The 69,536-nt window shown below is 38.3% G+C and overlaps 2 non-coding genes and 1 pseudogene across 4 annotated transcripts; all 3 read right to left on the bottom strand.

Annotated features, from left to right (window-relative positions):
• Positions 1–12,589: 12,589 nt before the first annotated feature.
• Positions 12,590–14,349, bottom strand: LOC145120976 (protein SENSITIVITY TO RED LIGHT REDUCED 1 pseudogene; annotated as a pseudogene). 2 transcript variants are annotated; one of them, XR_013714445.1, is made up of 2 exons: positions 14,228–14,349; positions 12,590–13,448 (listed from the first exon to the last, which is right to left on the bottom strand). The product of XR_013714445.1 is annotated as a protein SENSITIVITY TO RED LIGHT REDUCED 1 pseudogene, transcript variant X1 (transcript). The 2 variants fall into 2 exon arrangements; XR_013714446.1 differs by having other exon boundaries at positions 14,232–14,349.
• Positions 14,350–37,878: 23,529 nt separating this feature from the next.
• LOC145123002 (small nucleolar RNA R71) lies at positions 37,879–37,985 on the bottom strand. Its single transcript, XR_013714883.1, has one exon. It is a non-coding gene; the product is annotated as a small nucleolar RNA R71 (small nucleolar RNA).
• Positions 37,986–46,391: 8,406 nt separating this feature from the next.
• LOC145123001 (small nucleolar RNA R71) lies at positions 46,392–46,498 on the bottom strand. Its single transcript, XR_013714882.1, has one exon. It is a non-coding gene; the product is annotated as a small nucleolar RNA R71 (small nucleolar RNA).
• Between the last annotated feature and the right edge of the window lie 23,038 nt (positions 46,499–69,536).

The following is a 69,536-nucleotide window of genomic DNA, read 5'->3' as shown; positions in this document are numbered from 1 at the left end:
ATTAACATGGACCAGCATTTATAATATAATTACACGTAATTAATTACAAATGTAGATATGACTTTTTATTAAGAGAGAGAAAATAAAATTATTTATATTTTATCCAAATAAGTTAAGTTAATTAATAAATAAATTAAACAATTAAATATCCTAATCATCATTTTTTTAAATTAAACAGGTTATAAGAAAATCATAAAATTTAAACATATCCGTTCTTCAAAATTTAATCACCGGTTATTAGAGACATTCTTAATGAATATTAGATATCGATTTTTGAGAATGATTATATTCAATTTTTTATTTAAGTAAGCATTTTTTTTCAATGATTAAGAATCAATTTTTTTAGTTAAAAAATAGTTAAACTTTCATGCTTGTTGAAGAGAATCGTTAAGAATATATTCACGTAAGACGTTTTTGAAGAACATAATCCATTCTTTACGAATCAAAGTTAAATCTTTAAGAATACATTGAATGATAAACGAATTTGAACCATTAAACCAACATTTTCATAAGAAAAAGAAATCAACACATAGCTAGACATCTATGTTTTTATCGAGAAAAACCTCTATATTTTGATGCATTCTCAAAGAATAATGCATTGATCGTCAAAAAACAACAAAATTGAACAAAAAAACCTATACATGATGATGCATTCGAAAAGAATAATAGTGCATTCTTAAAAAATAATTTAACATTCTTGACACAAAAACAATTCTTAAAGAATTTAAAAAATATAAAATATTCTTAAAGAATTTACCTTTTGGTTCTCTAGTAAGAATAAAATATATTTACTATTAGTTTTTTTTTGGAATACAGTAGCAGCTTGAAGGAACACAGTAGATTTTTTTTCGCATGTATATCCCGTTTCCCCCAACCTATGCTCGTATCTTTTATGAACCATCGTCAACTATAAGAAGGAAAACCAAAAGGATTTCTTGGTTGTGATTATCTGGTTCCTAGTGCCTGATTCATGAAGGGTGGGGGAGAAACCCCGAGCCATCTCTAAATATTATTAAAAGAGAACCTTAAATTCCAACCTAAAACAATCGGGACCGTTATTTGCATATCAATCCTATATTCTCCACCCTTGGATTATTTGCTGACTTCATGCTTGACCAGGTATTGGTCAAACACGGTTACGTATTTGTATTCCTTCGTTCGTCTTTCTCTCTCTCTCTCTCTCTCTCTCTCTCTCTCTCTCCACAATCGTAACCTAAAGAAACAAAGAAACCATTCCCGTCTACTTCAATCTTCTTCATCAATCTCATATTTTAGGGTTTCATGCAGTAATCTTCTTCTGTTCTTCAAGGATTCTAGCAATTTGTTGGTGAGTTTCCATTTTTATTCTTTAATGTAGTTTTGTGATTGATTACTCCATGTGTGATCTATCGTTTTTGAAACTTTCGTTACAATGCATCTGTTGAGATGTTTAATTTTGTGACGAGGCTTGTGTTTTGCTAATTGCATCAATTGAACAGCTAACACAGGGAATCAGGGATGATGGTTTTGTTATTGACCGAATGTTATTACATATATGTAATCGGCCATTTGTTAAATTTCTATGATTTGACCTGCGATTAGGATTGTACATGATCGATTCAAATTGGAGAATGAATCGATGGCCCAACATTTGGATTCCAGTTGATGTGTTGTACAACTAAACTTATTTCACCATTTTAAAGAATTGACAGTTATACCCATTAACCTAATAAATCCCTTGATACGTTTTTTTTTTGCAAATCATTGACAAACAAATAATTGAAGCCACTGTTGATGTGTTATGTTGCATCATTCTGTGTTTTAGGTTTCAGAGAAACAGTTTGTTGGATCAAATGGCTCCCAGTGCTCTTCAAATGTTTGATACAGGTTTGCATTACCTTCGATTCTGTAGCAGATGCAGCCTCAAACACTGGTGAGAGAAATCTTGATCCCTTCATTAAATAACACATGTTATGAAGGTTCAAGTCTAACAATACTACCATCTGAAGTATCAGGTCTCCAACTCCAAGTTATTAGTAGCAGCATGAAAAGTTTGAGGACTTCCTCAACATTGATTGCTTCCCAAAATGCCCTTGCAAATAATATTTCAGAAGCTACCATGCTTCCCATGGTCAAACAGACCGTTTGGCTGCTAAAAAGTGCACATGATGAATTGGAATGTTTTAGGAGCTTCTTTGACATGGGAGAGATGTATTATTGAAAGAGATTCAAGATTCAAGGAGCCAACTTCACCAAATTTGTGTAAAAACAAACTCCTGTCTTGCAAATAACTTTTCCAATTCCATCTGAAACCAATGAAGCTTGCTCTCTATCCACACACAATCCCAGAGTTCAACTGTGCAGAGTGCCGAACAAAAATTTGAATAAGAGAAAATCCGGCTCAATGAAGAAGAGAAGAAGTTGTTGCTGCCAGTACAGTACAGGTCAGTTTCCTGTTCGCTTTTTTTTTTTTTTTTTTTTTTTTTTTTTTTTTTGCTTTTGTTGTTATCACACTCTGGTTCTATAATAAGTTTATATGTTGTTGAATCAATTTTGAATATCTAACAGCCATATCACATCAACTCCTCCCAGTGGTTGGATATAACAGTCTGATCCATATGCTATTGTATCTTTCACCTTACCTAGGTTCAGTTGTCATTCGTGAACTATGTTATGTGCTAGGCGCAAATTAGTAGCTAGCGAGTTACATATACATGGTATATGAGTCATAGGTGAAGATGATTTGTGATTATTTAAGTTCAGATGATAATGATAGTGATATATTGACAAACAAATAATGCATGATATTAAACTATTCTTTAGGTTTATTTACATCCCATGATTCGTAATGTACATGGGCGGAAAATGTCGAAATCTTTGGGCAATGTGGTAGATCCTATACAACATACTACTTTGAAAAATAAAAAATTATCAAAGTACTTTCTTTAATGTGTTCATTAAAATATCATACTATAAATGCAAGTTGGTAAATAAACAAATAATTGAAATAAGTTGTTATTCTTGCATTTAGCTATTCATGAATTATTTCTATCACATTTATGACATTTAAGAATTATATATACCGTAATGGGCATAAATATAAAAAGGTTTAAATTTTTTTAATTGTGACAGGGATAGAGGGTGGTGGACCAACTTAAAGTGCTTCAGCATTGGCAGCCTTGAACTCTGCTTTTAAACCATATTCGGTGGAAATAAAGTAGGTTGTTATGTATCCAACATTTTTTTGGTGTTATTTCTTTATAAAGTACGATGTTCTTATTTGTATTTTTTCCTTTTACAAAATGATCTCAACAAAAAATAGGTAACTGGATGAAATGGTCATAAATTTGAGCAGTTTGAAACAGGAAGGCAAATTGGTCATAATTTTCAAGTTTCAACAGTGGAAGCAAGGCAAAGTAGGATGTTATAAAGACTCTTTTGCTGCCACTTGAAAATTATAGCATTATAGCTACCACTTGAAAAATTGTTTTATACATGCTAAAAAAATAATGCTATAAAGAGTCTTACATTAAAAAAATGTCCAACGGTTGAATCAAGGGAAAGTAGGATGGTATAAAGAGTGATGTTGAACCATTTCTATAATTTTTATTACAGATGGAGTATTTATCTAATTTTTTTATTACATAGGAACCATCTTAAACGGTGCTAAAATTTCATTGTATGGATCAATAGGATACATCCGAAGTCCCGTTTGAATTGCTTCAGAAATTGATTGATTCAGGGTATGATGTTTGAGATAAAAATAGAGTGCTTAAATCAATAAAATTGAATAAACGAACTATAACAAGTTTTATTTGCTACAAGATGAACTAAGAAGGCAAGTTTGATCAATTTTTTTACATTAATAACTATTTTTCCAGTTACGTTACCCTTCTCCCTTATTCTCTGTATTTATTTTACAATTTACAATTTCCTATGTCCCTTATTCTCCGTATCTATTTTGCTTTCTCACAATTGCATCTGTGTTGAGTTTTAATTTTGAAATTTTGCATATTTATGAACATGTACTAAGGGACGTATGAGCAATATTTCAGCTAATTACAGCACTGACCCAACTGCATATTTGTTAATGGCATTATTATTGCTAAATGACCCAACTGCATATTTGTTACCATATATATATTACTTCATGGTAAAAACCATGATTGTGGTTCTTGATTAACATAATAACCAACAATGATGTTTGCATATGCTAATTTTTGTGTGCATTGTCTCAAAATCCTAACAACTTCCTCAAGGGCGTTAAATGGTAAAATTGTCATTTATTCTTAAGTTCAATGCTCATTGTTTGTGCGTTGCTTGTGGTGATGAATGTTGTTTCTATAGGTGGGTCGGATGGTTCGTGGTTTCTGACGAGCTCTGATAACAATACTCATACTCTTACTTTATTCACATCGTAAGTAACTTCTATTATCAATTCTCCCTTTAATTAAATTTATGTTGTTTTTGTGTTTTCTGAATAAAAATTACAAGTAATAATTATTCAACAAAGGTAGAAACATTTGTATGCAATTGAAATCATTCTGTTTTTTTTCTTTTACAGACTAGATTATGAGAACTGTACAGATGAAAGTCTTGGTCTTCAATTGCTTTTTAAGGTTAGTTTTTCTTTCACTGCCTTAAACTAATTAAAATTATCCTAAATTAGCATGAGTAAATGATAAATAATCAATCGCATGGAAAAAATTATACCCAAAGAATGATTAATGTTTTAATAAGAATTTTGATATTGACATTAGTTTGACATCAAGAGTGGAAGATATTAGTCTAGCTGTCAAAACATGATAATGACCATTTTACTCTTCAACCAAAACTTAGAAAGAATAATGTACCATAGGGACCAAGTTTATCATTTTCTCTTATCTCTTAATTAAAGTTTATAATATTTCTAATTTGATCTTTTTTTTTGAAGGCCTGTTGGTTTTATTTTTCAGATCTCCTTCTAACAAGTTTTATCCTCCAAATCTCCTGTGTTGGGTGTTGCTGATTGTTCTATTTTTTTTACATCAAAATACAAAGCCCTAGATTTTTTTTCCATTCGATCTCTCTTGAAAAAGGGCATTAGGTGACATGCCATTACCTTTCCTCCTTAGAATTGTTAGTTTCTTGGTCTTTTGTTTTATATTAATATAATCGTTTTAATGAATTTGTTTTAATGTAGTGTAAAATGAGGAAGAGCATCAATAAATGGAAGCTACGAAGGAGAAGAATAATAAATATTTTAGTAAAAAATGACCCTGTAGCATAAATTCCAATAATTTCGGTTTTCAAGGTTGCTTACCATAAGTGTGGTTTTGCTTCAACTTAATTAAGTATTGATTAAAAGAATTACTAACATGATGAAGTCTGATTATCTTGAAATTTAGAGCTAAAAATCGTGCCTTCATTAAATGTCAACCATTGCACATAGAATTGTAGAAGTTCGGGCAATAGTTGAATCGGTGCATAATAAACCTAATGCAGCCTATGGTTATATTGATGAGTGACCCTGTGTTCTTGGATGTTGTAGGTAACGGGATGTAAGATTTCAGAGGTAGCATAAACAAGATTATTATGGAAAATGAGATTTTTTGGTTGTTTTGAACCACATTTCTTGGGAAAAATTATGTTTATGATTTGCCATAGCTAAATTATAGTGTTTTTGTTTCAGTATTTCAATAAAGATTAAATAAATTTACGTTGGATTTTTATGTAGGTTTTACATTAAAAGTTAATATGAAATCTATTGTACAGAAAAACATATTATATTTTAGAACTCGATATGTTTAATATTTTGAGATTCGATTGTATAATATTTTTTTATGTGTATACAAGAGATGACCATATTATATTTTAGAACTCGATATGTTTAATATTTTGAGATTCGATTGTATAATATTTTTTTATGTGTATACAAGAGATGACCTTTTTTGTGAGTGACTTAATCTATTTCTAACCAATCGAAGGTGTGTCGCATCATAGTTAACTTTCAAAAAAAATAATAGCAAAATAATTACCTTTCAATCCAATAACAAAAATGAACTTATCTTTTTTACAAATAATAACATTCTTGTCTTTTTACCAAACAATAGCAACATATTTTTCTTTTCAACCAATAATAGCAACATATTTACATTTTAATCCAATAAATAGCATTGAAGTTATCTATTGTTACAAAAAATAAAAGCATGCTTAACTTTTTAAAAAATAATAGAAACATACTTTTCTTATGAACCAATAAAAGCAACATACTTATAATTTTATCTAATCATAGCATCATATTTATATTTTCAAGTAACTATTGTTTATTTGACACCATATAATGCATCATCAATTGTATAGACAATTATGTTATACAAATAAATTGTCAATTTATATTTTCAAGTAACAATCGATTCAATCTATTGCACTTTGTTATGACTTTTATCAATGTGATAAGATTATAATAAATTGTCAATTTCTTGATCTTTTAGAAAAAGATGTTCTAAATGGATTAGCATCTATAAAGAGGTCCTTCAACGACTATATATATTTACCGATTTCAATATATTTTTTTACACATTTCAATAATACCAATAACCCTGGTTTTTTTATAATTATTTTGCAATATCTATATACATTTGTATTTTATGTATGCGTTCCCCGCGTTTAACGCGGGTCATAATCTAGTTGATTCAAGAAACGAAAATAGAGTGCCGTGATTTCTTTCTTGAGGCCGTATCTCGATTTTTTTGAAACTTATTTGGAATTGATTCAAAAAGCAAAAAAAAAAAAATAGTTACGTGGATGCAATAATTATAGGCTTCAAATTATAACTACTTACCATAATTATAGGTATTTAATTTTAGATGATAAATTAACTTAATTAATAATTTCCTAAATTATCCATATAAAATGATTGGTTAAGAATTAGCTATATATATATATATATATATATATATATATATATATATATATATATATGTGTGTGTGTGTGTGTGTGTTTTAGAACATCGCAACATATACAAATTCGCCTCATATAAGCAATTTACCCCACCCCGTCGACCCTCACAACGACACAGTCTATACTCTCTGATCTAAAATTTACCTTTTTACCTAATCCATACTCCCGGATCTAAAATTTACCTCTTTACCTAGTCCATACTCCCGGATCAATAACTATGACCATTCCATACTCTCGGATTAGGGACAATTGACTAAGTCTAATCCCTGCTCTCGGATCAGTGACAAGTTTTAAAGTTCTACCCTCCGTGTATATCTCACTCGTACTCATAAGGAGATACTAGCCAATATTCCTCTTAATTAACTTAAGTTTACTCTGTATCATCATATAATTACCAGATATGCTCTTAACACATATTTCAAGCAATATCAAATATTTCACACACAAACATATATTTAATACTTTAATCAATATTTGCATTAAAATCATGTTCATGAAAGGGACTATGCACTCACCTTAGTAGCGTGATTTGATAAAATTTAACTAGAAACGATCAGCGGTTCATGATTTTCGGGCTCTGGACAAGGAACGCCTTCAGCAAACGAGAGAGAAAGAGAGAGAGAGAGAGAGAGAGAGAGAGAGAGAGAGAGAGAGAGAATTTGGTGTAAGAATGGTTAGTGTCGAGCTTGCTATTTATAGACTGTTTTGGGCTCTCTTACGTCGTGAGAATCAATACTCACGTCGTGAGGCCTGACTGCATCATCTCGCAGACTTGCCATTTGCGTTTCTAGCTTCGAAAGGTGTCCGTATGACTTCTCACGTCGTGAGAATTAATGCTCACGTCGTGAGCCCTGACAGATTAGGGTTTTTGCCACGTGTCATGCTCTCAGACAGCTACATCTTCGGAAGGTCATAACTTTTGCATACGAGCTCCATTTTTGACGTTCTTTATATCCACGCGTAGGTGGAGACGTACTCTACAACTTTTGTTCAGATCACTAAAGATAAAAAGTACTTTATCGTAAACTCACTTTTTACGATTCTCGGTGTCGTGCCGGTTTTGTCGCGAAACTTCGACATGTCATAACTTCTTCGTTATAACTCGGATTTTAGCGTTCTTTATATGTACGGAACCCTTGTGACATATACTATAATTTAGTTAAGATTATTTATTCTAAATAATATTCCGTGAAAAATTCATTTTTTGATGTTTATTGTCTCTAAATTGGCTAGCCCGAATCTGCGGGAGTTACATAAAACTCATAGATTTTGAGTTTATAAAACTTGTAAGGTTGTGTGGTAGTAGTTATCAAGTATTATCTTACTTAATTTATGAACCGACACTTAAACATTGGGGCAAACTCCTCCCACATAAACATTGTGTTTTCGTACAAAAACAAAGGGGTTTATATAAATAATTTGTTTTATGTAAGTTAATAAACCCCGTTCAGTCGTGTCATGATATTGATTAAGTGTTATATGACTTAATTTATGGTATTGACACTTATCGTTTTGAGTCACAAACTATCCCACTAAATACAGTCTCTTTCAACTAGAATAAGTGAACAAATACCCCGTATAAACCCAATATTGATTCTATACGGTAACGAAACAATTCTGGGATCTATAATGAGCTCACAACCGAACTACGACACCTCTACACCAACACTAAAATGGGGCGTGATAAAAGTTACACATCACCCACATGGGCGTGCTAAAAGTTACACATCACCAGCATAGGCGTGATTAAAGCTCCACATCAACGCTTTATCAACGTCTAGAAGTAAATAAAATATGAACGTCAACGCCAAACTCGTCTCATCAGGCGATGGTGTAGCTAACACATGTGGGAGGGATGTCAACCTGTATAGACCAGTGTTGTCGATCTATACCTGACGTTTCGCGTTCCATACGAGTTAACAGTTATAATGCAGAGGACGTGGACCAATACATACAGTCTTAGTGTGGTTATAAACATAGCCAATGCAGCTTAGGAAATGATCCTAACTCATAAAGCTTTTAGGAAACAAACATAATTATGTATTTTTCAAACGTCGTTTATCAACCGTTTAAGGTAATGTACATTTGTTTTGTACATAATTATGTTGAATATCATATTTGTTTATATGTACAATGTCTTTTCATGCTTTTTCAACATATTCGTGCATATATACAACAAGACTTTCAATTTAAGATTCATCAAATATACTTATATCTTTATAGCAATCTACTTAAAATCTTATGATTTTTATTAATATTAATTAATATTTCACAACAAAGTATAAGTATATTATATTTTAGAAATCTACTTTAACTTCTATGATTTATTAATGATTTATAACATTTTAGATTGCTATTTCATATACATTTTACCAATAACAAGTATGATGCATTTTAACGTATAAAAACTTGAAAATCATCAAAACGTTAATAGAGACACATGTATTCTCCCCCAAATATTAAAACTATAAATGAGGGTCTGTAGAAACTCACCCTTGAAACGTGAGTTCGACTTTTTTTAAAGTTGGTTCATTTTTTAGAAGCTTCGCATGGGAAACCAACAGCACCTTCTTGAGCTAAAACAAACCCCGAGACTATTTTTGTAATATTTTAAACCAAGGGACTTGTTTTTAATTAATTTATATTTGAAAAGGGTTGTTTTGTAATTTAACTAACACAAGGGACCATTTTTTTGTAATGACTAAGTCAAATGGGACCTGACTTGTAAAGATTTATATCAAGGGGGCTGATTTTAATTTAAAACTACAGCGGAGGAACTGGTTTTGCCACATTCACCAAATGTACAGAGGGGGGTGTATATCATCGTCTCCAACAGATCGGGCAAGGAACAGATGAATGAAAGTTGTCAACAGGAGCTCTGACGGTGGCTGGAGATCACAAGGAGGGTCTGATCGTGTCCGTCTAACACAACCGAAGGGGAAAGGATTTTTGGTCCTTGGCAGATCGAAGAAGACAAACTGAAGGCAGCGACAGGGGAGGCATCGGTGATCTTTTGGTCCACCATGAAAAAGGAAGGAGGAAGAAGGGGGAAGCCGATCTCTAACGACCCTCCTTGGTTCTCATGCTTCGACGTCGGTAACCTCAAATCGAGGGGAAGGGCAGACAGCAAGGAGGTGGCTGGCAGTGGGTGAACTGGGGGAACATCATCGATGCTTCCAGCTGTTCGAAGGGGTAGGAAACGAAGGCGACAACAGGTAGTAAGAAGGGCTGCTCCTGTGGTGATCGATGGGAACAGGTGAGGGCAAAAATAACAATGTTGATGCCTCCTTGTTCATTGGGAGAAAACAACACCTCCGACGAGGAGTTTCTGGCAGCAATCGAAGAAGGAAACAAGAAAGCAGCAACAAAGATCTTCAGGGGATTTTTGGTTGGTTCGATTGACAGGAAAGAGAGCCGTAGCTTCTCTTTTTGGCCGGAAAATGACATCTTTGGTGAGAGGTGTGTCTTCATAGCCGTTCCAAGAGGAAGAAAGAGAGAAAGATGGGTTGAGAGAAGCTTTTTCAATTTGAATTTGGTTTGGTATTGTATGTAAAATCTTATCTCCTTATATTTGAGTTGATTTTAACATGATTTTGGTTGTACAAATTATAATCTTGAAAGATATTATAGATTACTTTGCAAGGTATACATATACATGTATGTATTTGGAGGGTTAGGAAAAAATTGTGCATTCATGAGTCTTGTACATACACACTCATGTTTGGAATAGATTTTTTGGTAAATTTAAAAGATATAGGAAGGTATTAAGAAGAGACACAAGTATATGAAATGTACTTTCAATATTTAGTGAGGAAATCGTTTTTCTGGATCATATGCTAATAGCTCCTGAAATGTAAAAATCTTTATGAATTTGTCTTCCGGTTGTGGTGATTCCAGAAATGCAGACAAAATTCAATTTCGGTATACAGAACTCCAGGAAACGGCGTTCAAAGTTTCGCGAATAATTGGCTCATATTCGACAGATTTTACGAATTCGATTTTGATCGAGATTAAAAATGTTATAAAAATGAAGTAAAATAATAGACTGTAGTCTGAGTTCAAACATGCTCAAAAGTTATTTATGAGGTTCGTAGCTATTCCAAACGAAGCAGTGCATAGTTCGTTTCAGAAAAATCAGATAAATATTTATTTTGTATAACTTTAAAGAGACGTAACTTTCTCATATAATATTCGTTTTGGACGTTCTTTATATCCACGAAATCAGGATAACATAATCTATTTAAATTTATTATTCATAGCTCTCAAGTATACTTAATGCAAAATTTTATTTTTAACGTCACAAATAGAGTTTTTTTTTGTGATTTTCGATTCGATCCTCAACGATATATGATTTAAGCAATTTGAGATGTTTTGAAAGTAATTATGAATATAATATCTTTAACATATATTATAAACATAAAATTATATACAATTGGTTTTTAATACATAATAGTTCGCGGTGGTTTAACCGTCAAATTCTGACCAGTTTTTACCAATTGTTACAACTTGAAACAATGTTCTTTAATTTGGGTTTGTAATTTCAGTTTGAACTAATGTTTTTGCTACTACTTTTACTATTTTGGGGATGTATTTCAAACTATGTTGACTCGATGAATGTTTGTAATTGTATGAATGACCTAATGTTTAATTTGGTTATTAATGTATTTTATATTTTAGTCTGTAATGGTATGTTATAAATTGTTATGGTATTAATGCATGTTTTGGCGATTACCAAAAATAACAGCACAATTCATTAACTTGCAAACTAATATATGCAATACAACTTGCAAACTGATACTATCCAATACAAATTAAAGCAAACTGATATTATCCAATAAAACTTAATGCTACACTTTGTACACTAGAATTGACACAAAAAAACCAACTAATAGCTACATACAACTTCAATTTCAGATTTTCTTGTTCAAGCTTCATTCTAATGTTCATACAAGCACATTTTTGCTCCTCTACCGCCTAACCAATGAACTTGCAATCAGGATCCTGCAAAGTTGCATTTTTAAACATTTAACAATGGTAAAAATTACAGAAAATAGGAGAAAGTAGGAGATTAGGTTAGATTTATCAAGAAATTGACATTAACTGAGTTAGAACAAGCATACTAACTTTTCCAGGGATGTTCTTGCTCCATGAGGTACGGATCACAACTTCAGATCCACAATTGCATTTAATAGCCATTTTTTGTTGGAGAAGGCTAATCGAAGAAGAAAATTAGGAAGAAATAATGGGGAAGAACACTGACGAAGGTGAATGAAAGAAAGGGAGGGGCAACGACTCTAATAGGATTTTGATCCACTTTAAAATTTTGCTCATTTTGTTGCATTTTGATGCCAAATATGTTACATTGAAAATCATAATCGAAAGAGAAGAATATGCAACAAGAGATCAACAAATGTTGAACCTAAAGATCCTTTTTGTTACCTAACGTTGTTTGTATTGCATTTTACATGTATTAGATTGCGATTATAAACAACCTCCATGAGATACTATTATATTTTTTGTTTCTTTTGTATGTGCAAAAGACAAATGCTCTTATCATCCCCATCATCCAAAATAGCGGTAGAGTGTTTGTCTAGTCATGCGTAATGACCCCAGCTAAAGAGATGTGAATATGGTGTCCAGAAAAAAAATGTTCAATTACAAGCACGATAAGAACACACATGTTCAATTGCAAGCACGATAACATTCTTATACAAGTTTAGAGATGATACTAACATATCTTTAATCCTAATAAGAGGATTTAAGATGTTAATTTCAAGTTCATATCAGGAATTCAGGATCGACACTAAAAAAATGCCAACATAAACCTACAAAGGGTCGAGAAAAATCATTGGAGACAATACGAAGCTCATACTCTTTGGTGAATGGTTGTATGGCTCTTATATACTTATAACTATCCAAAATAATGTTCAAGGCAATTCGTTGTTCGATATATCCCTCAAAACTGTTGCCAATAATTACGATTTGGTTCAACTTATCATGTCTCCAATTGGTCTTTAATAAACTCTCGTATAACCAAAGGTCACAATGTGGCATGAAAAAAAGAATTGGGTCAACTGCTTCTCTCCTACCTTGTTCGTTGACCGAAAGAACATGAAAACCGAGCTCCTCCATGACCTTTGACTCGGTCAAAGAAATAATCGGATCAAAAACTTCCATGTCTCCAATCCAATTAAGGTTTCTTTTCATTAGAATTGCAAGGCTGAGTTGCCATTGAGATGATTTAGCTTTTTCGACGCTACCAATTCCGTATATCACAATCTTTACTTTGTGTTCGGATTGTGTAAGCTTGTGGAAATGGTGTGAAGCTTCGGGGGTATGGATTTGATCCAGAAAAGCTTTGAAGAATTGAGACTCTTTGAGCATTTCAATGTTCATTTGGATATTTTGCATCACTTCAAGTTCTCTTTCTGGAGTTGTTTTGGTGTCTCTTGGAGCCCATTGTGTTTGTTGTCGTTCTTCTAGCCATGGAGGTTTGAAGAATTTCATTTTCTGATCTACTTCCATTCTTCCGTTTCCATTAAAAGACAAAAATACCCTCATTATATACTTATCAAAGTAATTAGATAATAAAATTTCAAGAATATATGACATGTTTAAAAGAATTTTTACATACTCAATCCATTTCATCTATATACAGTCTAACAAACCAAACACCCATCTGCATTAACTCAATAAGAAACACTTATAGATAGCTTAATTACCGAATTAAGTTAATAAACATCAACTAAAGTAAGTATTAGCTTTGCTTTAAACATTGGCATACAATTGCTGATGCAAAGACATTCACACGTTGAAATTACAACCTATGGATCTGATACACCTTAAAAATCCAATAATCAACACGAGTCTTGAGTCTTGACTAATTAATTGTAGATACAGTATTGGTTATGCGTTCATTAAGCAATTCTAGTGAAACATATATAGGTAAATAAGAGGAAGTAGAGTTACTACTTCAATATTGTAAAAGTTAATAGTTAAAAACATTTAATTGGCACTTCAAATAAATTAGGGTTTCTAAATGCTTTGATTGGAGGTTAAGCAAGTGTACAAGTTTAGAATAATAAACAAAAGTGACATGTAGAAGGTTCTGAAACAATATTCATTGGATCGATGTTGCGCAAGATAAGTCACGATCAATAAACAAAATTGATAGATCAAGAGGATACTTTAAAAGATATATAGCACAAACAAAAGTTATAATAAATAAATAAAGCAACGATCTCCATACTCTCTACATTAATATAAATTAATCGTTTTTAAGATTGGAGAGAAAGAGAAACTCACTTACTAACGAAGCAAAAAGAGGAAGAGTAGCAGATGCGGCGCACGGAGTACGTACAGAAGCGACTGCAGGAGCAGCGAGAGGTGGAGATCGATAATTAAAGATTTAAAGATGGTGTACCGTGTACGTGTTGTTTTTTGAGTTTTGAGTTTTGACTAATTGGGTTACGCGATAGTAATAATACCCCCATAGTAGTTTGTTACTTTGTTATAAGAGTAAATTACAGTTTTGGTCCCTTTAGTTTACACATGTCTACAGTTTTAATCAATTTTATTATTTTTCATATGGCTCAATCCATGTGCTTTTCAAAAGTTGCAACCCTAATCTTTGAGACTTAACTGTTAACCTAACTATGTAAAATGTTTCCAAATGACAAACTTACCCCTATTTTTTTCTTTTTCTTTTTTACTATATTTTATACACTTAATATTTTAATGATGACTCACCACCGGCTACCACCTCCTCTTTCGAAATGTCAATGTATAAATATAAGAGAACTAATTTGTACACTGTAACATTCCATTTTTCAAGTAGCTTCAAATTCATCTCTTGGAATTTAATTATGTCATTTTTGGCCCTTGGTTTGGAAGGAAGTGGCAAAAGGAGGCCCTAGTGGCAAAATGGTGATTTTGGGAATTTGAAGTAGTACGTTGGGTGTACATGTGAGTACGCTAAGCGTACTAGGGCGTGCCTTAGTACGCTGGGCGTACGAGTGCCAGGGTGGAACCCTAACTTTTAGGGTTTGTGGAAGTATTTAAGCACCTTATGGGCCATTTCCTCTCATTTCTTTCAGCCTCCACACCTCCCTTAGCCGTCTTGAGAGAACCCTAGCCTCCTAGTGATCATTGTTGAGCTTATAAGTGATGGGTTTTAGACAAAAGAACAATCCTATGTGCTCATACAAAACCCTAAAGCTTGGATCTAGGCTTCTCTTTTGTACATGTAATTCATCCAAGACTTGAAACCCTAATCTAGCATACATTGAAATCGAAATCTATAATGAATTAGTTTAGATGATACATTTCAATGATTGCAAGAATCCTTTGATCTTCAAGAAGCTTAGTATCACAAGTGTAACACCTCTAATGGCTCACAAACACCACAAGCAAGAGAATGATGTATAGGAGTGATGTGTATTTTTAATGTACTAGTTTTTATTTATAATTCTTATTTTATCGCATCTAAACCACACCTTACAGGCAGTGAACTCGATCGAGTATAGTATAGCTTTGATAAGCAAGGGTGTCGAACTCAAGGGGAATGGTAGTGAATTAATTTAAAATATTTGATTATAGGTTACACAAAACACACAAAAGCAGTAAAGAAAGGGTTTATTAAATCGCAAACGAACAACTAAATAGCAATTCTCGATAAACTGACAGGAAGACAAATCTCTTTAGGTACTTTGGTTTAGACAAATTACACCTTAAGATCATAGACAATTGCACAAACAGATTTATTTATTTATGTTCACCGATTTCTAAAATGATTAGATTCACGTTCGCTATTACTAATCCTTTAGCAAACAAGTCAATTCAAGCAATGATCAGTTGATTAAACTAACGTGTTTCCTAGTGTTCAGTTCGTATCAAGCAAGACTTGTAATAATAGTTAATCAAATTACTAATTCAATTAACCTCTTGTTGATGGTTCGTCACATAAGGCTCACACATTAACTTACTTATTTCCTAGTTAACCCTAGTTTCACGTTCGCTATTCCTAGGCATATAAGCTGTAACATCCCAAAATTTTAAGCCAAATTTAAACTTTTTCAACCATAAAACCAAATAGTGTTTTACAAAAATGTTTTCAAAATATTATTCATCAGAGTGTCCCAATAACGAAATCATAAGGATGCGGATCGGTACGGTCACGCCTTCGCCTTGCCATGATCTCCTGAAGTACCTGAAACAATAAACTGAAACTATAAGCCCGAGGGCTTAGTGAACTACCCACAAAATACCAATACCACACCGATAATACCATATCAATAACAGATAATCAACAACATGCATACTGGGCCTTCGGCCTGACTGGGCCTACAGTCTATCTGGATCTATCCCGAACCTTCGGTATGACTGGACCGCCATACGGGCCTACAGTCTACCCGGACCGCTCGTAGGGTATATTGGCCTTCAGCACAAAACAGGACCGCCTCAACCCAAACATCAAGCCAATAACCATGTGCACAAGACTAACATATATTAGCATATACAGATATCAGATATAACTATCTCACAGATCATCGATCATAGCAATCTCTCCTAACCAGAGCACCGACCTAACCAGGTCACTAACATACCAATCCTAACGGATCATAAGAGCATAACAACATACTGTCTATCATGATACCGATCTAACAGATCATAACCACATGTAGCATACTGTAACCAAGATGACAACTAAAAGGGTCGGCCTTGGTGCCTTAGACCCTATTGATATATTGAGGATAACTCACCTTGCGAAATTCGGCTCGGTAACTAAACTCCAACTCTCAGATCACGGCCACAAACTCCACCACCTGTTATCATATTAGAACCATACTCGTAAGTTCCTCAACCTTTCAAGGTACCCCATAAGTCAACTAGTCAACCCATGGTCAAAGTCAAAGTCAACAGTCAAGGTTAACAGTCCATGTTGACCCTTACTCGTCGAGTACCCTCGGCTACTCGCCGAGTTCCTCGATATACTTGTCCACTCGCCGAGCCCTCAGAGTGACTCGTCGAGTTCCTAAGGTCCGCGATCGAAGCCCTACGGCCCCTCGTCGAGTTTTCCTTCTAGCAACTCGACAGGTTCACACACATTCATCAATTTGGGGAAACCTTAACCGACTCGCCGAGTTGTTCATCCAACTCGTCGAGTCTACGACAATCTTCATCGGACTCTCCGAGTTGTTCATCCAACTCGTCGAGTTCAATGCCTATCTTCATATGACTCGCCGAGTCGACTATGCGACTCGCCGAGTCTCTTCAGCCCCTTTAACCATGCAGACACTTTCTAAGCCATGCCAAGGCCCCAAATTGCAGATCCAACTTCCTTAGGCATGCTTATCACGTAAAGTTGCAAACTTTACGTGCATGCAAGGCTTTAAGACCCTAAAATGGCACAACTAAGCTTGCAATGAAGTCACATTCTTGAGAGAAGGCTCATACTAGACATGGCTGATGGCTTTATGAATCTAGAAGCCAAGGGGAGTCCAGATCTGAAGTTACAACTTCAGATCTTGGCTTAAACACAAGAATCCTTTCCTAAACTTATGCACAAAAGGGTTTAGGAGAAAATGAGCCAAGGGAAAAACGATCTAATACCTTCAAGAGAGCCCTTTCTGATGCAGAACTTGAAACCCACAAACTCTTGCTTCAACTAGCTTGCTTCCCAAAAGATTCCCTCACCAAAAATCTTCCTCCAAGCTTAAACTTCCAAAGAATACACACACACACTCGAGTTAGGGTTCTTCTGGACTCTCAATGGACTGTAAAGAGGCCAAAGGAGGCTTATGATTCTTTAAATAGGGTGAAAAACGCCGGGATTAGGGTTTCATCTGCCAGCTCCTACTCGTCGAGTCCCTTCTTGAACTCGGCGAGTAGGCCACTAAATACGCGAACCAACCCGCTGCTACTCGATAAGTGGGGCAAACAACTCGTCGAGTAGGCCTTGAAAACAAAAAGATTCTTATTTAAATCAATACATGAGAATTGGGGCGTTACAACTCTCCCCCACTTGAATTAAACTTCGCCCTCAAAGTCCGGTGTGACAAACAATGTCGGGTAATGCTCCCGCATTTCCGCCTCCGGCTCCCACGTCCACTCAGATCCCTTCCGATGCTCCTACTGTACCTTCACCAAATGTATCTCCTTATTCCGCAACACTTTCGTCTTCCTCTCAAGTATGGCCACAGGCCTCTCCACATAATTCAGGCGCTCATCTACCTGAATATCATCCAATGACACCACTGCCTCCTGATCCACAATGCACTTACGCAGCTGCGAAACGTGGAAAGTGTTGTGGATCCGACTAAGCTCCTCCGGGAGCTCTAACCTGTACGCCACCTTGCCAATCCTGGCAATGACCTTGAACGGCCCAATGTATCGGGGACCCAATTTCCCCCGCTTCCTGAAGCGAATCACACCCTTCCAGGGCGATACCTTCATGAGCACCATATCATCCACCTGAAACTCCAACTCGGATCGACGTCTATCGGCGTAACTCTTCTGCCGACTCTGAGAGGTCTGCAGTCGCTGCCTAATCTACTGGATCTTCTTGGTAGTCTGCAGGACTACCTCCGTCTGCCCCATCACTCGGTGTCCAACTTCACCCCAACAAACCGGGGTGCGACATCTGCGCCCATACAGTAACTCAAAAGGCGGGGCGCCAATACTGGAATGGTAGCTATTATTGTAAGCAAACTATGCGAGAGGTAGGTGGGAATCCCAACCCCTACCGAAATCAATGACACACGCCCTCAACATATCCTCGAGGGTCTGAATGGTCCGCTCACTCTGACCGTCTGTCTGTGGATGAAACGTTGTGCTAAAGTGCAAGCGTGTACCCAGTTCCTCGTGGAACTTCTGCCAGAAACGGGAGGTAAACCTGACTTCTCGGTCAGAAACGATGGAGACCGGAACCCCATGGCGAGAGACAATCTCGCGGACGTACATGTCGGCCAATTTCTCGGCCGACGAACTCTCCCGAATAGCCAAGAAATGGGCACTCTTGGTCAATCGATCCACGATGACCCATATAGCATCGAACCCATTCGCCGTCCTCGGCAGCTTCGTAATGAAGTCCATCGTGATTTGCTCCCATTTCCAGATGGGATTTTCTAGAGGCTGCAGCTTACCATGCGGCCTCTGATGTTCGGCCTTGACCATCCTACAGGTCAAGCATCTCTCAACATACCAAGCGATTTCTCGCTTCATACATGGCCACCAGTAACTCAAACTCAGATCGTGGTATATCTTGGTGGATCCGGGTGTATAGAAAAATAAGACTTATGAGCCTCCTCCATCACTGTCTGCCTGACCCCACCAGACATCGGAACCAAACCCGACCGTATCGGGTCAATAACCCACGACTATCCTGAACAAACCGGGCGCTCTCGCCCTTGACCTTTTCCAACTTCCAGTTCTCTGGCCGCATGCCCTAAACCTGGGCATCTCTAATCAAGCTCACAAGCGGGGAATCCACCGCTATCCTCATGCACCTTGCTGGGGTAGAAGACCCAGCTGACTTGCGGCTCAAAGCGTCCGCAACCACATTCACTTTACCGGGGTGGTAAAGGATCTCGCAGTCGTAGTCCTTGACTACATCCAGCCACCTGCGCTGCCTCATGTTCAGGTTCAGCTGATCCATGATGTGCCTCAAACTCTTGTGATCCGTGTATATGGTACAACGGACCCCATATAGGTAATGCCTCCAAATCTTGAGAGCGAATACCACCGCTCCCAACTCCAGATCGTGCGTAGGGTATCTCGTCTCTGTTGGGTTTTGAGCATTCTAACACTCCTATGGTGTACATGCAACCCTATAAACCTTGGATCTATGTTTTCTCTATTATACATGCAAATATTAAATATTCCAAGGTTTCATCCTAACTAGCATATTATGAAGCACCTATACTACAAAGTTCTAGTTAGATGACATACCTTTTGATGTAGCTTGATGTCTTCAAGCTTTAAGAGCTTAGCCCCAATAGTGTGGAAGCCTCAAGTGGAATCACAAATCACCAAAACACCTTGGAAAACCTTTAGAGAATATGGATACTTGGCTCACACTATGAAATCGGTTATTGCCCTCTTTAGTGTATCCACACTAGCCACTAGCCTAATTTCATGAACCATAAGACCCTTTATATAGTGTGGAGGATTAGGGTTAAACCCTAATACCCATGACCTTTCATTTCCTAGGATCCATGGGTTAAAGCTTCATGGACTATCCATGAAGACTTAGCCCAACCTAAATGAACTTGGCCCAATACACACACACACACATATATATATATATCTAAGAGTCCATATTTAATTAGTTCCTTTTGATCACTTAATTAATTATAAATTAATTCTTGATCAATACTAATTAAATAATATGATTATATATTAATATATTAGAACTTATAATATATTAATATAAATCATAAATATACTATTCTCAAAAGACTATCCATATAAATTGTGTCGGTGAAGTGCAACCCAAATGGTGATGGGTTTTCAGCATTCTAACACTCCTATGGTGTACATGCAACCCTAGAAACCTTGGATCTATGTTTGACTAAGATACATGCAAATAATTATTTTTCCAAGGTTCTTATCCTAACTAGCATGACATGGGGTACTTGAATCAAATAAAACTAGTAGAATTACTTACCTTGTAGTAGTAGTTGATTGCTTGGAGTTTGAGAGCCTAGCACCAATAATGTCGATGCCTCAAATGGAAGTCACAAATCACCACAAACTTGGAAACTTGAGAGAATAGTCACAAACTTCTTGAAATCGGCCCTCTTAGTTTACACACATCAACTAGTGCAATTTCAAGAACCAAAGCCTCCTTTATATAGTGTGGTGGATTAGGGTTACATCCATGTAAACCCTAATACCCATGTCTTTTCATTTCCATGAGATCCATGGGTTAAAGCTCCATGGAGTATCCATGGACTTTCCATGCAAGCCTAGCCCATTCCAAATAAGCATTAGCCCACACTATATAAATACAAGAGCCCATATTTAATTAGTCATACTTTTGATCTCTAAATTAATTCTAGATTAATTATAGATCAATACTAATTAAATAATATGATTTTATATTAATATATTAGGACTTATAATATATTAATAAATCATAACTTATACTATTCTTAAACGATTATCCATAAATTGTTCGGGTGAAGTGCAACCCAAATGGACCATGTCGGGTCGGGTCAAGTACATACCAAATATAGTTATGGACTTAGACACTATATCCAACAGTCTCCCACTTGGATAAGTCTAATAACTATAGTTGCAAGTATGACTTCAGGAACCGATCAGCAATCATAGCTCTTTAAACTCTGTTGAACTATGAAGCGCCATTTTAGATAAGTGATCATATAATCCTCTGTTCTAGATATCAGCCGGACAAATACATGGAACATGGTCTTGCTTATTGTCCAGCATTTGTTTCCCGATTTCCGATTTGTTTGACATAGAACTTAACTGAACACATCAATTTAGTTTTGATCGGGCCCAGTACATAGGTCAAAACAAAATAATCGAGGGGCCCAGATATCGCTTCTAATCCTAGAAGGAACAGATAAACTTCGACTCATATGTTTGCTCTACTACTTGTTGAATTACACACAAAAGCACGGTTTATAACATCGAGTTACCAATGCGTTTTCGTGCAATCAATGCATAACCAACTCATAGGCAACAAATCATATCTCTAGGTTTGAAGACTTATATGATATTACCGTCTCACGATCACTCGAGATAGATTCCATGAAGTGATACAAGTGAGCGTGGGTTGAATCCAATACTCAGAACTTATGAGCACTCATGAGTGCTGTAGCCCCGCTTTGTCTAACATCTTAGACCTCTACAAGCCAACCCATGACAGTCTTGATTCATATCTACTTCCAACATATGACCGACTGTGGAGAGTTTGAATAATATGATATAAACCATAACATAATTATTCTGGAAGTCAAAACATGCAAAAAGAAATAATAGTAAACGATTGACAAGAGATAGCAACACTTTACTCATAAATAACAGCTTTTATTTATCATCAAATGTCAATTACATTTTACAAATTTCAAGATTATCTAACTACTAAAACTAATATCATCCTTCAGCCCTATGCTCCGAGCATGCTGGAGATGCTTAGCCCGAGTCAGTCCCTTCGTGAGGGGATCTGCAGGGTTCTCATCCGATGATACCCTCTTTGCCACAAGGATTCCTTCTTCTATTCGATGTCTGATGAAGTGATATTTTCTGTCAATGTGTCTGGATCTCCCATGATCTCTTGGTTCCTTGGCTAAGGCAACCGCACTATTGCTGTCACAGAAAATCTCCATTGGCTCCTTTATAGCTGGTACAACTCCAAGGTCTCCGATGAAGTTCTTTAGCCATATAGCCTCCTTTGCTGCCTCGCTTGCTGCTATATACTCTGATTCACAAGTGGAATCAGCCACTGTCTACTGCTTGGAACTTTTCCAAGTAATTGCCCCTCCGCTTAGAGTAAAGACCCAGCCCAACTGAGAGCGGAAATTATCCCTGTCAGTCTGAAAGCTAGCATCACTGTACCCTACAACTCTCAAGTCCTCACTGCCACCGAGGGTAAGGACCCAATCCTTAGTCCTCCGTAGGTACTTGAGGATATTCTTTACCGCAGTCCAGTGTGCCTTTCCAGGGTTCCCCTGATACCTGCTAACCATGCTCAAAGCAAAGGCTACATCAGGTCGAGTACACGTCATAGCATACATGATCGATCCTACAGCTGAAGCATAAGGTATTCGACTCATTTATGCTATCTCAGCCTCAGTACTAGGGCTTTGTGTCTTACTCAATTTGGCGTTACTCTGGATGGGTAACTCTCCTTTCTTGAAGTTATGCATGTTGAACCTTTTCAACACTTTGTCCACATAGGTGCTTTGACTAAGTCCAATTAGTCTTTTACTCCTGTTTCTCAAAATCCTTATCCCTAGGATATAGGCAGCTTCTCCAAGGTCCTTCATAGCGAAACACTTCCCAAGCCAGGACTTTACTTCCTGCAGGGTTGGGATGTCATTTCCTATGAGTAGTATGCCATCCACATACAGTACCAAAAAGCTGACTATACTCCCACTAGCCTTGATATAGACACAAGATTCATCTTCACTCCTTGAAAATCCAAATTCTTTGACTTTCTCATCAAAGCAAAGATTCCATCTGCGAGGTGCCTATTTTAATCCATAAATGGATTTCTCGAGCTTACACACTCTACTGGGGTACTCTGTACTGACAAAACCCTCTGGCTGAACCATGTAAACATCTTCAGCCAACTTTCCATTAAGGAAAGCGGTTTTGACATCCATTTTCCATATTTCATAATCATGAAATGCAGCAATGGCTAACAGAACCCTAATAGACTTAATCTTGGCCACTGGTGAAAAGGTCTCGTCATAATCAACTCCCGGAGTTTGAGAATAACCCTTTGCAACCTGTCGTGCCTTATAAGTGTGTACATTACCATCCATGTCGGTCTTCTTCTTGAAGATCCATTTGCACCCAACTATCTTACGATCAGGTACATTGTCAACCAAGTTCCAAACTTGATTGTCATACATGGACTGTATCTCGCTATCCATAGCCTCTTTCCATTTAGCAGCCTCAGGGCCTGCCATGGCTTCCGTGTAGCTGTTAGGCTCATCCATATTTACCAGTGTGTTATCACTGATAAGTGTCTCACCTTCTGCAGTAATATGAAAACCATAATAATGCTCAGGTGCATTCCTAACTCTGGTGGAACGCCTCAGAGGTATAGATTCTTCAGTCGGCTCAACAGGAGTTTCCTCCTCAGGTTGAGGGCTAGGGTTTGAGGTTCCTTCACCACTTGACTCTTGAATTTCCTCAAGTTCAATTTGCCTCCCACTGTCTCCTTGGCTCATGAATTCTCTCTCTCGAAAGAATCCTCTTCTTGCTACAAAGACCACATTATTACTGGGTCTGTAGAAGATGTAACCAAAGGATTTCTATGGGTAGCCGATGAAAATACACCTTTCGCTTCGGGGTTCGAGCTTATCGTGAGTCTCGCGTCTCACGAAAGCCTCGCAACCCCAAATCTTGATGTGGTCTAGATTGGGAACTTTTCCAGTCCACACCTGGTGAGGTGTTTTAGCAACCTTCTTTGTAGGGACTAGATTAAGGATATGGGAGGCAGTCTCTAAGGCATACCCCCAAAATGAGATTGGTAGCGAAGCTCGACTCATCATGGAACGAACCATGTCCAACAAGGTCCGATTGCGCCTCTCAGCTACACCATTCAACTGTGGTGTCCTAGGAGGTTTCAATTGTGAGACAATCCCACATTCCTTAAGATAGTCAAGGAACTCAGTACTAAGATACTCACCACCACGATCGGATCGAAGCATCTTAATGTTCCTGCCCAACTGATTCTCCACTTCTTGCTTAAACTCTTTGAATTTCTCAAAGGTTTCCGAGTTATGCTTGATTAGGTAGACATATCCATATCTACTAAAATCATCAGTAAAAGTCACATAGAACCGATTAGCATCTCTTGTGGCGGTTCTGAAGGGTCCACACACATCCGTATGTATGAGGTCCAACAAACCTTCACCCCTAGCACAAGTGCCAGTAAAAGGTGACTTTGTCATTTTACCAAGCAAACAAGATTCACAACTATCATCTGACTTTAGGTCAAATGACTCCAAGACTCCATCCTTTTGGAGTTGGCCTATGCGTTTCTTGCTTATATTCACATTTTCCTAAAATAACTAAGATTGGGAATTCAATAAAGTTTAGTTACTTTAGTATTATCATTATACTTTTAATGAGAATTTATAAGTCCTTGTCCTACCCGTTCGGCTAACGACCCTCCACCGATCAAGGAAGCGGTGGGTGAGAGTGGACACCCATTAAGTTGCCATTTTATAGGCAACAACCTTATACCCCCCTTATCGACCGGCTTCGTGAATGAGGCGTACTAGCGGTAAGACGACTTGATCTTATACATATATAAATATTATTAAACTTATAATATTATAAAGTATAAGGGTTGAATTTTAACTTTTAAAATTCTAGGGGTTGGAACTAAAGTTTTTAATATGACTTTACATGTTCCAAAACTTGAGGGAAAGTTTTGTAAACTTTCAAAACTTTTCATTTCTCATAACTTATGAGTTAATGGTTATTAAAAATGAAGACTCTTCATTTTTTGTAACGTATGTGTTCTTTTAATGGTTATTTATAAATGTGACTTTTGGTTATCCATAACTTAAGAACTAGTTATGGACTCCATTAAAACACATAAAGATCAAGAATTAATCTAATCAATTATTAGCACATAATTTCTATGATCTTCTAAACTCATATGTTTATGAATGTTCATATCAAAAATTTCAAGAATCGTAAAAACATATACAAAACTTGAAATTTTGATACGAGCTTTTGATCAAAACTACGATTTTTCAAGTTTTTTTTTTTTTTTTTTTTTTTTTTTTTGCATCAAGTATCAAATAAACAAACCAGGCTCTGATACCACTGATGGGTTTTCAGCATTCTAACACTCCTATGGTGTACATGCAACCCTAGAAACCTTGGATCTATGTTTGACTAAGATACATGCAAATAATTATTTTTCCAAGGTTCTTATCCTAACTAGCATGACATGGGGTACTTGAATCAAATAAAACTAGTAGAATTACTTACCTTGTAGTAGTAGTTGATTGCTTGGAGTTTGAGAGCCTAGCACCAATAATGTGGATACCTCAAATGGAAGTCACAAATCACCACAAACTTGGAAACTTGAGAGAATAGTCACAAACTTCTTGAAATCGGCCCTCTTAGTTTACACACATCAACTAGTGCAATTTCAAGAACCAAAGCCTCCTTTATATAGTGTGGTGGATTAGGGTTACATCCATGTAAACCCTAATACCCATGTCTTTTCATTTCCATGAGATCCATGGGTTAAAGCTCCATGGAGTATCCATGGACTTTCCATGCAAGCCTAGCCCATTCCAAATAAGCATTAGCCCACACTATATAAATACAAGAGCCCATATTTAATTAGTCATACTTTTGATCTCTAAATTAATTCTAGATTAATTATAGATCAATACTAATTAAATAATATGATTTTATATTAATATATTAGGACTTATAATATATTAATAAATCATAACTTATACTATTCTCAAACGATTATCCATAAATTGTTCGGGTGAAGTGCAACCCAAATGGACCATGCCGGGTCGGGTCAAGTACATACCAAATATAGTTATGGACTTAGACATTATATCCAACAAATGGACCATGCCGGGTCGGGTCAAGTACATACCAAATATAGTTATGGACTTAGACATTAATCCAACAGTCTCCCACTTGGATAAGTCTAAAACTATTATTGAGTATGACTTCAAAAACCAACTGGCAATCATAGCTCTTAAAGACGCTGTCGAACTCTGATCTTGTCAATGAACTCTGACCTTTGTCAATGACTTGTCCATTAGATAAGGGATCATATATTCCTCCATTCTAGATATCATATGGACTGAGACATGGATTATCAATCATTGTCTCTGTCCATTTGTTGTTTCCCGATTTCCGATTTATGATGACTGACTGATTGAACAAATCAAATCAGTCCTGGCTTGGCCAAGCACTCACATGTGTCATCACTAAATCATCGAGGGGCCCACAGATATCGCTTTTATCTCGAAGGTAAAAGGAATGGATAAACTTCGACTGATATGGCTTGTTCTACTACTCGTTGAATCATACACAAAGGCACGTTTTATAACATCGAGTTACCGAATGCGTTTTCGTGCAATCAATGTACAACCAACTCATAGTAACAACTCATATCTCTAGGTTTGAAGAATATAAGATATTATCATCTCATGATCACTCGTGATAAAATCCATGAAGTGATTCAAATGAGTGCGGGTTGAATCCAGTACTCAGAACTTATGAGCACTCATGAGTGTTGTAGCACAACTTTGTCCGCCAACTTGGACCTCTACAAGCCAACCCATGACAGTCTTGATTCATATCTACTTCCAACATATGCCCGACTGTGGATGGTTTGAATAACTTAGTCATTCTGGAAGAATAACCTAGTTATTATGGAAGTCAAAACATGCAAAGTGAAACACAAGAATAAATGAATCTAATACGGTATCAAAACCTATGAATATAAATAAAACACTTTTTATTTATCACCATACTGATTACTCATTATTCATTGTTTCGGTTTTATCAACTTTATACTTGAATTAAAACACTAGTTGTCCCATGCTCCAAGCAAGTACACTATGTTTTTCAAAACAATAGCTTTGCCATACACCAAGTATGCACTCTATGTTTTTCTATGATCCTTACTTTGTGAAATAAACCAATTGAACATAATTTCAATGATTCTAATTTCACACTCCCAAATCCTTATCGAAAAATGTGAGAATTTCAAATTCCTATCATTTATCGAAATCTGTTTAGATTTTAAACTTATATGCACTGACCCTCTTGTAATGAATATGTACAAAGTCACAAAGACTTGTCAACAGTCATTATAAGGTATTCCAATGGAGATCCACTCCATGGAAACTAAGTCTCATATTCAAAGTACATTGCTTTGAATATGCTTCTTGCATTAAGTTTTCTAATCTTACACAGATAACTTCCACCTATGGAGACAAATCCATATTCTCATTTTGACTATCACTTCTGAACAAGAGATGCCTCTTTTCAGAATATGTCAATATGGTCTTTCCAGAATTAGCACTATACTTCCAACTGTCCCTGAGCAACCAATCTTTGGTAAACCTTAGATTGTCCTCGACAATTGCTTAATCATTTTAGTCATATCCAATTCTAGACCTTTTCCCTTCTTAATGCCTCTGGGCATTTGGAAAATTTAGAAAGGACAAATATTATAGCACATGCAATCGATCCTGTACCCAAAGCAAATGGGACACGATTCATGATGTCTCACATAAAGACATGATTCTAGACCAGTCTTTTGCTACAATATTTTTATTTGCCATGTTTTCAAAATTTGATTATGAAGAGGGATGCCGTAATCATAATCGAATTTTGAGAACGCAATATATAGATATATTCTTGACTAAAGATGATTAAGGTCTCAATCTAAGCCTTTAGAACTGAAATGAAGTATATCCTCTCCCTTAATTATAGCAAAACAACTTTTTCAACCCCTGCAACTTAACGAATTGAAACTTTTGTTTTCTATAATTAACATTGCTAACTTGCAATACTTATCATAATTATCATGCTCCCACTAACATGATGATTATTAGCATAACACTTATGCTCCCACTAGCTTTGACATGTATCCAGAAAACAGCTGGACTTCTAGAAGTCAATAATTTATTGACTTTCTTACCAAAGTTCAGATTTCTGATACGAGATTGCTTTGATAAGACTTTATCAAAATCATACACCTTTTCTCAGATAGCTCACATGTGTGTCTAAACAATTTCAGAACTATGAAAAGGGATGCCGTAATCATAGTCTCAATTGTTTAGACCTTTGCCATTTCTCATAAGTCCATGTTAGTGTGCCGGTTAACCATGCACGCTCCACTAACGACTTTGAGAACTGCAAATATCATAGTTGCTATCTTCTTAAAATCTACTTAGTGAAAGTGTTTCCTCACCATCATTTTCATGAGTCGGAGAGAAACCTTGTGACACTTAGATTTTATGGTATATGTGTTCTTATCCATGTGAATTTGTCAAAACCATAGACAAAAGACAAGGTTAGTGACAAATTCAAACTCATATGGATTGAACTTGTGCAATCTTAACTACAGAGCCTGCCATTGCTTCCAAGTCGTTATGCAAACAATTGAGAACATGTAGAACTCAAATGTATAGCCAAATTTACTGGAATAGGCACAGAAATGTCAACACGATAGGTTATAAACCTCTAGTCGTGTGCTAGTGATGAAATACAGGTTTTATTCTTGATTAGTTCTTGAAACTATTTCAGGATCTTTTAGACTCCCACTGTCTCCTTGACCTATTAGACTTTCTTTCCAAATATTCAAGAGATAGTGTGGATTCTAATCAAGACAAACACTTAACACAATTGGCCTAAGTTGGTCTCTGTTTTATCCAAAACACCACAACTTACCAAATTCAAATGTACAAGAGTAGAAAACCTTTTACTCTTACATTTCACTAGTGTTAATAAACCTTCTTTAAGATGTGTCACTCAAGTTACATTTGTGGTGGCTTGATCAGTGCACAAGAATGTGTACTCGATCCCTTAGTCCTTTACTTGACTCACACATCCATGTGAACAAGTAATTAGTCTTAATTTTCCAATGCTTGAAAGTTCTCATTCATCATACTATACAACTTGCATGATTCCAAGTTTCTATCCAACTGAAACTTGGGTGATGAGAATCTTTCCTTATTTGGAAAATTTAGACACTACCACAAATGAAAGAATCAAATTCATATTTCCACTCTTGCTATTAATGGAATCATATAAGCAACAATTTTTTTCCTTTTCACAAATGCCATTGTAAGGATATTTTAAAATAAATAAAATCAAAATTTTTTTTCTTTTATTTTAAAAACTTTGCGGAAAAACTATCCTTACAGTGAAAAAGAACATGAAAAACTTTGTTGTTATCTATTCCTAAGCAATATATCATAACTCCTAAGCAACAACTCAAAATTCTGATCACAGAACCATGCGATCGAGATCCATCTTCGCGATCAGAATCAACATATACTTCCTTTAAGTTTCTTCACTTTTCTTTGATTCTTAAAACATCAACACGTGACCCAGTCACATTATGTAACAAGAATCTCAGAATAGAAACTTAACAGAGTTAGATAGTGGACTTTACCTGAAGTAGAGTCAATCTTCTTGACTTGATCAACCTTATGATCTTTCAGGTAAATAGGCTGCTTCGCAATCAATGCCCCTTCGTTTGGCAAGAGAAACATAGGGACTCTTTGGGAATGGTACATGGGACTATCGCAGACTTAGCATTTCTCTTTACCATTTGGTCAACCTAGTTAACTGTGGTCAATCCCTTTCCTTGGGAAGAGAAGGCTTTTCTAGATATCCAATGTTACAATTGTCAATGTCCATGGTAGTTTGGGAAGTTGATCTACTAATCAAATTTGCTCTCCCAGTGCTCCAAATTATTGCTGATTAAGCAGCACCAAGCAAATAGATAAGATCATTAAGGGTCATGTCATAGTCTGTTTCATAGTAGTCCTAAAGGAATTCACTATGTGACTTAGAAAGTGATTGAACCACGAACTTTCTCAAGAGTTTGACATCCAACTCTCCCGTCTTGTCAATATGTGACTTCATCTCCAAGATGCGATCACACATAGACCTTTCTTGCCAATAAGGCTTGAGTGACCTTGAACTTGTGGGTTAGGGAGAATAATTGGAGGAGGTGGAGGAAGTGAAGTTCCAAGAGATTTAGGAGGATCATAGATGTCTGAAACAGACATCTTTTTGGGAGATATTCAAGATAGTTGATCTAAAGTCCTTAATATAACACCCAATATGAAATATTAAGGCTAGGACCCAACAAACTATTTTATAACTTGGAAGAGGGATGCCGTAATCCAAGCTATAAAATATTTGAAGGTAGGTGAATGACGATTCACCAATTTCCACCAAGATAAACGAAATGTATTATTAGGTTTTAATTGGTTTTGAAACTCCTAGATTCTTTTGAGATTCATTGAACTTTTCAAAGGCATGTTTCAATCTCGAGTGTGCCCTTCAGGTTTTGTGACTGGGATGCCGAGGATCACAAAACAAGGTGTGAATAACCATGCAAATTACTTGGTACCCTTAATATTTACCCCTCAATCGATGTGCCGGTTAACCACACACGCTCCACCGATACTATGATAAACATTAAGTTACCCTTTGCCTACCTTGTTAAATCAAGCTAGTGTGCCGGTTAACCACACACGCTCCACTAACTGACTTAAGCAAAGTGCAAAGTGTAATTTCATGGGTTAGCACCAAATTCACATTTTCCTAAGTAACTAAGATTGGGTATTATTAAGAGTTTAGTTACTTAGTATTTATCATTAATACTTTTAATGAAGGGAGAATTATAGTCCTTGTCCTACCCATTCAGCTAACGACCCTCCACCGGTCAAGGAAGCGGTGGGTGAGAGTGGACACCCATTAAACTGCCATTTTATAGGCAGTAACCTTATACCCCCCTTATAGACCGGCTTCGTGAATGAGGCCTACTAATGGTAAGACGACTTTACTCTTATACATATATATATATATATATATATATATATATATATATATATATATAAAAATCTTATCAACTTATAATATTATAAAGTATAAGGGTTGAATTTTAACTTTTAAAATTCTAAGGGCTTAACTTGGAATTAAAGGATTCATAAGTGAAAACTTTACAAATTCCAAAACTTGAGGGCAAGTTTTTGAAACTATTCAAAACTTTTCATTTCATAACTTATGAGTTTAATGGTTCATTAAAATGAAGACTCTTCATTTTTTATGTAACCTCTTATTCTTTAATAACACTTTTAAAGAAGTGACCCTTAAACATCCATAACTTGAGGACAAGTTATGGAGTCATAATACTATTTAATGAAAAAGACTCTTCATTTTTTTATGTAACCTATGACACTTTTATGAGTTTTAAGATTCATAAATGTGACCTTTTATGTAACTTGAGGACAAGTTACAAAAACACATTTTATGAACTACCTCTAGATTAATTAGGATTGAAAACAACTAAAACACAAATTTTTTTTCCATTAATCTAAAGTAACTCATAAATCAAGGAAACATAAACACTTTTGGTAATCCATAACTTATGGAGTTAAATGCTTGTTTTATGATGAAACTTTTCATGTTCCATAACTTAAGAATAAGTTATGGAATTCTTTAAAACATTAACACCAAATTTTGTAACTCCATAAAAACTTTGAATCAATTTTTTTAAAACCTTTTCATATCCATAACTTATGGAGGTTTCAAAACACTTAAGATCACAACTTAAAAAAAACTTTTGAGCTCCAAAATTTTATGACAAAATTTGTAACTCCTTAAAACATTTAGATCAAACTTTTAAAACTAATAAAATAATCATATCATTTTATCTTTTACTAAATTTGACCTAATTCAACTCATATAGCTAATGATTCAAATTTTACAAATAATTAGTTTTTCACAAAACAAGTAATTATCTTAAAATTTGACAAACTTCATGTTTTTTTTTTCTTTTTTTTTTTCAACTTTAAAAATCAAATATTTGCATGAATATAACAGAAAACAACCCATGGCTCTGATACCACTGTTGGGTTTTGAGCATTCTAACACTCCTATGGTGTACATGCAACCCTATAAACCTTGGATCTATGTTTTCTCTATTATACATGCAAATATTAAATATTCCAAGGTTTCATCCTAACTAGCATATTATGAAGCACCTATACTACAAAGTTCAAGTTAGATGACATACCTTTTGATGTAGCTTGATGTCTTCAAGCTTTAAGAGCTTAGCCCCAATAGTGTGGAAGCCTCAAGTGGAATCACAAATCACCAAAACACATTGGAAAACCTTTAGAGAATATGGATACTTGGCTCACACTATGAAATCGGTTATTGCCCTCTTTAGTGTATCCACACTAGCCACTAGCCTAATTTCATGAACCATAAGACCCTTTATATAGTGTGGAGGATTAGGGTTAAACCCTAATACCCACGACCTTTCATTTCCTAGGATCCATGGGTTAAAGCTCCATGGACTATCCATGAAGACTTAGCCCAACCTAAATGAACTTGGCCCACTACACACACACACACACACACACACACACATATATATATATATATATATATATATATATATATATATATATATATATATATATCTAAGAGTCCATATTTAATTAGTTCCTTTTGATCACTTAATTAATTATAAATTAATTCTTGATCAATACTAATTAAATAATATGATTATATATTAATATATTAGAACTTATAATATATTAATATAAATCATAAATATACTATTCTGAAAAGACTATCCATATAAATTGTGTCGGTGAAGTGCAACCCAAATGGACCATGCCGGGTCGGGTCAAGTACATACCAAATATAGTTATGGACTTAGACATTAATCCAACAGTCTCGTGCGGCTTCAGCTGCCGCGATGCATAGGCTATCACTCGTCCTCTCTGCATGAGGACTGCCCCCAAACCTGTGATGAATGCATCACAGAATACTACAAAATCCTCAACTCCCTCAGGGAGTGTCAGCACTGGCGCCTCGCATAAACACTGCCGGAGGGTCTCAAACGCCCTCTGCTGCTCGGGGCCCCACCGAAAATTCACCCCCTTCCTCGTTAGACGAGTGAGGGATACTGCGATCTTGGAGAAGTCTCGAATAAATCTCCGGTAATACCCTGCTAGCCCCAGAAAACTCCTGATGTCCGAGGGATACCTCGGCACCTCCCACTGCATAACTGCCTCGATCTTGGCCGGATCGACCAAAATCCTATCCTGGTTAACGAGGTGCCCCAGGAACTGGACCTCTCGTAACCAAAACTCGCACTTCGAGAACTTGGCATACAACCGTTCTCGTCTCAGAACCTCCAACAGCTCCCTGAGGTGCTCCTCGTGCTGCTCTCGGGTCTTGGAATACACCAAGATATCTGATATTGCCATATTTATACATGTTTTTTGGCAATATTTATTTACAATTCTATTAATATTTTGGTTATTTGCATAGAATAATGGTACTTATGAGTTTAAATTGTTATTTTGCAGCCAAACAGAAGCATCTTCGAAGATAGGGACTGAAATTGACAGAATATGGAACTTTGGAGGATTGAAGGAAAGAAGAACGGAAAATCACCCAAAAGACGTACTCACGACGTGAATAATTCATGATTCACGACGTGAGTCGAGAATTCTAGAAGATATGCATGCGGGTGGAAGAGTCCTTGCCGAACACGGTTATCTAATATTCACGACGTGAATCCTTATGGTTCACGACGTGAACTCGGGAAATCAGAATACTATAAATTCCCTTGCCCATTAGGATTTGAGAGACTTTTTGGTTGATTAGAGGGTTTCCAGAAGGCGATTTTTAGCAGAAGAAAGGTCCTGGAAAAAGGTTTTCAACACCAAAAGAGTGAAGGTCCATAATTTGATTCACTTATTTGATACTTATGAACATGTTTCTTTATACTTTGATTTGTGTTAGTGTGTTAGTTTGTAACGCCCCGATTCCAGGTATGGATCTAAATAAAAGGTTAATTGGTTTAATGTCCTACTCGACGAGTTGGTTGCCCTACTCGTCGAGTAGCAGCGGGGTTGGAACGCGTATGTAGTGACCTACTCGACGAGTCCACTAAGGTTGACTCGACGAGTAGGAGCTGGCAGATGAAACCCTAAATCCCGGGGTTTTGCACCCTATTTAAGGAATGATAAGCCTCCTTTGGCCTCTTTGCAGTCATTTGAGAGCTCAGAAAACCCTAATACGTGTGTGTGTGTGTGCCCATTGTGTGTTTGAAGCTTGAAGAGAGGATCCTTGGAGGGGGAAAGCTTAGAGGAGAAGGAGATTGGAGCAAGTAGAGTGTGGGAATCAACTCTTATCTCAGTTATCATCTTCTGGAGGTAACCAAATCGCCTTTTCTTTGTGAATCTATTCTATTGGTTGAGTTTTAGGGTTTTTGATGAGATATTAAGTTGGAAAGATGAGCTATGGGCTAGATCTGAGGTTGTAACTTCAGATCTGGACCCTCCTTGGATTCTATAAGCATAAAGTCTCAGTTTTGGTCATGATTAAGGTCCCTCTTGAGCATGAAGTTCCATTAAGAACTTAAAATAGGCATTTAGAGCCTTTATAGCCATGCATGCACGTAAATTTTGCAACTTTACGTGATAAGCATGCCCTAGAAGCTTCGATCTGTGATTTGGAGCCGCTGCATGGATCAAAACAAGTCTGTATGGAAAAAGGACTGAATGGACTTGGCGAGTCGCAAGGTTGACTCGGCGAGTCACATGAAGATGGCCGTGGACTCGACGAGTTGGATGAACAACTCGGCGAGTCCGATGAAGATTACCATAAAACTCGGCGAGTTGAAGAACAACTCGGCGAGTCGGATGAGTTTTCCCCAAGTTATGAATGTGTGTGTGTCCGTCGTGTGCAAAAAGGAAAACTAGACGGGTAGCCTTAGAGTGGGTCGAGAATCGGGGAAACTCGACGAGTCACCTCGATGACTCGACGAGTGGGATAGTGCTTCAAGGAACTCGACGAGTAGCTGAGGGTACTCGGCGAGTAAGGTCAACATGGACTGTTGACCCTCACTGAGGACTTTGACTTTGACCAGGGGTTGACAAGTGGGTTATGGAGTACCTTATAAGGTTAAGGACTTATGAGTATATTGTGCTATGGTATTAGGTGGTGGAGCCTATGCCAAGTGATTCGAGATTTGGGTTTTATCTTCCGGGTCGACATTTGCGAGGTGAGTTATCCTCACTATACTAAGGGGTCTAAGGCACCAAGGCCGACCCATTGGATATGTTATCCTAGCAGTGTTAGATGTTGGGTATGAGTTAGTGTTGCATGCTAGTGGTTATGCCAGTTAGGTAGATCTGTAGGACTACCTGTGATGTTATATGATTATTGCATGCTCAGTGGTTATGTTATGTTATGTGATTGTTATATGGAATGGGTTGAGGTTGTACTGCTTCGTGCGGTAGCCAACAAACCCTGGGAGCATTCCAGTTACGGGCTAAGGGAGACTCGTACTGTGGGCTCGGGAGCATTCCAGTTACGGGCTAAGGGAGACTCGTACTGTGGGCTCGGGAGCATTCCAGTTACGGGCTGAGGGAGACTCGTACTATGGGCTCGGGGGTATTACAGTCTATAGGGCTGTGGACCCGTTATGTGCTGTTCTGTTCAGTTTTGCTATGATATGTTATTGCTGACATGGTTATGTGGACTGTATGTGTATCGGTATTTTGGGGGTAACTCACTAAGCTTTCGGGCTTACAGTTTCAGTTTATTGTTTCAGGTACATCAGGGGATCGTGGCAAGGCGAAGGCATGATCGTACAACTCCTCCTGTTATGTTTATGTTTCTGGGAGTACTCTGATAGAATGTATTTTGAGAACAAAGTTGTAATGTTTTGATGAACTTGACATGTTTTGAAAGTTTAAATTTGTTCGAAATTTTTGGGTGTTACATAGTTGCTATTATGAGCAGCTGAATCTAGCTACTCTTGTTTAGCTAGATGAAGCTTCTAACTTATGAATAGCTTAATTTTACATGGATTTATTTAGTTGGTAAATTGCTTGTGTTTGGTTTATAATTACCTAGCATGCTTATGGTTGTTTCTTTAGTTGCTTGATTCCATGTTCTGTGTAGCTTAGTGACCATTAACTGTATGAACTTGTTTACCTAATGATTTAGTGAACATTAAATTGTTAGAGCTAGGATTGACCAATCTTAGTTAGTAATTAAAGTAAATAACTTAGCTGTGTTAGAGAACGTAGATTATGACTATAATTGCGTTTATATAATAAATTATACATAGCATATTCATATTCATAATTGGTTATGTGTTTAATTATGTGTGACCATACATAGTTTTACATGAATTAATTGATTATTGGTAAAATTAGACTTAAATTACTAATATAATTAAAACCAACTTGATAATCCATAATTATTAGCTAGCCATAAGGACGAAGTGGATTCGAACTAAACAAGAGTGCTTTTACTTATTGATTGAATTTGAGCTAAGTTCGTCTGATCTGGTAAAATCAGATAAAACCCTTTTTAAACTTGTTAATAATTAGGTTAATTTGATAGCAAGTAGATTAATTAGTAACACCGTTACCTGTGATCGATACCCGACTTACCCAAGCTATACTATAATCTGACTAGGTACACTGCCTATAGGTGCATAGTTGGTCTAAGTTTGTTAGGTTATAAATATTAAAATTAGTGGGTACTTTTGTGCACATCAAGTTTTTGGCGCCGTTGCCGGGGAACGGATTAGTTTATTGTTTATTTATTTGCTTTAGATTAATCGATCCTTTTTGTGGGGTAAAACCTGCAAAGAGTTATTTTTCCAGTTTCAGTTTTTTTTCTGGCATTATAGAACTCACGACGTGAGTATTACAGTATTCACGACGTGAATTCTGTGATCCTCTTTTTCTTTGTTTTTAATTTGTTTTTCTCTTTTAGTTCAGTTTTACGTTTTTTTTATTTTATTTGTTTTGCAGGAGTTGATGACCAGAGGATCCAACACACCTTTGGTGCCACCACTGGAAGATCCAGAGTCTACGCTGCACAAAAAGGAAAATAAGAAGTCGCCTTTACAAGAACTGAAATCAGCCTTTTCAAGGAAGTCAGGAAAGAAAACGGGAGAATCGAGTTCAGCCTCAAAGAGCATGTTTGAAGTCTTCGATCAAAATCCTAATCCACACGAGACCGAGTACGAATCAGAAACAGAATTTGGAATTTATACGAGTGAACATGAGAACGAGCCGGAGAACGAAATGGCAAACATTGATGAGATGGCCATGGGGGATTACAAGAAGCGCATTCGAGATGATGTGGGGCCGGGTTTAGTACATCCTACGATTCCTGCCAATGCCACATTCGAGTTGAAGGGACATATCCTTACTGCACTCAAGGATATCCCATTCTATGGGAAGGATCATGAGGATGCTTTCAAGCATTTAGACGAGGTCAATGATATTGCGGATTATTTTAATACTCCTAATATCCCAAGGGAGACAGCTTTGTTAAGGATGTTACCAGTCACTTTCAAAGGAGCGGCAAAAGACTGGTTGAAGGCTCTACCATCTGGTACAATCACCACATGGGCCCAATTGCGTGAGAAATTTCTAGATCAGTTTTGCCCACCCTCCAAAATCTCTAAACTCAAGAAGGCGATTGCCAACTTTGAGCAAAATCTGGGGGAGTCATTATACGAGGCATGAGAGCGCTACAAGGGGTTGTTAAGGAATTGTCCTCAACATGACCTAAATATTCAGCAAGAAATGTCAATATTCTATGATGGAGTGAATGTCATGACTAGACAACTCCTTGATTCACAAGGACCACTAACAAAGAAGAACCCAATTCAGGCCAAGGAGCTGACTGAAGAATTTGCAAAGCACTCTCGTGAGTATCATAACCAAGGGCGTGATGGAAAAAAGGGCAGTGGAGGTGCACAAACCGAAGAGATGGCTACTGTGATGGAAATGCTTAACACTATGGATAGGAGATTGACCCAAATGGACCAATCAATTCATGCAATTCGAGTTGGTTGCGAGAGATGTAGTGGCCCGCATTTGACAAAGGATTGCAATATGGATGAATATGGAAACAAGAAAGCTCAAGTTTGCTATTCAAGTGGGGACAAATACGATGAAGACTGGAGGAAACCGAAGAAAGAGTGGCTGCCTTACGATGAATACAAGAAGCAAAAGGAAGAAAAATATAGACAAACTGGCAGAGGGTTCTACCAAAGAGAGCAACCACTAGTCGAGAAGAAATCAGAATTAGAGACCATGTTGATGAAATTTATGGAAGCTTCAGAAAAAAGACATGATGCTACTGACACTGCGATCGAAGAGCAAAGAGCTATAATGAAGAATCATCATGCAATGATGATAGATCAGCAGGCATTAATAAAAAATCAGCAAGCCTCCATCAATAACCTTGAAGTACAACTTGGTCAACTTACCACTTTTGTTAATGAGAAGATGTTCCCGAAAAATCCTGAAAATAAGACTCAATCTCACGTAATGGCCATAGATACTGAAGAAGAGGCGATTTCTGAGTTCCTAGAAGCCTTAGAAGTGGAGCCACAGCAGCCCGATCCAAAGCCAAAGAAGCCGAAGCTCGAAATTGAAGAATCTGCTGGAATACCCAGTTCAAGTCGTGAGCCCGCTATGCTCACGTCATGGTCTCGGTCTGAACAGAAAAAATCAGTATCTGTTCCAGCTTATAAACCACATTTGCCATTCCCGTCTAGAGCTAATCTCAGTCCACTAGAGAGAGAACATCTGGAGTTTATCAAGCAATTGAAGGGTATTCCTATCAATACTCCTTTTATTGATTCACTTGCAAAAGTTCCAGAATATGCTAAGTTCCTACAAGACTTGTTAGACACTCGTCAGCAATTAAAGGAGAATTCTAAGGTGATTCTAAGTGAGCAAAGCTCAAAAGCTGTGTTGGGAGAGATACCTAAGAAGATGGGGGATCCTGGACGACTCACTCTCCCATGTGAGTTTGGGAATAATATGAAGGTTTATGCTTTAGCCGATTCTGGGGCTAGCATAAATTTGATGCCTTATTCGTTTTATCAAAAACTGAATATTCAGAAGTTGAAGGCTACAAAGATGACTATTCACATGGCGAACCGTTAAGTGACACAGCCCCGGGGCATTGTGGAAGATATTCTCGTGAAAACTGGGAAATTTGTTTTTCCAATAGACTTTGTGGTTTTGGATATGAAAGAAGATCCCAATGTACCAATTATTCTTGGTCGCCCGTTACTTAACACTGCTGGAGCTCTGGTTGATATATGCGAGTCCAAGCTCACCTTGAGAGTTGGGGATGAGAAGGAAATTTTTGGAATAGAAGATGGTTTCCAAGGGAGTCATGCTCAAGAAGAGGTTTTCAACATAGATGAAGAGAATGAACTTGAAGAATTAGAGAAGCTCATGGAAGAAGAAATCAAAACAATTCAACAAGTTAAAAGAACAAAACCGAGAGCATCTGTTCCATTTTTAGTTGAAGTCATTGCCTACACGAATCCAACTTCTTGGGTAAGCAAGGAAGATGATGAGATGTCGAGTGATGAAGAGGAGGTTACTTCAAAAGTCACAAGTCCATTGGTGAAAGAAGAGAAGGATACTATGGAGCTTAAAAATGATGGAAAATTGAAGATTCAAGGGATCAAACGCAAGTTCGATGGAGACGAAGTCAAAGTTAAAAAGGAGAATTCTAAAAAGGCATATATTCGTCGAGTGCAAGCTTACAAGAGGCGTTTCAAGGAGCAAAAGATCCTGGTGGTGGACTCTTCTGACGAGTCGACGTAGGAGGCACGGAGTCCGGCTCAAGACTCCTAAAAAAGAAGCACTTCTCGGGAGGCAACCCTAGTTTGGTTTGCGTTTTTTTTCTTTTTCTTTTTAGTTTTTGCATTTTAGTTTTAGAAACATAGATCATATCATCCAACTCACTTTATTCATAATTAAACACTGAGTGTGGGGTCCCTAAAAATGAAGTGGTAATAATTAAGAATTTAGTTACTAGACAAACCTGGATAAAAAAATAATAAATTGTCATACAGTATTCACGACGTGAATCAGTATGATTCACGACGTGAGTTCTGAATGAACTGGACAGTATATCGTTGATACATATCAGCCCATTTTCTATTAAACTAAATGGCCCAAGACTAATCCATTTCTGATGAAGAATGAATGGCCCAAAAATAAGCCCAGTCAGAACGCACGACGTGAATCCTTAAGGATTCACGACGTGAACAGTAACAAACACGGGACCACAGATTAAAGAACACAGAATCCCTTTAACCAACTCATTCTTTATTCCCACGAAGTGAACACGAAATCTGGTCCCCCTTGCTCCGATTTTGTCCGACATACACACCATTTTCATTTTTGCTTACGTAATCTTTCGATCTAAGGTAATACTTCTTTATTCTCATGTCTAATTCTTCTTTAATAATTGAAACTTAGGGTTAGGGTTTGTATTTAGTTGAAATGTCGAAAATTTTCCCTACAAATACAGTAATAGCCTTGGAATGTTGACGATTTGTGGTTGGAATTGGCATATGAGTAAACCCCATTGCATTTTTGACCTGATTTGCGTCCTGATATTAGCGATTCTGGTTGCTGTGTTACGAACTCACGACGTGAATCTTAAAGGATTCACGACGTGAATCCTGGGACTTGATAACTTCATTTCTGTTAATCTCTAATCTGTTGGGTTATTTCTTTTGGCTGTGTTTACTGTTTATTTTTACAGGAATGGGTCCCAGAAGAGAAGTTCCAACCGGGGTTTCTAGTCTCCACCCGTTTTACGTCTTTCCAACGAATATGTCACGGGATATATATATATATATATATATATATATATATATATATATATATATATATATATATATATATATATATATATATATATATATATATATATATATATATATACGCGTTGGAACAACCGGCTAGGATGGTTGTACAACCGGGAGATTGTTGTTGCACCCACTATTGAATGGGCACGTTTGAGGGAGGTCGGGCTTATGGATAGGCTGTCCCCGTTTCTTACTAAAATTTTTATTGGAGATGGTTTTTCATTCACTTGCTCGGGATGGCTCAATCTTTTCCGTGTCCAAGAGCGGGTCTATAAGGAGTTGTATGTGGAGTTTTTCGCCACAGTGACATTCCACGAGAATTTCCAAGATCCCCGTTATCCGCAAGCACTGGTATTTCGTCTTGGGGGGAGTACCGGGAATGTAGCCCCGTGGAGTTTTCGTGGAGGGTTGGGATTTATAATCCCGAAGAGGCAATGACTCCCGAGTGTGACATGTTTTTGAGGGAGGCAGCTCGGGGGTATGCTGATGGTGTTACTGGTTATGATTTTTGGCATTCTATTGCATCCGGGATATTTAATTCCGGGGTGTCCCCCGAAAGTAGCATTCGATCTCCTATCCACCGAGTACTACATCGCTTGATCACTTTCTCCATTAATCACAGAAGGCATTGGGACAAGGTAACAAAGCAGAATCTCTTCTTTTTATGGTGCATCTTGCAGCCGGGAGTGTGTTGCAACATTCCCTTTTTTTTAGCACGCTTCTTGGTTGGCTCTGCTGCCAGTTCTCGCCCCGGGAGCCCTATTTGTGGAGGGCAGTTCATTACCCATTTGGCCCGATCATTAGGGTTGCTTGTTCCTGGTATCATTCGTTCCATGACTTGCATGGATGGACACGAGTTTAGTATGGGTTATTTGGAGACCATGCGGGTGGTCCAAAATTATGGAACTCATTGGGGTATTTTGGGGTCGGATGATGAGGATGGTGGTGAGCAGCAGGGTGATCAACCTGCACCACAACCAAGGCCGAGGAGAAGGAATGTTAGAGGAAGAGGAGAGAGAGGGCAGTCGGTGCATACACCCGCACCCATGGTAGGATCACATATTGGGGATGATATGGCTGGGTATTTCGATAAGCTCTCTTTGAGTGTTAACTGGATTGGAGGGACTATGGAGAACATGGTTCGGCATTTCCATGTGGAGCAGCCTCCTCACCTAGGGTATCATTACCCAATTTGCCCGAGGTGGACGAAGTATCATGGACAAGGAGGAGATGGGGCAGGCACTAGTGGAGCTCGGGATGAGGAGGAGGATGATTGATCGCTAGTTGTTTTTATTTATTTTAGTTTTTAGTTTTTATTTTGTTTGGTTGTGATTTGTTGGTTTGAAAACTTTGTATGGATTGTTAAACACTTGGATTACTATTATGTTACTTTTGTTTTCTTTTGGATGTTTGAACTACAGCTTCCTAAGGAGTCTTAGGAAGGGAGTAAAGTCAAGGGTTGTGAAAGTTTAGTCAAGAGTGTTACGAGTCTAGAGTTAAGAGTCGAGACCCACAATTAAAAATAAGTGTGGGGTGAGTCGAGAGAGAGGATGAAATTAGCAAGGAGTCATACAACTTTCGCATTCAAAAGTGTTTTTAGTAATTTGGATATTGGAGTGGGATGCTAAAAGTAATAAGAAGAATGGGCAGTTTCGTTTTTCAATTGCCCAGTTTTAACGACGTGAGCCCCTACTATTCACGTCGTGAGTTGGGTTCCAAGAGATTTATGAATCCGCATTCCTGCAAATTCATGTCGTGAGTCTATCTTTTCACGCCGTGAATTTTCCACTATCACCAAAAATCGGTGTTTTATGACGAGCATTCTGTCTATTTCCTCTACTATACACATTTTGAAGACTTACACCATTCTTATGGGAGATTGAAGTTTCGATTCATTGTTTTCGCTTGTGGGCTTACTTACATCTTTCGAGAGGACAAGTCCAAGTTCTTTTCTAGATGAAATTCAATATTCGAGATGCACATGTCCACTACACATTTGGAGTTCGCTCTTGCCACTTCTATCCCAGGGGAGTCTGTTCCTTTTTCTCCCTTTATTGCTTTTAATTTATTTTGTGCATACAATGAGGGAATTGTATGTAATAAGTGTGGGGTAGGGGGTAGAAAACGTAAATTACTAGATAAGTAAATTGCTAGATAATTTAGTAAATTTTAAAAATTTTAAAATTTTTACTAATTGGATCTAGTAGTAATAATTTGAACTTAAGTTGTTAGTGTTGCATTGGGATGATCTGATGAGAGCTCAAATGTTTAGTTGAGCCAATACACGTTATAGTGCATTTGTGGCTTCCCTTTATTCTAGTGAAACCATGGGACAAAAACACAATCTCGCTTAGTTTGAGGGATGCGATATGTTTAGCAGCCTAAACCTGAAATGTATGCAGGAAAGCTATACCTTAACCAATAAGGGTTGAAGTTAAGCGCCCCTGCTTAAGCATGTAGGTTTTTGAGTGATATAAAAAAGTGAGATACATGTAAAAAAAGAGAGAAATTACCAAAAGTAAAGAAATTGAAGAATTTTGGAGCATAAAAGTATCAAAGTTTGAAGGTCAAAAGATCAAAATTCTAAAAGTTGAAAGTTGAAGATGCCAAAAATCATGAAAGAAGTGAATTCAAAGAAATCAAAGATCAAGCATCAAAGAAAAGAAGAATTCAAGAGCTCCAAGATGTGGTATCTTCTAAAAAGTTGTAATTCTCTAGTTTATGTATGTTTGGGTAGCTTTACAAAAATACTTTGAGGTTAAGTAGGATTTCTGGGGATGGATTCGGAGGGTTGCATAAAATGAGCATTGTTCAAAAGAAGTGGGCAAGTGTTTATGAGGATTGTGAGTATTTAGAATTGAGGGGGGTTACTTAGGAAAAATTTTAGACACAAATGCATGCGTTGAGGTCTTGGCATAATGGTTGAGTTTGAGTTGGATCGTTCTATGTGATATTGGTGATGAAGGTTTGATTTAATAATTAAATTTGCTTGAGGGCAAGCAAAGAACAAGTGTGGGGTATTTTGATATTTCCATATTTATACATGTTTTTAGGCAATATTTATTTACAATTCTATTAATATTTTGGTTATTTGCATAGAATAATGGTACTTATGAGTTTAAATTGTTATTTTGCAGCCAAACAGAAGCATCTTCGAAGATAGGGACTGAAATTGACAGAATATGGAACTTTGGAGGATTGAAGGAAAGAAGAACGGAAAATCACCCAAAAGACGTACTCACGACGTGAACAATTCATGATTCACGACGTGAGTCGAGAATTCTATAAGATATGCATGCGGGTGGAAGAGTCCTTGCCGAACACGGTTATCTAATATTCACGACGTGAATCCTTATGGTTCATGACGTGAACTCGGGAAATCAGAATACTATAAATTCCCTTGCCCATTACGATTTGAGAGACTTTTTGGCTGATTAGAGGGTTTCCAGAAGACGATTTTTAGCAGAGGAAAGGTCCTGGAAAAAGGTTTTCAACACCAAAAGAGTGAAGGTCCATAATTTGGTTCACTTATTTGATACTTATGAACATGTTTCCTTATACTTTGATTTGTGTTAGTGTGTTAGTTGCTATTATGAGCAGCTGAATCTAGCTACTCTTGTTTAGCTAGATGAAGCTTCTAACTTATGAATAGCTTAATTTTACATGGATTTATTTAGTTGGTAAATTGCTTGTGTTTGGTTTATAATTACCTAGCATGCTTATGGTTGTTTCTTTAGTTGCTTGATTCCATGTTCTGTGTAGCTTAGTGACCATTAACTGTATGAACTTGTTTACCTAATGATTTAGTGAACATTAAATTGTTAGAGCTAGGATTGACCAATCTTAGTTAGTAATTAAAGTAAATAACTTAGCTGTGTTAGAGAACGTAGATTATGACTATAATTGCGTTTATATAATAAATTATACATAGCATATTCATATTCATAATTGGTTATGTGTTTAATTGTGTGTGACCATACATAGTTTTACATGAATTAATTAATTATTGGTAAAATTAGACTAAAATTACTAATATAATTAAAACCAACTTGATAATCCATAATTATTAGCTAGCCATAAGGACGAAGTGGATTCGAACTAAACAAGAGTGCTTTTACTTATTGATTGAATTTGAGCTAAGTTCGTCTGATCTGGTAAAATCAGATAAAACCCTTTTTAAACTTGTTAATAATTAGGTTAATTTGATAGCAAGTAGATTAATTAGTAACACCGTTACCTGTGATCGATACCCGACTTACCCAAGCTATACTATAATCTGACTAGGTACACTGCCTATAGGTGCATAGTTGGTCTAAGTTTGTTAGGTTATAAATATTAAAATTAGTGGGTACTTTTGTGCACATCAAGTTTTTGGCGCCGTTGCCGGGGAACGGATTAGTTTATTGTTTATTTATTTGCTTTAGATTAATCGATCCTTTTTGTGGGGTAAAACCTGCAAAGAGTTATTTTTCCAGTTTCAGTTTTTTTTTCTGGCATTATAGAACTCACGACGTGAGTATTACAGTATTCACGACGTGAATTCTGTGATCCTCTTTTTCTTTGTTTTTAATTTGTTTTTCTCTTTTAGTTCAGTTTTACGTTTTTTTTATTTTATTTGTTTTGCAGGAGTTGATGACCAGAGGATCCAACACACCTTTGGTGCCACCACTGGAAGATCCAGAGTCTACGCTGCACAAAAAGGAAAATAAGAAGTCGCCTTTACAAGAACTGAAATCAGCCTTTTCAAGGAAGTCAGGAAAGAAAACGGGAGAATCGAGTTCAGCCTCAAAGAGCATGTTTGAAGTCTTCGATCAAAATCCTAATCCACACGAGACCGAGTACGAATCAGAAACAGAATTTGGAATTTATACGAGTGAACATGAGAACGAGCCGGAGAACGAAATGGCAAACATTGATGAGATGGCCATGGGGGATTACAAGAAGCGCATTCGAGATGATGTGGGGCCGGGTTTAGTACATCCTACGATTCCTGCCAATGCCACATTCGAGTTGAAGGGACATATCCTTACTGCACTCAAGGATATCCCATTCTATGGGAAGGATCATGAGGATGCTTTCAAGCATTTAGACGAGGTCAATGATATTGCGGATTATTTTAATACTCCTAATATCCCAAGGGAGACAGCTTTGTTAAGGATGTTACCAGTCACTTTCAAAGGAGCGGCAAAAGACTGGTTGAAGGCTCTACCATCTGGTACAATCACCACATGGGCCCAATTGCGTGAGAAATTTCTAGATCAGTTTTGCCCACCCTCCAAAATCTCTAAACTCAAGAAGGCGATTGCCAACTTTGAGCAAAATCTGGGGGAGTCATTATACGAGGCATGAGAGCGCTACAAGGGGTTGTTAAGGAATTGTCCTCAACATGACCTAAATATTCAGCAAGAAATGTCAATATTCTATGATGGAGTGAATGTCATGACTAGACAACTCCTTGATTCACAAGGACCACTAACAAAGAAGAACCCAATTCAGGCCAAGGAGCTGACTGAAGAATTTGCAAAGCACTCTCGTGAGTATCATAACCAAGGGCGTGATGGAAAAAAGGGCAGTGGAGGTGTACAAACCGAAGAGATGGCTACTGTGATGGAAATGCTTAACACTATGGATAGGAGATTGACCCAAATGGACCAATCAATTCATGCAATTCGAGTTGGTTGCGAGAGATGTAGTGGCCCGCATTTGACAAAGGATTGCAATATGGATGAATATGGAAACAAGAAAGCTCAAGTTTGCTATTCAAGTGGGGACAAATACGATGAAGACTGGAGGAAACCGAAGAAAGAGTGGCTGCCTTACGATGAATACAAGAAGCAAAAGGAAGAAAAATATAGACAAACTGGCAGAGGGTTCTACCAAAGAGAGCAACCACTAGTCGAGAAGAAATCAGAATTAGAGACCATGTTGATGAAATTTATGGAAGCTTCAGAAAAAAGACATGATGCTACTGACACTGCGATCGAAGAGCAAAGAGCTATAATGAAGAATCATCATGCAATGATGATAGATCAGCAGGCATTAATAAAAAATCAGCAAGCCTCCATCAATAACCTTGAAGTACAACTTGGTCAACTTACCACTTTTGTTAATGAGAAGATGTTCCCGAAAAATCCTGAAAATAAGACTCAATCTCACGTAATGGCCATAGATACTGAAGAAGAGGCGATTTCTGAGTTCCTAGAAGCCTTAGAAGTGGAGCCACAGCAGCCCGATCCAAAGCCAAAGAAGCCGAAGCTCGAAATTGAAGAATCTGCTGGAATACCCAGTTCAAGTCGTGAGCCCGCTATGCTCACGTCGTGGTCTCGGTCTGAACAGAAAAAATCAGTATCTGTTCCAGCTTATAAACCACATTTGCCATTCCCGTCTAGAGCTAATCTCAGTCCACTAGAGAGAGAACATCTGGAGTTTATCAAGCAATTGAAGGGTATTCCTATCAATACTCCTTTTATTGATTCACTTGCAAAAGTTCCAGAATATGCTAAGTTCCTACAAGACTTGTTAGACACTCGTCAGCAATTAAAGGAGAATTCTAAGGTGATTCTAAGTGAGCAAAGCTCAAAAGCTGTGTTGGGAGAGATACCTAAGAAGATGGGGGATCCTGGACGACTCACTCTCCCATGTGAGTTTGGGAATAATATGAAGGTTTATGCTTTAGCCGATTCTGGGGCTAGCATAAATTTGATGCCTTATTCGTTTTTATCAAAAACTGAATATTCAGAAGTTGAAGGCTACAAAGATGACTATTCACATGGCGAACCGTTAAGTGACACAGCCCCGAGGCATTGTGGAAGATATTCTCGTGAAAACTGGGAAATTCATTTTTCCAATAGACTTTGTGGTTTTGGATATGAAAGAAGATCCCAATGTACCAATTATTCTTGGTCGCCCGTTACTTAACACTGCTGGAGCTCTGGTTGATATACGCGAGTCCAAGCTCACCTTGAGAGTTGGGGATGAGAAGGAAATTTTTGGAATAGAAGATGGTTTCCAAGGGAGTCATGCTCAAGAAGAGGTTTTCAACATAGATGAAGAGAATGAACTTGAAGAATTAGAGAAGCTCATGGAAGAAGAAATCAAAACAATTCAACAAGTTAAAAGAACAAAACCGAGAGCATCTGTTCCATTTTTAGTTGAAGTCATTGCCTACACGAATCCAACTTCTTGGGTAAGCAAGGAAGATGATGAGATGTCGAGTGATGAAGAGGAGGTTACTTCAAAAGTCACAAGTCCATTGGTGAAAGAAGAGAAGGATACTATGGAGCTTAAAAATGATGGAAAATTGAAGATTCAAGGGATCAAACGCAAGCTCGATGGAGACGAAGTCAAAGTTAAAAAGGAGAATTCTAAAAAGGCATATATTCGTCGAGTGCAAGCTTACAAGAGGCGTTTCAAGGAGCAAAAGATCCTGGTGGTGGACTCTTCTGACGAGTCGACGTAGGAGGCACGGAGTCCGGCTCAAGACTCCTCAAAAAGAAGCGCTTCTCGGGAGGCAACCCGAGTTTGGTTTGCGTTTTTTTTCTTTTTCTTTTTAGTTTTTGCATTTTAGTTTTAGAAACATAGATCATATCATCCAACTCACTTTATTCATAATTAAACACTGAGTGTGGGGTCCCTAAAAATGAAGTGGTAATAATTAAGAATTTAGTTACTAGACAAACCTGGATAAAAAATTAATAAATTGTCATACAGTATTCACGACGTGAATCAGTATGATTCACGACGTGAGTTCTGAATGAACCGGACAGTATATCGTTGATACATATCAGCCCATTTTCTATTAAACTAAATGGCCCAAGACTAATCCATTTCTGATGAAGAATGAATGGCCCAAAAATAAGCCCAGTCAGAACTCACGACGTGAATCCTTAAGGATTCACGACGTGAACAGTAACAAACACGGGACCATAGATTAAAGAACACATAATCCCTTTAACCAACTAATTCTTTATTCCCACGAAGTGAACACGAAATCTGGTCCCCCTTGCTCCGATTTTGTCCGACATACACACCATTTTCGTTTTTGCTTACGTAATCTTTCGATCTAAGGTAATACTTCTTTATTCTCATGTCTAATTCTTCTTTAATAGTTGAAACTTAGGGTTAGGGTTTGTATTTAGTTGAAATGTCGAAAATTTTCCCTACAAATACAGTAATAGCCTTGGAATGTTGACGATTTGTGGTTGGAATTGGCATATGAGTAAACCCCATTGACATTTTTGACCTGATTTGCGTCCTGATATTAGCGATTCTGGTTGCTGTGTTACGAACTCACGACGTGAATCTTAAAGGATTCACGACGTGAATCCTGGGACTTGATAACTTCATTTCTGTTAATCTCTAATCTGTTGGGTTATTTCTTTTGGCTGTGTTTACTGTTTATTTTTACAGGAATGGGTCCCAGAAGAGAAGTTCCAACCGGGGTTTCTAGTCTCCACCCGTTTTACGTCTTTCCAACGAATATGTCACGGGATATATATATATATATATATATATATATATATATATATATATATATATATATATATATATATATATATATATATATATATATATATATATATACGCGTTGGAACAACCGGCTAGGATGGTTGTACAACCGGGAGATTGTTGTTGCACCCACTATTGAATGGGCACGTTTGAGGGAGGTCGGGCTTATGGATAGGCTGTCCCCGTTTCTTACTAAAAATTTTATTGGAGATGGTTTTTCATTCACTTGCTCGGGATGGCTCAATCTTTTCCGTGTCCAAGAGCGGGTCTATAAGGAGTTGTATGTGGAGTTTTTCGCCACAGTGACATTCCACGAGAATTTCCAAGATCCCCGTTATCCGCAAGCACTGGTATTTCGTCTTGGGGGGAGTACCGGGAATGTAGCCCCGTGGAGTTTTTGTGGAGGGTTGGGATTTATAATCCCGAAGAGGCAATGACTCCCGAGTGTGACATGTTTTTGAGGGAGGCAGCTCGGGGGTATGCTGATGGTGTTACTGGTTATGATTTTTGGCATTCTATTGCATCCAGGATATTTAATTCCGGAGTGTCCCCCGAAAGTAGCATTCGATCTCCTATCCACTGAGTACTACATCGCTTGATCACTTTCTCCATTAATCACAGAAGGCATTGGGACAAGGTAACAAAGCAGAATCTCTTCTTTTTATGGTGCATCTTGCAGCCGGGAGTGTGTTGCAACATTCCCTTTTTTTTAGCACGCTTCTTGGTTGGCTCTGCTGCCAGTTCTCGCCCCGGGAGCCCTATTTGTGGAGGGCAGTTCATTACCCATTTGGCCCGATCATTAGGGTTGCTTGTTCCTGGTATCATTCGTTCCATGACTTGCATGGATGGACACGAGTTTAGTATGGGTTATTTGGAGACCATGCGGGTGGTCCAAAATTATGGAACTCATTGGGGTATTTTGGGGTCGGATGATGAGGATGGTGGTGAGCAGCAGGGTGATCAACCTGCACCACAACCAAGGCCGAGGAGAAGGAATGTTAGAGGAAGAGGAGAGAGAGGGCAGTCGGTGCATACACCCGCACCCATGGTAGGATCACATATTGGGGATGATATGGCTGGGTATTTCGATAAGCTCTCTTTGAGTGTTAACTGGATTGGAGGGACTATAGAGAACATGGTTCGGTATTTCCATGTGGAGCAGCCTCCTCACCTAGGGTATCATTACCCAATTTGCCCGAGGTGGACGAAGTATCATGGACAAGGAGGAGATGGGGCAGGCACTAGTGGAGCTCGGGATGAGGAGGAGGATGATTGATCGCTAGTTGTTTTTATTTATTTTAGTTTTTAGTTTTTATTTTGTTTGGTTGTGATTTGTTGGTTTGAAAACTTTGTATGGATTGTTAAACACTTGGATTACTATTATGTTACTTTTGTTTTCTTTTGGATGTTTGAACTACAGCTTGCTAAGGAGTCTTAGGAAGGGAGTAAAGTCAAGGGTTGTGAAAGTTTAGTCAAGAGTGTTACGAGTCTAGAGTTAAGAGTCGAGACCCACAATTAAAAATAAGTGTGGGGTGAGTCGAGAGAGAGGATGAAATTAGCAAGGAGTCATACAACTTCCGCATTCAAAAGTGTTTTTATTAATTTGGATATTGGAGTGGGATGCTAAAAGTAATAAGAAGAATGGGCAGTTTCGTTTTTCAATTGCCCAGTTTTCACGACGTGAGCCCCTACTATTCACGTCGTGAGTTGGGTTCCAAGAGATTTCTGAATCCGCATTCCTGCAAATTCATGTCGTGAGTCTATCTTTTCACGTCGTGAATTTTCCACTATCACCAAAAATCGGTGTTTTATGACGAGCATTCTGGCTATTTCCTCTACTATACACATTTTGAAGACTTACACCATTCTTATGGGAGATTGAAGTTTCGATTCATTGTTTTCGCTTGTTGGCTTACTTACATCTTTCGAGAGGACAAGTCCAAGTTCTTTTCTAGATGAAATTCAATATTCGAGATGCACATGTCCACTACACATTTGGAGTTCGCTCTTGCCACTTCTATCCCAGGGGAGTCTGTTCCTTTTTCTCCCTTTATTGCTTTTAATTTATTTTGTGCATACAATGAGGGAATTGTATGTAATAAGTGTGGGGTAGGGGGTAGAAAACGTAAATTACTAGATAAGTAAATTGCTAGATAATTTAGTAAATTTTAAAAATTTTAAAATTTTTACTAATTGGATCTAGTAGTAATAATTTGAACTTAAGTTGCTAGTGTTGCATTGGGATGATCTGATGAGAGCTCAAATGTTTAGTTGAGCCAATACACGTTATAGTGCATTTGTGGCTTCCCTTTATTCTAGTGAAATCATGGGACAAAAACACAATCTCGCTTAGTTTGAGGGATGCGATATGTTTAGCAGCCTAAACCTGAAATGTATGCAGGAAAGCTATACCTTAACCAATAAGGGTTGAAGTTAAGCGCCCCTGCTTAAGCATGTTGGTTTTTGAGTGATATAAAAAAGTGAGATACATGTAAAAAAAGAGAGAAATTACCAAAAGTAAAGAAATTGAAGAATTTTGGAGCATAAAAGTATCAAAGTTTGAAGATCAAAAGATCAAAATTCTAAAAGTTGAAAGTTGAAGATGCCAAAAATCATGAAAGAAGTGAATTCAAAGAAATCAAAGATCAAGCATCAAAGAAAAGAAGAATTCAAGAGCTCCAAGATGTGGTATCTTCTAAAAAGTTGTAATTCTCTAGTTTATGTATGTTTGGGTAGCTTTACAAAAATACTTTGAGGTTAAGTAGGATTTCTGGGGATGGATTCGGAGGGTTGCATAAAATGAGCATTGTTCAAAAGAAGTGGGCAAGTGTTTATGAGGATTGTGAGTATTTAGAATTGAGGGGGGTTACTTAGGAAAAATTTTAGACACAAATGCATGCGTTGAGGTCTTGGCATAATGGTTGAGTTTGAGTTGGATCGTTCTATGTGATATTGGTGATGAAGGTTTGATTTAATAATTAAATTTGCTTGAGGGCAAGCAAAGAACAAGTGTGGGGTATTTTGATATTTCCATATTTATACATGTTTTTAGGCAATATTTATTTACAATTCTATTAATATTTTGGTTATTTGCATAGAATAATGGTACTTATGAGTTTAAATTGTTATTTTGCAGCCAAACAGAAGCATCTTCGAAGATAGGGACTGAAATTGACAGAATATGGAACTTTGGAGGATTGAAGGAAAGAAGAACGAAAAATCACCCAAAAGACGTACTCACGACGTGAACAATTCATGATTCACGACGTGAGTCGAGAATTCTATAAGATATGCATGCGGGTGGAAGAGTCCTTGCCGAACACGGTTATCTAATATTCACGACGTGAATCCTTATGGTTCACGACGTGAACTCGGGAAATCAGAATACTATAAATTCCCTTGCCCATTACGATTTGAGAGACTTTTTGGCTGATTAGAGGGTTTCCAGAAGACGATTTTTAGCAGAGGAAAGGTCCTGGAAAAAGGTTTTCAACACCAAAAGAGTGAAGGTCCATAATTTGGTTCACTTATTTGATACTTATGAACATGTTTCCTTATACTTTGATTTGTGTTAGTGTGTTAGTTGCTATTATGAGCAGCTGAATCTAGCTACTCTTGTTTAGCTAGATGAAGCTTCTAACTTATGAATAGCTTAATTTTACATGGATTTATTTAGTTGGTAAATTGCTTGTGTTTGGTTTATAATTACCTAGCATGCTTATGGTTGTTTCTTTAGTTGCTTGATTCCATGTTCTGTGTAGCTTAGTGACCATTAACTGCATGAACTTGTTTACCTAATGATTTAGTGAACATTAAATTGTTAGAGCTAGGATTGACCAATCTTAGTTAGTAATTAAAGTAAATAACTTAGCTGTGTTAGAGAACGTAGATTATGACTATAATTGCGTTTATATAATAAATTGTACATAGCATATTCATATTCATAATTGGTTCTGTGTTTAATTGTGTGTGACCATACATAGTTTTACATAAATTAATTTATTATTGGTAAAATTAGACTTAAATTACTAATATAATTAAAACCAACTTGATAATCCATAATTATTAGCTAGCCATAAGGACGAAGTGGATTCGAACTAAACAAGAGTGCTTTTACTTATTGATTGAATTTGAGCTAAGTTCGTCTGATCTGGTAAAATCAGATAAAACCCTTTTTAAACTTGTTAATAATTAGGTTAATTTGATAGCAAGTAGATTAATTAGTAACACCGTTCCCTGTGATCGATACCCGACTTACCCAAGCTATACTATAATCTGACTAGGTACACTGCCTATAGGTGCATAGTTGGTCTAAGTTTGTTAGGTTATAAATATTAAAATTAGTGGGTACTTTTGTGCACATCAATATCATCTATGAACACAATGACCGAGCAATCAAGCATCGGTCTGCAGACCCGATTCATCAGATCCATGAACACTGTCAGCGCGTTAGTGAGCCCAAACGATATCACCATGAACTCGTAATGACCATAACGAGTCCGAAACGCGGTCTTCTCCACGTCTTCCTCTCTCACCCTGACCTGGTGATATCCGGATCTCAAATCGATTTTGGAAAACCAAGATGCACCCTGCAATTGATCGAAAAGATCATCTATCCTCGGGAGTGGATAACGGTTTTTCACCGTCAACTTGTTCAACTCCCTATAGTCAATGCACATCCGGTGTGATCCATCCTTCTTCCTGACGAAGAGGATCGGTGCTCCCCATGGAGAACTGCTCGGACGAATAAACTGCTTACCCATCAGCTCCTGCAACTGAGACGAGAACTCCTGCATCTCTGGCGGTGCCAGACGGTACGGCGCCTTAGCGATAGGGGCCGCACCTGGCACTAGGTCAATCCTGAACTCGACCTGCCTCTCCAGAGGTATCCCTGGCAACTCCTCTGGAAACATGTCGGCAAAATCCTTGACCACTGGGACCTCTGAAACTGAAGTCTGGTCTCCAACCCGTGTATCCACCACGTACGCCAAATAACCGGCACACCCATGCTGAATATACTGCCGAGCCCTGGCTCCCGAACAAAACCCTGATCCTACTCTGGTTCCCTCACCATATACCACCAGTTCTCCCCCACTTGGGGTTCGAACTACTACTCGTTGTCCCTCACAATCGATCATGACGCCAAATCGACTGAGCCAATGCATCCCCACAATCACATATACTTCCCCCATGGGAATAGGAATCAAATCTATCGGGAAGGATACCACGAAAATCTCCAACTCACATCCTCGGTAGACCGAAGAAGTAGAAATCTCGTGTTCGTTGGTGATAGAAACTCGCAACGGACACTCAAGCTCATCTACCGGCACACTGAACCCCCTACTGAAAGTCTGAGATACAAACGACCGACTCGCCCCCGAGTCGAATAAAACCAATGCATGCAAGAAGTTTACTAAGAACGTACCTAAACATAGGTACAACAGATAAGCATAACACAAATATGATAACTGAAATAGAGAATAGAAACATACCAGCAACCACATCTGGTGCTGCCTTGGCCTCCTCGGCCGTGAGCTGGAAGGCACGTCCCTTAGCCTTCGGAGGCTCCGTCTTGACTGACCTCCCATCTGCAATCCTCAACGCAGCTGGTGCGGGAATCTGCGTCGGCTTGGCGGCGAGCTGCGGACAGTTGGTCTTCACATGACCAACCTGATGACAGTGATAACATATCCTCATATCTGTCGGAGGGGCGGACTGGCGACAGTCCCTTGCATAGTGCCCCTCCTTGCCACATTTATGGCATCCACCTCCTACTCGAAAAACCCCAGAATGACCCCTGCCACACTTTCCACAAGTGCGGCTCTGCTGACCTCTGGTCCTAGTATCAGCGGTCTTATACCACTTAGGTGCCGGCTGAGACTGTGTCGGGACCTGATGCTGCTCCTTCAACTGCAGCTCTATCTCCAACTCACGTCGTCTCGTGGCTTCCTGAAGATCCAAAAGAGTATCACAACGTTGCGTAGCAACAAACTGACAGATATCTGTCTTGAGCATACTCAGATAACGGGTCATCTAAGACTGCTCGGAAGAAAACTTCGGGCAAAACATAGCCCTCTCCGTGAACATGCGGGTGATTTCCATCACCGACTCTCCATCCTGCCTCAACGTCAAAAACTCCTGAGCAAGCCGCTCCCGCTCCACGCGTGGAACGTAGCGAGTGCGGAACATATCCTGGAACTGCTCCCAAGTAATAGCAGCTCTCTGATCATCGGTGTACGACCCAGTCGTCAGTCTCCACCAGTCCTTGGCCCCAAGCCTCAACAGGTTCAGGGAACACCTGACCTTCTGGTTAGTAGGACACGAGCACGTGAAGAAACAACCCTCCACATCAGATAACCACCTCATAGCCCTGATCGCATCCTGTGTACCATCAAACGTCGGGGGCTTCGTGTTATCAAAGTCCCGGTACTGGAAAGCTCGGCTGGCTCCTCCTCCACCCCCTTGCGCTGTTACAGCCGACGTGGCTGCAGCGGCAGCCGTCTCTGCTAAGGCTGCATAACGCTCATCAAAGTACTCGACCATAGCGGTCTTGATCGACCCAAACATCTCTGGTAGTTGCGCTCGAAATGCAGCAACAATCTCATCATGCAGGATCTCCCGGATCCTGGCATCCAACTCCTCTGTCCCTATCTGCACTACGGGTTCAGGTGCTATAGGCTCGTCCGGGCCTCCGCCCCCTGATCCTGATCCTGATTCGGATCCAGTCGTAAAGCGTCTCGTCATCACCATATTAAAAATGTGCCCAAAACGTCAGATAAACAACATAATATCAGGAGATTAATTCCCACAAACACTAGGGGTTGTGACTTCCTTCCTACGTGTATGGGTCCTGTGCTTTCAGTAGTACGGGCCCATACTACCTTCCACACCTACCCATATTTATCTCAAGTATCACCACAACGTCCTAACATTAGACATCAACATAGCAAGCGCTCAACCCTCACTCCTAGAGGAATGTGAAACTATCTCACAACTGGCCTTACGGCTTCTCCCGACCCATCCATCCATGAAACTTCCACCAACCCCACAGCATTAGTGCATGCTAGTCACACATAACGCTGGACTCGGTAGACTTTTGAATGTCCAATCCTACCCTAAGATCGAATCAAACATTCTCAGGCTATAAGATCTTGATTATGCACAGCCGTGATGCATTCACTAAACAGCTACAGTAATGATGTCAATTCCATATAAAAGTAACCCTAAGCTAGTAGGCATCATATAATCAGGCAACTCTATCATGCAATTCCTGAAGATCCCTAGCCTAGCACTAGCATGTTGTTCTATCAAATAACTGTATAGTATTTTAGGGTCTACTTACTGGCTCCGGCTGATCGTATTTTGGGGTCTACTTACTGGCTCCGGCTGATCCCTAGCCGAGCCTTCGGTATGACTGGACCGCCATACGGGCCTACATTCTACCCGGACCGCTCGTAGGGTATATTGGCCTTCAGCACAAAGCAGGACCGCCTCAACCCAAACATCAAGCCAATAACCATGTGCACAAGACTAACATATATTAGCATATACAGATATCAGATATAACTATCTCACAGATCATCGATCATAGCAATCTCTCCTAACCAGAGCACCGACCTAACCAGGTCACTAACATACCAATCCTAACGGATCATAAGAGCATAACAACATATTGTCTATCCTGATACCGATCTAACAGATCATAACCACATGTAGCATACTGTAACCAAGATGACAACTAAAAGGGCCGGCCTTGGTGCCTTAGACCCTATTGATATATTGAGGATAACTCACCTTGCAAAAGTCGGCTCGGTAACTAAACTCCAACTCTCAGATCACGGTCACAAACTCCACCACCTCTTATCATATTAGAACCATACTCGTAAGTTCCTCAACCTTTCAAGGTACCCCATAAGTCAACTAGTCAACCCATGGTCAAAGTCAAAGTCAACAGTCAAGGTCAACAGTCTATGTTGACCCTTACTCGTCGAGTACCCTCGGCTACTCGTCGAGTTCCTCGATATACATGTCCACTCGCTGAGCCCTCAGAGTGACTCGTCGAGTTCCTAAGGTCCGCGATCGAAGCCCAAAGGAGACTTATGATTCTTTAAATAGGGTGAAAAACCCCGGGATTAGGGTTTCATCTGCCAGCTCCTACTCGTCGAGTCCCTTCTTGGACTCGGCGAGTAGGCCACTAAATACGCGAACCAACCCGCTGCTACTCGATGAGTGGGGCAAACAACTCGTCGAGTAGGCCTTGAAAACAAAAGAATTCTTATTTAAATCAATACATGAGAATCGGGGCGTTACATAAGCAATCAAGCAGATGTTCATAAAACTCAACATACTTAATAATTAACAGAAAATAATTGGCATTAACATATAAGGATCTTTTAACAAGCTTGGCAAGATAAATTAAACATAAATAAACAATCTAATATAACAATTAATCCACAAATCAAGGTTTTATCTAATCATAAACTCAAATCAAATGATTTTGACACCAAAATCAGAAAGTAAAAACATAATAGTATCACAACGGAATGCTAAGCATGGTCACATTAACAAACCACATGATTACCGACACGAATCTGCTCTCTAATCCTTCATATCTTCGCTCATGTCAGCTTAACGGCCTTCCGGCCGCCTTCTAGACCCTCAAAACGGCCAAATATGTGTACTTGTCGACTAAGGATCGATGGTAGTCCGAATTCTCCTTCTGGTTGGCTGATATTCGCTATTTATAACCTTTGGAACCGACTTACGTACGTTGGGCGTAAGCCGGTGTACGCTGGGCGTAACGATAATCCCATCGCGATTAGGAAGTCCGGACACCAAGCCCAGTACGTTGTGCGTAACTGAATCAACGCGGGGCGTACTCCTTGTCTCGTCAGTACGCTTGGCGTAACTTATATTACGCTGGGCGTACTCTCTTCCTTCAGCCTTCTTCTTTCTTTTTGCTTCTAGGCCTAAATTCCACTCCAATCTTTTCTCTTCCGCTCTATCGACAACTAATTACAATTCAAAGCATTATAAGTACCTTTTAGTTCTAAATAAGGATAATAAAGGCTAAAATATTAAGATATAATGTATAAAAATATGTATAAAAATACACATATCAAAATACCCCACACTTAGCCTTTGCTTGCCCCCAAGCAAACTTATTTTTAATTTACCAATATCGTATAAAACAATCCATTTTAGACCCAGCCATTATCCCAAAAGCGCAATGCATGTATTTGTGTCTATAAATCCTAAGAACTTCCCACTCCTAAATACTCACAATCCTTATGAACATTCACCCCTTAGTTTATACGACATTCATTTCTGCAACCCTCCGAATCAATCCTCAGGAACCTTTCTTAACCTCAATGTATTTTTGTAAAGCTACCCAAGCATACATAATCTAGAAATTACAACTTCTGATACCATAATGGAGCCCTTGAATTCTTCACTTTCTTGAATATTTCATCTTTGATTTCTTTGAATTCACCACCCTTTTTGTGTGATTTTTGGTATCTTCATCTTTTTGGATTTCTTCAGAATTTTGATCTTTGAATTTCATACTTGACTGCTCCAAAATTCTTTCAACTTTTTGGTAATTTCTCTTTTTTTTACATGTATAACTCACTTTTTTCACTCAAAAACCTACATGCTTAAGCAGGGGCGCTTAACTTCAACCCTTATTGGTTAAAGGCATTAGTCTATGTGCAATGACTACATAAGCTTTCCTGGATAGATTTCAGGTTTAGGCTGCAAAACATATTATGTCACATAAACTACCAGATTACCTTTCATATCTCATGACTTTTCACTAGGAAATGGGAAGCCACAAATACACTATAACATGTGTTGGCTCAAGTAAACATTTTCGTTCTCATCGGATCATCCCACACAATATTAGCAAAAAAAATTAATTATTACTAGATTTTCCTAAATTAAACTATTATTTCAAGTTTATAAATTTTTAAATTTTCCCAATCTAGAGATTTTTTAATTTTCCAATTTAAATTCCTTTTTCGACCCCTACCCCACACTTATTTCATACAATGCCCTCATTGTATGCATAAAACTAATTAAGCACATAAAAAATAGTAAAAAAAAGGAGAAAAAGGAACAGAATCCCCTGGGGTAGTTGTGGCGAGATCGAATGGGGCTGCTAAAAGTTGCTCCATAAATTGCTGGAAGACTGGAAACGGGAACTGTTGCTTCTAAATATGCCAGAAAATAAAATCAAGAACGCCAACTTCTAAAATGTGGTGCAAAAGATTGCAAATAAATGCAATGTGTAATAACCATGACGTGGGAAAGTGTCGACCACGTCGTATCGTCGAGTGAGGTGACGTGGTAATTGGTGGCCACATCGTGATATCGAGAATGGCAGCCTCCTCTTGCGATGAAAAACTCCCCCACGACATAGGAAAGTGTCAACCATGTCGTGGCAGCCGGGATGATACTTCTAGCTCGCGTCAAAATATAACTCTTATGGTGTGGGATCAGCTCATCCATACCACAAGAATCAAAATATGGTAGAAATGTCACTCTTCTATATAATATACTCTCACAATATCGACTCGCACCCCACACTTATGAAAATCGTGGGTCTTGACTATAAACTTCAAACTCTCACACAGCTTCTCTCTCGTGATAAAGCAACAGTCGGACCTAGCTGCTGAACTTACTGCCAGCTTTCTAAGGGCGAAAAATCTGCAAAGACCTAAAATAATCAAAGAGCATCAACATGGAAAACAAAAATACATAAACCAAAAAAAATAAAACAACCTAATTTAAACTAAATACATACCAAAATAAATATAAAAATAAAAATAAAAACTAATAAGAAGTCTAACAAAATAAAATAACATAAAAAGGATAACTATGTCACTCATCATCCCTGTCATCACGCTGGTGCGTCCCTGATGTGCCTGGTCCATCATGTCGCGACAGGTATGGTGGAGGAAAAGGGATCGGGTGATGATATCCCTGATGGGCAAAGAATGCGGTCAACGCATCCCCATACCACTGTTGTCTACTCTCCATGTGTGCATAGCGCTCGTCCAGGCGCTGAAATCCCTCGTCTACGCGCTGAGCAAGGTAACGTATATCGATCTCCGGCTCTAGTCCCTGCTGCGCTCCTCGAGGAGCAGGTCTACGCCGTTGGATTCGCTGTGGATGTGGCTCAACTGCACCCTCCTCGTCATCCGCGTAAGGGGATCTGCTGGGTTATCCTCTGACGATACCCTCTTCACTACGAGGAGTCCCTCTTCCACCCGATGTCAAATAAAATGATATTTCCTGTCGATATGTCGAGATCTGTCATGATCCCTCGGTTCCATGGTCAAGGAAACCGTTCCTTCATTATCACATAAAATTTCCATAGGCTCCTTTATGCCTGGTACAACTCCAAGGTCTCCAATGAAGTTCTTCAACCATATTGCCTCCTTTGACGCTTCGCTCGCTACTATGTATTCTGATTCGCACGTTGAATCAGCTACGGTCTCCTGCTTGGAACTTTTCCAAGTCACTGCTCCTCCATTCAGGGTAAAGACCCAGCCCGAATGCGAACGGTAATTGTCTCGGTCGGTTTGAAAACTGACGTCACTATACCCTCGCACCCTTAAGTCATCACTCCCACCGAGGACTAGAAACCATTCCTTGGTCCTCTGAAGGTACTTAAGAATATTCTTGATTGCGGTCCAATGTGCTTTGCCAGGGTTCCCTTGATATCTGATGACCATGATTAAAGCGAAGGCCACATCATGGCGAGTGCAAGTCATAGTATACATAATCGAGCCAACTGCGGAAGCATAAGGTACTCGGCTCATCTCTGCTATCTCGACTTCGGTACTCGGACTTTGAGTCTTACTCAACTTGGCATTACTTTGGATTGGTAACTCCCCCTTCTTGGAATTCTCCATACTAAAACGTTGTAGTACCTTGTCCAAGTAGGTGTTCTGAATAAGTCCTATTAGTCTTTTACTTCTGTTTCTCACTATCCTTATTACCAAAATATAGGCGGCTTCTCCGAGGTCCTTCATAGCGAAGCATTTCCCAAGCCAGGACTTGACTTCCTGCAGCGTCGGGATGTCGTTTCCTATGAGTAGTATGTCATCGACATGCAATACGAGGAAGCTTACTATACTCCCACTGGCTTTGTCATATACACATGATTCATCCTCGCTTTGCAGGAAGCCAAACTCTTTGACTTTCTCGTCGAAACAAAGATTCCATCTGCGAGACGCTTGTTTCAATCCATAAATGGACTTCTCAAGCTTACACACTCTATTAGGATGCTACACATCGACAAAACCCTCTGGCTGATTCATGTAAACATCCTCAGCCAACTTCCCATTAAGGAAAGCGGTTTTGACATCCATTTGCCATATTTCATAGTCATGAAATGCAGCAATGGCTAGCATCACCCTAATAGACTTTATCTTCGCAACTGGTGAGAAGGTCTCATCATAGTCAACTCTTGGAGTTTGAGTAAAGCCCTTCGCAACCAATCGCGCCTTATAAGTATGTACCTTTCCATCCATGTCGGTCTTCTTCTTGAAGATCCACTTGCACCCGACCGTCTTACGACTTGGCACATTGTCAACCAAATTCCAAACTTGGTTGTCGTACATGGACTGAATCTCGTTGTCCATAGCCTCTTTCTACTTTGCAGACTTCGGGCCTGCCATGGCTTCATTATAGCTGTTAGGTTCATCCAAATTTATTAGTGTACCATCACTAATAAACGTATCACCTTCACTTGTTATATGAAAACCATATAATACAGGTGGAACACTAACTCTACTGGAACGTCTAAGAGGTAAGGACTTGTCAATTGGTTCAACCGGAGTTTCTTCCTCGGGTTGAGCGCCAGTGTTAGAGGTTCCTTCATCGTTCGATTCTTGAAGCTCTTCAAGATCGATTTGCCTCCCACTGTCTCCTTGGCCTATAAGTTCTCGCTCTCGAAAAACCCCTCTCCTCGCAACGAAGACAACATTGTCACTCGGTCTGTAGAAAAGATATCCAAAGGACTTTTGCGGGTAGTCGATGAAAATACATCGCTCACTACGAGGTTCGAGCTTTTCGTGAGTTTCTCGTATTACGAAAGTCTCGCAACCCCAAACCTTGATATGTGCCAACGAGGGAGCTTTCCCTGTCCACATCTCGTGAGGTGTTTTGGCAACCTTCTTCGTAGGGACTAAGTTAAGTATATGGGCGGCAGCCTCTAAGGCATACCCCCAGAATGAGATAGGTAGCGAAGCACAACTCATCATGGAACGAACCATGTCTAGCAAGGTTCGATTACGCCTTCCAGCCACACCATTCAACTGCGGTGTTCTGGAAGGTGTCAATTGCGAAACGATTTCGCATTCCTTGAGGTAGTCGTAGAATTCAAGACTTAGGTACTCTCCTCCTCGATCAAATCGAAGCATCTTGATTTTCCTGCCCAACTGATTCTCCACTTCTTGTTTGAACTCTTTGAATTTTTCAAAGGTTTCTGACGTATGCCTGATTAAGTAGATATAGCCATATCTGCTATAATCATCGGTAAAAGTCACGTAGAAGCGGTTCGCATCCCTTGTGGTGGATCTAAAGGGCCCACATACATCTGTATGTATGAGATCCAATAAACCCTCACCCCTCTCACAAGAACCAGTGAAGGGTGACTTGGTCATCTTTCCAAGCAAACAAGACTCGCACATGCCATCGTCCCTAAGGTCGAATGACTCCAATACTCCATCCTTTTGGAGTTGGGTTATGCGCTTCTTGTTGACATGTCCAAGACGACAATGCCACAAGCATGCTTTATCCAAACTATTGGAAGAATCAATACACAACACATCATTTCCTAAATTATCTACAACCATCACAGATTCATATATTCCATTACAAGGCAATGCTTCAAAATAGAAAACACCATTAAGATAAGCATTAATAAAACCTTTTTCAGTATCAAATGAATATCTAAATCCTTGTCTATACAAACCATGAAAAGAAATGATGTTTCTTTATTATGCCATATTTGGCGAATAGCAACAATTATTTAAATCTAGTCCTAATCCATTACTAAGCACTAAAGAGTAAACTCCAATCTTGGTGACAGGCGACGATCTTCTGTTCCCCATGATCAATTTTATCTTCCCATACTCCACATCCCTATTTCTTCGTAGGCCCTGCAAATCAGAACAAATGTGAAAACCACATCCTGTATCAACTACCCAAGAAATAGCATGTGATGAATCATTAGATTGAATAGTGTAAATACCTACGTAGGATGGCTTGATCTTCCCATCCTTGATGTCCTGCAGATATTTTGGGCAGATTCGTTTCCAATGCCCTATTTCGTGGCAGTTATGACATTCTGCATCCTTGGGGTTGGATTTGGGTTTATCAGAACCAGCCTTGGTTCCACTAGAAGAGGTGTCATCATGAGACTTTCCCTTATGGTGGCTCTTTGAGGGGGCCTTCCTCTTCTTACCCTTTCCTTGCCCAATAGCCAAAACAGGAGCATCAGTAGGAGTAGGAGTTTGTGCAACGGACTTGTCCTTGAGGTTACTCTCGGCAGTCCTCAATAGACCTTGCAACTTGCTTAACGTGACCTCCTCTTTGTTCATGTGGTAGGTCATGCGAAACATGTTGAAGCAGGGTGGCAGTGAATGAAGGATGATGTCAATCGCCAGCTCTTCATCGAAGTTAACGTTTAACTTTAGCAGGTGGTCAATATACCTTTGCATATTCTGTAGATGAGCAGTGACAGACTCTCCGTCTCTCATCTTGGTCGTGATCATCGAAGTGATGATCTCATACCTCTCCTGCCTCGCACTTTGGTGATATCTTTCAACCAAGTCCTGATGCATTTCGTAGGGATAGAAGTCCTTGTAGGACTTTTGGAGTTCAGCAGTCATGGTCGCCAGCATGATGCAATGGACTTTCGTGGCATCACGCTCATGGACCTCGAAGGCAGTGATCTCCTCGGGAGTAGCTGTGTTCATATCCACCTCTTTCAGCTCCTTGTCGCGGACATATTCCTTGTCGAGGACATATTCCTTGTCCTCGTAGCGAGTGATTATCCTTATGTTACGGATCCAATCGTTGAAATTGTTTCCGTCAAAGATCACCCTCCCACACAAATTCATGAGTGAGAACGAGCCTGGGGCGTTTGAGCCGGAAGCGTTGTATTTCAAGTTCGACATCTGAAAAGGAAAAGAGAGAAAGTTTGATTAGATAATAATCCCCAATTAAACACCCAAATGAGAAATTAGGGTTAGGATCCAACAACATTATTTACGACTTAAAAGAGGGATGCCATAATTTAAATTGCAAATAATTTGAAGGTAAGTGAATGACGATTCACTAATTTCCACCATGAAAAACAAAAGAGAATTAAGTTTTAAATGTATTGAAAACTCCTAGATATTTTGAGATTCATTGAACTTTTCAATGGCATGTTTAAATCTCGATATGCCCCACAAGTTTGTGACTGGGATGCCGAGGATCACAAACCGGGTGTGAATAACCATGCAAATGTACATGGTGCCCCCAATGTTACAGTCACCTAATCGACGTGCCGGTTAACCACACACGCTCCATCGATCTATGACAAACATCGAGTCACCCTTTGCTACCTTTGCTTAGAGCCAATTAGTGTGCCGGTTAACCACACACGCTCCACTAACGTCTTAGCAAGGGTACAAAGTGTAATTTCATGGAATTGCATCAAATTCACTTTTGCCTAAAGTAACTAAGATTGGGAATTTTGTAAAAACATTTAGTTACTTTATAAATTCATTATACTTTTAATGAGGAAATGTTTGCCCTATCCTACCCGTTCGGCTAACGACCCTCCACCAATCAAGGAAGCGGTGGGTGAGAGTGGACACCCATTAAATGGTCATTTTATAGGCCATAACCTTATACCCCCTTATAGATCGGCTTCGTGAATGAGGCCTACTAACGGTAAGACTAGCATTTAGGTTATACATATATAATAATTATTCTTATAATATTATAATAGTATAGGGTGAATTTTAAACTTGTAAAATTCTAGGGTTTGGAATTTAATAATTTCAAAATTAAACTTTTAATTCAAAAATTTTAATTTCAAAACTTGAGGGCAAGTTTTGAAACATTTCAAAACTAACTAGATCAAAATTCAAATAAATAATTAAACAATTAATTATGGTGATTATCTAATTTTGACCTAATCCAATTTTATGTAAGATAATGATCAAATAAATTCAAATAATTAACATTTATCATATAAGGAAATAATTATTCAATTAATTTGAAAATATCTTTTATTTTGGCAAGGATAATCATCCAATATTCATAAAATTCGTATTTTATCAGTAAAAACGATTTGGTAATTATCCCACAGCAAAATAGGCATAAAATCTCGAAAATCCCTCTGTCTGATAGCCCGACTCGCCGAGTCCCCTTATGGACTCGTCGAGTTCATCCTACTCGTCGAGCCTATTTTGGGACTCGCCGATTCTGTCAGTCAGGGGGCCAAAAAATCGATTTTCAAGCAAGAATGAAAACAAAAAGCATCAAATACAGTAGAAGCTAATCAAGGCTCTGATACCATTGATGGGTTTTAGAGAAAAGAACAATCATATATGCTCATACAAAACCCTAAAGCTTGGATCTAGGCTTCTCTATTGTACATGCAATTCATCCAAGACTTGAAACCCTAATCTATCATACATTGAAATTGAAATCTATAATGAATTAGTTTAGATGATACCTTTCAATGATTGCAAGAATCCTTTGATCTTCAAGAAGCTTAGTGTCACAAGTGTAACACCTCTAATGGCTCAAAAACACAACAAGCAAGATAATGATGTATAGGAGAGAGGATGAGAGGCAAAAGTCGGCTCCAAGCTTCCAAGGGATCAAGTGGCCGATTTTGCTAGCCCTAGGGGTCCTTATATACTTGAGCTTCTAGGGTTTCAGTCAAAACCCTAATGGATAGCTTAGGCCTTAAGCAGTCCACATAACCTTCCAGAATAAGGCTCCTTGGACGAAAATAAGATGGCCCATGCCTCCTAATCTCCGTCCCCCTTATTCCTTAGGGTTTCACAGCCCAAATTCAACTATCACACAATTGACAGTTCCAGTCCCCTTTATCTAATTAATCTCTTTTAGCCACAAAATTAATTCTTAATTAATTCTTGACTAATATTAATTAAACCAATATGATTTCTCTTCTAATATATCATTCTTATAATATATTAATAAACCATATTATCCTCTTCCTTAATAAATCATCCTGTCAAGTTGCTTTGGTGAAGGCAACCCAAAAGGACCATGCACAACTGGGTCAAGTACATACCAAATATAGTTACGGGCTTAGACATTAATCCAACAATAAGTGTATTTTTGTGCCTTTAAGAAGAAGCTTGTGCATCAAGGAGTCTAGGAGGGAAGATTGACTTGTAGATCTTGGTTCATCATCTATTTTGGGAGCTCCAAAAGGCATAAAGTTGTTACCTTTGTGCCTATTTCTTCTAGATCTATCCTTGGTATCTTATTTGCACTCTTTTGTCCCATAAAGTCCCAATATAATGCATGATTCATTTTGGACGATTTGAGTTGTCCTTTTAGACCCTAGGATGGGTCCTAAGGCATAAAAATGAGGTCCCTTGAGCTATTTTGGTCCCTAGTTCTTTGTAGGAGGTCTTAATGGATTAAGACCATGTATTGAGCCCTTTTCATTCGACCAAAGTCTTAAAGTTTGAGACTTTATGGTTCTAGAGCACATTTGAGCAGTAGATCTGAAGTTTAAGCTCAAGTGCTTAATCCCTTAAGCACTTATGGAGGTTTTAAGACCTGCGAGGTTACTGTTGGGTTTTGAGCATTCTAACACTCCTAAGTGTACATGCAACCCTAAATACCTTGGATCTATGTTTTCTCTGGTATACATGCAAATATGAATATCCAAGGTATTCATCCTAACTAGCATACAAAACTTTGATTCATATGAATATATCAAGTTAGAATTACATACCTCTTTGATGTAGAATGACTTCATGAAGCTTGAGTGCCTAGTGCCCCAAGTGTGACACCTCAAATGGTTCACACAACACCAAATACACTTGGAATAACTTGAGAGAAAATGGAACACGTCATAAAATCGGCTAGCCCTTTTTATTACTCATAGTAGCCGATTTTGTCAACAATAAGATGCTTATATAGTTAGTGACAATTAGGGTAAACCCAAATTGTCATGGCTTTCCATTTCCTTGGATCCATGGGTTCAAATACTCCATGGAGCATCCATGGAGTATCTTATGGGTTTTAGCCCAACTTGACAATCCATGGAGCATTAGCCCACTATACAAGTATGGGTGATTTACACAATCAAGTGATCAACCCATATATTTAATTAGTCTTCTTTTGATCACTTAATTAATTCCAAACTAATTCTTGATCAATACTAATTAAATAATCTTATTAATATATTATAACTTATAATATATTAACAAACCTTAAGTGTTATTTCTCTCATTATAGTCTATCCAAATGCATGATGCCATGCAACCCAAATGGACCATGCCGGGTCGGGTCAAGTCTTACCAATTATAGTTATGGACTTAGACATTAATCCAAAAGTTACGCCCCGTGTAATTTCTGTACGCCCAGTGTACTGGGTCAACCACCCCGATGGTGGTCAACACGAGACGGAGTACGCCCCGCGTACCAGAGGAGTATGCCCAGCGTACAACCCTTGTTGGGCTTTTGCGATTTGGGCTTCGGGATTGGGCCACCTTTGGACTAGTTGGACTTGGGCCTTGATGGGCCCTCTAGATAAAGGTCTTTTGGACCAGATTTGGTAGTGGGCCTTTGAATGAGGCCCAATTAGGGAGGTGGGCCCAATTTGGAAAATTAGGCCATTAATGGGCTTATGTATATGGACTTTTGGATAGTGAATTTGATATTGGGCCTTGGACCAAATTAGAAATGGACTATGTGGATTCTTGGTCAAGATTAGTATTCCCATTTATTGACTTAATATCCGTTATTTGGATAGTTGGGATTTTTGGTGAGACGGTGATTCGGGAATTTGATTCTTCAGTTCAGATCGACATTTCGAGGTGAGTTATCCTCACTATACTCAAGGGTCTAAGGCACCAAGGTCGGCCCTTTGATTTTTCATTTGGATTTGTTACTTTTATGATATGTTAGATCGGTATCCTGTTAGATAGGATGGTTATATGCTGGTATGATCTGTTAGATCGGTATCCTGGAGGATAGGATGTGGTTATGCTTAGAGACCTGTAGTTTGGTCTGACTGTCTGTATACTGTTAGGTGATTACTTGTTATATGTGCACATACTTGATTGGTAGTTGAGGGTATTCCATCCCGAGGATGATAGGACCCTAGTATGTTGTCTCTATAGAATGTTATATGATTATCTGATATAGGTGCACATGTTTGATTGGTTATGGGCATTCCAACCCGATGGTTGTGGGCCGTGATTATTCCATCCCGAGGATGATTGGACTTGTAGTATATGGGCATTCCAACCCGATGGTTGTGGGCCGAGAGTATTCCATCCCGAGGATGATTGGACTTGTAGTATGCGGGCATTCCAACCCGATGGTTGTGGGCCGAGAGTATTCCATCCCGAGGATGATTGGACTCGTAGTATGTGGGCATTTCAACCCGATGGTTGTGGGCATGGGGTATTCCAACCCGATGGTTGACTGGACCCATAGTATGTTGGCATTCTAACCCAATGGTTGAGGGCCTGGGGTATTCCAACCCGGTGGTTGATTGGACCCATAGTATGTTGTTTGTGATTATATATGTATTGTTGTGTGTATGGGTATTTTAGGGGTAACTCACTAAGCCTTCGAGCTTACATTTGTCGATTATTGTTTCAGGTACAGCGGATGACCGCGGGCAGGCGAAGGCGTGAC

This window comes from Lactuca virosa, chromosome 6 (assembly GCF_052849685.1).
Source record: "Lactuca virosa cultivar CGN04683 chromosome 6, Lactuca_virosa_CGN04683_v6, whole genome shotgun sequence".
NCBI classification, from domain to species: domain Eukaryota; kingdom Viridiplantae; phylum Streptophyta; class Magnoliopsida; order Asterales; family Asteraceae; genus Lactuca; species Lactuca virosa.
Note: the sequence above shows the minus strand (reverse complement) of the source record. Positions and strands in the feature narration are given on the sequence as shown.